Here is a 72,089-nt window from a genome sequence, read left to right as displayed (position 1 = left end):
AAAATGTACTTAAATATAGAACAAAAGAAGGATCCATTTCTTGTTGCTCTCATTGGAGACCAGTCTTGTTGTACATATGCAAGAAATCAATCAGTAGGGCTTATAACCAGTGGATCTTGAATTTAGTATTATTGATTTATTTTTGAATATTATTTTGCTTAACAAAGCACATTCCATTGTCATAGAACTATAGAAGTGTAGCATTTCCACAATGAAAAGGAGACAAAAATAAATGTTTAAAGCGTCAGAGCTCTTAATGGCATGAAAAAAAAAAAACAAAAAAAAAAAGAAAAGTGAGGGAATTGGCAGCAAACCCCTATTGCTAAAGAGACTGCGATTATTCAAGGGCAACCTCTCACTAGCTTGATCTTCTTTTAAATTTTATTTTATTTTATTTTTTTGTCCTTCTTTTCTTCTTTTCTTCTTTTTTCTTTCTTCTCTTCTATTTTTTATTTTTTTCTATTATTTGATTATTTTATTATATTATATATATATACTATTTTTTAATTATATATATATATATAAGTTTTAAGAACTATTAATAAAATATAATTTTCTTTTTTTTCCTTTTGACAATGAGGGCTACTCCCATTGGCCATCATCTAATGTTAACTACAAAAAAATTATTCATCATAAAAATTTGTCTCAAGAAATTCAATCCTAAGCTATATATCTACTTTAAGCAATCTATTTTTTATTTTTCCTAAAAATTCTACTACTAACTTACAAAATCTATGATTTTAAGCATCATAAGTGTATTTTTTAAATTTAATATCTAAGTGAGTCAATTTAGTGAGTTACACATAATCTTCTCATATTTTATCAAATGTGCACAATTCTTTTCTAACTATCTTTATTTCAATGCATAAGATGAGTGATTTATATAGTTTTTAGTGTAAAAAATCATTAAATGGTCTCAACATAATTTTAGTGATAGTTTCCAATATTGACATCTTTCTCTCATATATTGGCACTATACTCTTTTCAATAGAAATTATTAATATAATAGGTATTCCATTATATGCAAGAAATAATAAAAAAAGAAACAAGGTTGTAAGAATATAAGTAAAAAGATACCAAGTCTACTTTTGTAATTCTTAAATGGCATCTTGTATATCTAAGATGGTTAGATGATATAAAAAAAGTTAGAAATTTGATTCATGAGATTGTATATCTTCTTTTATAACATCTTTTTTCAAACAATAAGATCTAATATAGAATAACTTAGAGGCTTTTTTGACAAAGTTTTGATCTATGTATAGAAAATATGATGCAATTCGTGTTGTAATTCACAAGATCCATATTTTACAACAAGGCAATTAATCAATAATATCATATGCTTAAAATTTTTTACAACTTTCAATTAAGATCAAGTGAAATGATGTTGCATTCACTAGCCAATTTTTTAGCAAATTAGAACATGATGTAAAGAATTTAATATTCAACTTATTTGATTTTCAAATATTAAGTCAAAAAATTGACTTTGCTATGAAGTGTATCAATTAGTTTTTTGAATTTTAATGTAAAAATCATATAAATGGACCTTAATAATTTTATAATTTAATGGCAATACCAACTTCTTCTCAATACATACATTTAAGAATGAAAGTTATACAAATTGACATAGCACATTTCAAACCTCTTATTGAGCAAAAAAAGGCTTATCATTGATAAGAAGTATTATACTTATATTATAAAGAACCTAAGCACATTGCTCAACATTATTCAAAGAAGTAATATAACTATAAAATGAAAAATATGGTTGTCAAAGAAGACAATATGTTGGAAAATGAATTTGTTCAACTACAATAGACACTGTGCAATTAAAATCTTATACAACACCTAGTAAAGATCCTATTTTCTTCTTAGAATTCTTTCTTTATTTTATAATAGATATTATCATGGACATATACATTTATCATAATAGTTACTTATATGATTAGGTAGAAGTAGGTAAATATAGATTAATTTCATAAAGTCTTTTAAAGAAGCTTCATAAAAGCTTCATAAACATAGTTTTGATGTTAGATGTGTTTATAGATTAAAAACTTAGCCAACAAGTTAATCACAAGTTGATAGCTTCTAGAACAAGTTAACTCCATGTAGTAGCTTTGGAACAAGTTAACTCCATATAGTAGCTTTGGAATAAGTTAACTCTATATAAAAGCTTATAAAAAAAGCTAACTATGTAGAACATACATAAATAACTTCACTTGCAAGTTAAGACATGTGGCTAGCAAAGTCAATACATATTGGAGGTCCTATAGAATATCACCACATAGCTCATACTTAGAGAGTATATATGGAGGCAAGAGTGAAGCCTTCTTCATTCTTGTCAATGCCTTTCTAGTCCTTAGTCTTGTTTTAAGACTTTTTAATCTTCTTATTTTTGGCAATAGCCATTCTACTTCAATATTATATCATCTTTGAGTGACTTTCTAATACCTTTCAGCAATACAAGAGTGTATTAAGGATTTTCTTTCTTTGAGATTCATGTCCTTAATAATTTGATAATAGTACTAACATACTATTTCTATCTTATTTTAGAAGTGAGTGGATTATCTCATTCCTATTATTATTTATTGAAGATTGTAAACTATCCACCTTTAAATAAAAAATCTTATTTTCTAACACTAATCTTTTTTTAAAAAAAATGTGGATTATCCCTCTTTGTAAAAATATTTATTAGAGGTTACAAATTACTTTCTTTTAATTTAAATTTTTGAATTTATTTGAGGTCTTTATGAAAGAAAAAATTATGGATGCTACTCCTAGGAGAAGTGAGAATAGATTTGAAACTATTGCAAATCTTTATGAGCTTGTCAACACTCTAAGAGTAAATATCTCATGTATTTCTAACATGATCCATGGAGATACTATGTCTATGCCAATGGAAGAAGTTCAAAGTCTGCAACAAAAAATTGTACACTTGAAGAAAGGAAGTAGATTAATTTCATATCTAAATCCACGGAGTTTTGTTTCTACAAGTATGACAGGGACAAAGATTAGTATGTATAAAAAGTTTGATGGAATAAGATCAAAATTTTGAGGATTTTGCAACAAGTCAAGTTCTATCTAAGATTGAACCCTTTCCAATATCTCAATGAATTTATTCAAGTTAGATTCATAGATACAGTTCTATAAGGAAGTACTTCTTCTTACTTTACACCTTTAATAGAAAAAGATTTGTATCTCTTTTATAATTTGAATTCATTTCTAGAGGTGTATAGGGCCTTATTTAGAGAAAGTGATCGAGAAAGAGTAGCAGAGACCAAGCTCTTATCTTTACGGCAAGGATCACAATCAACTACCATATATACTATTGAATTCCAAAACCTTACTTTTAATGTGGATTGGAATGTCAAAGCTCTTATCAATCAATTTTGATATGGGTTGAAGAATAATATCAAAAACTTGTTACTAAGAATATCAAAGATAAAATCTTTGAAAAAATTTATTGCTCAAGCCATTACATGTGATAATTGATTATTTGAAAGACATCAAGAATAAAGATATGACTGAAGAAGAATAAATCAAATAATGACAATAGTTCCTAAGTTTTCAAAAACTTATCTATTAAAGCCAAAACCAATGCAAATTGATACTGTACATTTTAAATCCCTCATAAAACAAAAAAAGAGTCAATGACATTAAGAAGGCTTATGCTTATATTGTAGAGAAGCTAAACATACTGCTCAACATTATCCAAAGAAACAACACAATTATAAAATAAGAAGCATGATTGCCAAAGAAGAAAATATGTCAGAAAATAAATTGTTCCATCTACAATAGAGATCGTACAACTAGAATCATGTATAATATCTAGTAAAGATTCTATTTTTTCCTCTGATCTCTCACCTTATTTTATAATAGAAGTCTGCTTATGGCTAAAAAATCACAAAGTCTTAGCCTTGTTGGATTCAAGAGCTTTAGCTTATTTTTTAGATGAAGTCTTTGTTTAAAAAATAAGATATATCTTTAGTTAAAAAAATCAAACTTGTGCATGTAAAAGTAATAGATAGACATTCATTATCTTCTAAAAAGGTTATACATGAAACTATTCCTGTAGAAGTAGCAATTAGTAGTCACAATAGTTTAGTAATATTTAATATGATTAAATCTCCTTCTAATCCAATCATTTTAGGATTATTGTGGTTAGAAAGATATAACCCTCAGATAGATTAGATTTCTCGCAATCTTGATTTCTCCCATAGTTTAGTTTAAGGTCCTACTAGGCAAGTAGAAATCCATAAATCTAGTACATCCAAACTATTATTGATAGGTATAAGAATTTTTATACATGCCACAAATAAAAGGCCATCTTTTGCTATATATGCCATGCCCATTGCTAATAGTGAAAAGATATCAAGTGATATTCTTAGCCAATATCAAGATTTTTAGGACGTTTTTGAAAAAAAATATATAAATATTCTTTCAGAGAATTGTTCTTATGATTATACTATTGATCTTCAAGAAGGAACTCAACCACGATTTGGACTAATCTATAGCCTATTACAAAATAAGTTAATTGCACTTAAAGAGTACATTGATGAGAACTTGACTAATAATTTTATATACCATTCTAAATCTCCAGCCAATATTTCTATCTTATTTGTAAAGAAAAAAGACAAATCTTTGCAAATGTGTGTAAATTATCAAGGACTTAACAAGATTACTATCAAGAATAGGTATCATTTATCTTTAATTTCAGGATCTCTTGATCAATTAAATGAAGTAAAGATCTATACAAAAATAGATCTACAAAGAGCATTGTAGAATAGGTAAATAAACTTTGTGATAAGTTACAGGTTGGTTATTGACAACCTTGAGAATTAGACTTATGGTTAGGTAGTTTAGTTGGTAATAGTAGGTTGTTAGTGGAATAAATGGTTAAGAATTCAAAGGGTCATAATCTTTGGAATTTGCTGGCCGACGGATTATTTTTTTAATAGGATAAATAGGTTGAGAGTCGTAAGCAAAGAGCGAGACTGTGTTAGTCGTAAGCTGGGGTAAGCTTAGTGCTACCTCTTCATTTTCTTGCTTTTATTATTTACTTATGAAGAATTGTGATTGAAAGAAGTATTCTTGAATTGATAGTTGTAGAATGGATTATGTATTGAATCAAGACATAAGTAGTAAGCCTTGGTGTTTTGTAGTTTGATAATTGATTTCAGATAGCCAAAATACAGTCAATTGTGATACTAACAAATCCAATTCATATAACCAGTCTTTCCCCGTATTCGAACCCACCTCTATTAGTTCAATTGCTTTGATCTACTGAAGCTTGATTGCAACAAGAACAACATTTTGGCTTTGCTGCTAGGAAAATGATAACAATATGAAATGTTAGAAATTGATTGTATAGGAGATGGAATTATATATTGAATGAGAACGTGAAAAGAACCAGTTTTAGGATTATAAATATGTGAGTTATGATTGAAGGCACTATTGATTTTGTCGGAAAGAATGAAAGATTATGAGTGATAATTATGAAGGAGAGGATTATCAAAGAATTAATCGACAAGCAAAAGAAAGACAGGAGTAATTACACATCAAAAATATTCTACAGGAACAACAAAAAAGAATTACAGGTCGAAGAAAAACCAAAGAAAGAAAAATTCAGATTCAAATAGTGAGGAGACTAGTGATAACACCAATAATCGTGGGAGTGCGAGAAGTACCAATTGCAATACAAATGGGAGCAGTAAGAGACCGAACTACAAGTATGGCACCATTACCTACTTTTAGTGGTTGACCGGACTCTGATCTTGATCACCATATATCTCAATTCTTGATAGCTTGTGTGGCTAATAATGATAGAAGTGAAGACATTTGGTTGAGATGGTTGCCAAAAACTTTAAAAGATATAACTTTTGAATGGTATATTTGGCAACCAGTGGATAGATTTTCCAATTGAGAGACCTTGAGGATTGCCTTCCTAACGTATTTTAGACCAAATGGATTTGAAGATCGACTTCGAGAAAGTTTTATGAATAGCAGGATATTTGTGGAAGAATTCGTAGAGTCCTATTATGGCCGGATTGTGGATATAATTTATAAATGGTCAAATAATCAAATGCCAGATGTATTTATATTGACGATATTAATCAATGGTTTGTATCTATCAGAATTAAAAATATTTGTAAAAAAGACTCAACCAGCTACGGTAGAGGCATCATTGGCACGAGCAAAGGTATGGAAAGAATGTCATTATGACCAATTATTAATAGTGGGGGCCACGATGATTCCAAGTTCAGAAAGCCAACAAATACAACCGAGAAATGTGTCGATGGATAATTATCCACAAATGGCTACCTCCAATGTGAAGAATGTTATGTTGCAACAACCAATTAATGCGACACCACTCGAAGCAATAACACCAATAACAATGACACCTTATTTTACATCGCCAATCCATCAACAATTAGAGTTGTTTATAAATGCGACTGTTAAAGATCCAAATGAAGCCTTGTTATTAAATCTAACAAAGAAGATGGAAGAATTGGCCGTGAATTTGGCTAAAGATTGGGAGAAATGACATAAGCCTTCTAATACAAGACCTAATATATGGTGTAGTAATTGTAAGGGACAAGGTCATTTTGATACGGAATGTCCATCACTCAGATAAATGGATCTTCAATGTACATTTTGGAGAGGAAAACACCCTATCCAAAACTACTGGCATTTACAAAGGCAACAAAAATTTAATAATCAGACCATGATCCCACCGACTTAGTGAGAAGTCAATCAAGTTCAAATGAAAAATACGTATGGATGGAATGGAAATCGATCATTCAATAATCTAATTGACAAAATTGAACATTCAATAATTTTTAAAGTTCTAATTTTAATGAGGGGTCTACATCAAATCCGTAAAACTACGGGAAGGAACAGCAGAGGTATCAGCAATATGTTCCACCAACGTCATCGAACCAAGTACCCTCCGTACCAACGAAACCACTACGATCATCTTCTAATCCTACATGGAACAAGCTTAGTAGGTATATACCAGTGGAGACACCCAATATGCCAGATGAAGGTACAAGAAGACCACTTCGTTGTTTTTGTTGTTGACAGATAGGTCATTATGCCAGTGAATGTCCCAATCCTAGAGCTAGTGACAATTATGTACTAGTATGTATGAATTACAAGCAGTCAAGACATACTTATCAGCAATGTAATACTCCGTTCAATTTCAATAATCGAGATCAACAAATCCAAATCTAAGGAATAATGGAGGAGATAAATCAAGGTTCTCAAGATTCACCAGTTCATCAGGTAGAAGTAGTCCAAGCTGTCCATACAAGAAGTAAGCAAAAAGAAAAATGATCAATTCAATATTTGGATGATCTTGAAGCGAAGAGCCAATTGGACTAAATTATGGGGCCATTTAATCCAAGTCTTGACATGGGCACCTTACTCAATTTAAGACCTGAATCGGTTGTACACCCTAATGAAGTACCAATTATGGAGGCTTCGGTTCCATGTCGAGCTATTTCGTTCTCTACACAGTTTTGGAAAACATCCTTTCTGTTGAAAGTTCCTCTAAGAGGCGTAAATTTCAAGGAACCAATATTAGTCCTATTGGGAGAACAATCTTACCCGTTGAAAGAAACGATTTTACAAGCTTCGTTAAATTCAATTCTAGTAGCTTTACTAATTTCTAATATAAAGAAAACCAATTTACCTACGTCGATGTCTAGGATTGGGAAGAAGAAACGGACATTGAAATTTACCACTAATACAAAGTCATATGATATTCTAAAAGATTTGATCACCATACAGTCCACGATCTCCATGAAACAACTATTGGCGGTAGCACCTGAGTACCAAACTATCTTGAATTTCTCATTAATTCATCGCAGATCTTGAAATAAAGAAATCCGAGAAGTAAGTTTGAATTCCAATCTGGATGCATCTATGATTAATGTTTCAATTGATGGAATGTTGTTATCAAGAGTACAAGTAGACAGAGGATCTAGTATAAATCTTATGAATGCCACTACAATAGAGGAGCTGGATTTGGATCACTTATTGCCTACTACAGTGGTTTTGAGAATGGTTGACTCCAGTCGAGTTAAACCTATGGATATTTTACGAAGTATTGATATAATAATTGCGGGGATTACCTACAAAATTGATTATATTGTTTTTTAATTGCAAAGCTCTATATTGTCATACCCAATTTTATTGGGGCGACCATTATTATATCAAGTTAAAGAACAAAATGACTACGGCCATAGTACATTGACAATTAGAAAAGGTAATGATAAAATTGTGCTTCAAATGTACCCTGTCCAATATCACGGAGAAACTCAAGTTGCCAGTTCAGAATTCACATCAGATTGTGAAAATGAGTCTATAGAAGAAGAAATTAGTGCACCTGTCCCAATTTATGCTGATATAAGATAAGTTGTCGAGCACACTAGAATGAACTACTAGTGCAAGGGACAAAGAGAGTACTTAGTTCTTCCAGATGCTATTGACGGTTTTGATCATATGATTGCATATTAGATGAATAGACAGGATGTTAATCACGTTAGTACTATTGAACTGGAGTTGGAAAGTTTTAATGTGTCAGATTTTATGAAAGATTTTAGAATTGAGCAGAATATTATTTCAGAGACTCCTGAAATTCCATGATGTCAACCAATTAATTTAGGTATAGGGGAGGCTCTCCAAATCATCCAGATTTACGAGAGTATAAAAGGTAAGGAGAAAGAAATTTGGGTGGATTACTTTTTATGGCACAAAACTGCTTTCACACGGTTGTATGCGGATTTGAAAGGAATTCCAGGTGAAGTTTGTGAGCATCGGATTATATTGGAGGAGAACGCTATATTGGTATACCAAAGACAACATCGACTTAATCCAAAATACTTACTTATGGTAAAAGAAGAACTAGATAAATTCTTGGAGGTTGGATTTATCTATCTGGTTCCTCTCAGTGCATGCGTTTCATCAATTATTATGGTACCAAAAAAGAATGAAAAAGTTCGCATCTATCTAGATTTCCAAAAATTAAATGCGGCTATTAAGAGGGATTATTTTTCTTTACTATTCACGGATAGTATATTGGATGCTGTCGTTGGTCATGAAATGTTATTTATTTCTTGATGGATTCTCTGATTATAATCAAGTTAAGATTACAAAAAAAGACCAGTTAAAAACTACTTTTACTACGGATTGACGGACCTTTGCCTATAATGTTATGCCGTTTGGGCTTTGTAATGCACCAGCTACATTTCAAAGGATAATGATGCAAGTATTCCAAGATTATCTACGCATTTCAATGAAAATATTTCTAGATGATTTTTGTACATTTAGTATGAGAACCAAGTATTTAGAATGTCTAGGTCAATATTTGAATCAATGTACCAAATATGGAATTTTTTTAAATTCAAAAACATGCCAATTTGGTGTACCTTTTGTTAAACTATTGGATCAAATAGTTTCGATGGCAGGCGTTGCTACAGATCTGGATAAAATAAAGATTATAGTAGAATTAAAGCAATTAGTCACTTTTACGGGTATTCGAGCATTTATAGGCCATGTCAGTTATTATCGATGATTTATCTATCTATTCACAATTATATGCCTTTTTTTGACAAATCTCTTGAAGAAACCACTAACCGATGGGACTAGTCCATTTTAAAAAAAAGAATGTACAATTGCATTTGAAACATTGAAACAAAAATTGATTTCAGTACAAATATTGGTGGCACCTTATTAAACAAAACCATTCCAAGTTTATGTGGATGCATCTAATATTGCGATTGGTTGTGTGCTAAGCCAGAAAGATGACTGGGGTTTTGGTCACCCTATTTATTATGCAAGTTGTCAATTGGTAGTAGTTGAAAGAAATTATACAATAACCAAACGAGAAGCATTGGAGATGATTCATTCCATACAAAAGTTTTGACATTATCTTCTTGGTTATAAATTTGTTTATAATGTCGATTATGATGCTTTAAAATATATGATTAATAAGCCTCATTTGAGTGGTCGTATTGCACGATGGGTTCTACTCTTGTAGGAATTTGACTTTATTATTCAAGTAAGACCAGGGAAATCACATTCCAATGCAGACCATTTATCTTGGATATCCAATATATTGGATAACGAACCCATTAACAATGCACTACTTGATGCAGAACTGTTTGTGGTAGATGTAATTACTCTGGAGTATAGTGAAATAATTCAATACTTGACATTTCAAACCTTTCCATCTAATTTCAATGAAAAGCTTAAGCAATGCTTAATATTAAAATATGCACCTTATACAATGATTGGTGAAGCTTTATGTAAACAAGGCAAGGATGGAGTTTTGTGATGCTGTATTTATCAAATTGAAGTGTATACTATATTAGAAGGGTGCTACTTAGATAATTGTGGTGGACATTTTGCGGAAGAAGTAATATTGTCTATTGAATTGGAAGTCCAAAGTTTATAAATTGCTACAGATACTAGATTAGGAGATCAGGATTCATTATAGCACCGTTTAGAAGAATTGGAAAAATTAGATGAAACTAGAGCCAATGCATTAATGATAATGGAAACGACACAAAAATAAAGGAAGACTTATTATGATAGTAAGCTTAAACCAAAGGCTTTTATGCCAAATGATTTGGTACTTCTTTATGATAGTTGATTTAAAACTTTTTCAAGAAAATTTCAAGTTTGATGGCATGAACCATATCGAGTTATTGAAGGATTTTCAAATGATTCAATATAATTAGAAGATTTTATAGGTACTAAATTTATGACATGGATCAATGGCAATCGGCTTAAACTTTATTATACATAAACCCAGGATGGATTTTCTATTACAAAAGAGGGAGTCGACCCAATTGATTGGACCATAGTAAGAAGTAGAAGGAGGACTCTTGACAAGCATTATGTTTTCTTTTGTGGTTAAAGAGAAGATGGTGAACATGGTATCTGAGAAAGTAAGGATGGAGACTGATTGGAAGAAATGGTAAGAACGGCTGTAGGTAGAGGTTGCAATGTTGCAGACTAAACTAGCCACATTAGCAAAGGAAGCGAATAATTTAGTACGGATCAATATACCAATTTCAGCGATAATACCTTCGGAGATACCTTTGAAATCGATAGAAGAATGGCAGAAGAAGTTGGAGGAGCGTGACAACCAAATTGTCCAACGTGAGTCTCAGGTATGGGAATTGGATTTGTTGAATGAAGATCTCACGTTGCATTTGGATGGAGAACCCTGGAATACCGAGGCAAACGATGAAGATGTAGCAGAGGAGAAGGTCACCAATTCAAAGGGTGGTAAGCCAATACCATTGACTGAAGAAGCCAACACTGCTACGTCTTTATAAATTGAGGCTAAATAATATTTACGAGGGCGCTGCATAATTAGAAGCGGAGCTATGTAAAATAGGTATAATAAACTTTGTAGTAAGTTATTAGTTGGTTATTGAGAACCTTGAGAATTAGATTGATGGTTAGGTAGTTTAGTTGGTAACAATAGATTGTTAGTCGAATAAATGGTTAAGAATTCAAAGGATCATTACCTTTGGAATCCGCTGGTGGATGGATCATCTTTTTGGTAGGATAAATAGGTTGAGAGTCATAAGCCGAGAGCTAGATTGTGAGAGTCGTAAGCCGAGGGCCAGACTATAAGAGTCGTAAGTCGAGAGCCAGACTGAGAGAATCGTAAGTCGAAATAAGCTTGGTGCTACCTCTTTATTTTTTTTACTTTTATTATTTACTTATGAAGAATTGTTGTGATTGTCGTTTTACTTATTCTACAATTCTTTCTAGAATAAACCTGTATAGAGGAATTCAAACACAGGAAAAGACTAATTGTATGAATTTTACTTATTAGGATCACACAATTAACTATATTCCGAACCACTAAAATACTAAGAAATACTTCAATGCTTCCTCCTAGTAACAATACTCCTTCATCAGCTGATAACCACAATGTGCAACCCTGCACTCTCAAAAGACTGCTCAAAACTCAATAAATTCTATTTAATACCAAGAATAACAGACTTCATTCCAATCAATTTGAATTCATAGAATTCCTGTAATCACAGACTTCTTCTGTCGAAACACACACTTACAACTCTCAATAAAGTACAATCATATTCTTCCATCCATAATCAATCTTCCAATAACTTCTCATATAATTCAATCACTCAGTACTCCAATTATATAATCAATGACTCATAAATCAATCTCTGATTTATTCCACAGACTCACTTCTCAGTATTCAGAAACTATCCATTACTCTTCAACAATAAAGAAAACAAAAGAAATAAAGAAGAAGCACCAAGCTTAACCCCGGCTCATGACTATCACAGTCTGGCCCCCCAACAAACTTCTTCAACTCCTATATAATTACTATTGATTTCCAGATTCTAACCGTAATCCTATAATAACCACTTTTAATAACTGAATCAATCATCCATCCTCCTAAACTGACTGTTCTATGGACTATTAATCTATTTTATCAATAGCTTATAAAAACGAACTAATATCTATTCTACAATTGTGATTGATAAAAGTATTGTTGAATTGATAGTCATAGAATGGATTTTGTATTGAATCAAGATCGAAGTAGTAAGCCTTGGTGTTTTGTAGTTTGATAATTGATTTCAGATAGTCAAAGTGCAGTCAATTGTGACACTAACAAACCTAATTCATATAACCAATCTTTTTCCATGTTCAAACCCACCTCTATTAGTTCAAATGCTTTGGTATATTGAAGCTTGAGTGCAATGAGAACAACAAGCATATAACTAGGTAGGCATGAAAGAAAAAGATGAATGGAAGACTATTATTCAAACTAGGTATGGACATTTTGAATATAATGTCATGCCTTTTGGATTCACAAATGCATCAGCTACTTTTCAACATCTAACGAATGATTTCTTTTGCGAATTTTTTGATAATTTTGTTGTTTGTTGTTTGGATGATATTTTAATCTATTCTAAGAATATAAAAAAAATATGAAGTTCATATGTGTTGTGTCTTACAAAAACTAAGAGATGCAAGATTATATGCAAAGATGAAAAAGTATGTATTCTATACTATTCAAGTTGAATTTTTGGAGTATATCATTTCCAATAAAGGCCTTATGATGGATCAAAAGAAAGTCCAAATAATCATAGATTGGAAGTTCTCAAAAACAATAAGAGAAGTGTAATGCTTTTTAGACTTTATCAATTATTATTAAATCTTTATCAAAAACTTTTTTTAAGTTACAACTTCACTTATACGTTTGACTTGTAAAGACAAAATTGAGTAGAATAAAGAAGCCAAAGCATCATTTATTGCTTTAAAGAAAGAATCTATTTTTGTACCAATTTTATATCACATCAACTTTTTTAAGGCATTCTTTATAGAAACATATGCATTAAACTTTGCTTTAGATATACTATTGTCATAAATAAAAATAGATGATAAATTCTATCAAGTAGCTTTTTATTCTAGGAAATTTTCAGCAGCCGAGATTAATTATGAGATCTATAATAAAGAAATTTTTACAATTATGGATTCATTTCAAGAATGATGTCATTATTTAGAAGGTTCTTCAAGTCCAATTATAATATATACAAATTTCAAGAACTTAAAGTATTTCATATCGATACATGTTTTGAAACATCGCCAACCTTGTTGGAGTATATCATTATCAAGATTTGATTTCAAGATCACATATCGACTTGAAAAATAACAAAGATTATCAATTGCTCTTTCTAGATGCTCTTATCTTACACCAAAAGAAAGAGACATATCTTTTGATCATCAAAGAATAATTCTATTGAAGCTAGAGCATTTTCATCTTCGAGCAATGAAATCAACATGGAGTATTGATTTGATATCAAATAAATTCAATCAAGTATGTCTTTCAATCTTCTTATTCATGATATCAAGAATCTTTCTTTTAAGTCTCATGATATATCAAAGTTCAAGTTCGAGAACAACCTTCTCTATTTCAAAAGATGCCTATATGTTCCAAAAGGAGAAGCATGTTTATGTATTCTTCAAGTATGTCATGACTTCCCAATAGTAGGACATTTTGGATATAACAAGTTTTTAAAGCTTATATCTAGAGATTTTTGATGGTCGCAAATATGGAAGGTGATAAAAGACTTTGTTGAGTCATGTGATTTTTGTTTAAGATAAAAAATTCTTCATTATTGATCCTATAATGTCGTGATTAATTTCATGATTAATCATGTATTGGTAGCTTGTAGAAAAAATTAATTCCATATAATAGCTTGTGGAACAAGCTGACTATGTAGTGCATATATAGGTAACTTGCTTTGCAAGTTAAGACATGTGGCTAGTCAATATGTTTTTGAGGTCTTATAGGACATTATCATATAGCTCTTAATTAAGAGTATATATGGAGGCAAGAGTGAAGCCTTCTTCACTCTTGTCAATGTCATTTTAGTCCTTAGTCTTGTTTCAAGTCTTTTTAGTCTTCTTATTTTTGGCAATAACCATTCTAATTGATATTATATTATCTTTTGAATGACTTTTTAGTTTTCTTCAGTGATACAAAAGAGTATCAAGGATTCTCTTTCTTTGAGATTCATGTCCTTGATAGCTTGACAAGAGTGCTAACATATTATTTTTGTCTTGTTTCATAAGTGAATAGATTACTACACTTTTATTGTTGTGTTTTGAAGGTTGCGGACTACACACCTTTTAGACAAAAAAATCTTGTTTTCTAACACTGATCTTTCTTTAAAGAGAGTGGATTATCCCTCTTTGTGAAATTTTTTATTAGAGGTTATAAATTATTTTCTTTTAATTTAATTTTTTGAATTTATTTGAATTACCTATGGAAGGAAAGATTAAAGATGCTATTCCTAACAGAAGCGAGAATAGATTTGTAACTATTGTAGAACTTCATGAGCTTGTCAACGCTCTTAGAATAAAAATCTCATGTATTTCTAACATGAATCATGGATGTACTGTGCTTACGTTTATAGAAGTTCAGAGTCTATGATAAGAAGTTGTACAATTAAAAGGAGCAAGTAGATCGACTTCACAACCAAATCTAGGGAGTTTTGTTTCTACAAGTATGATGGAGATAAGGATTAGTATGCCTAAAAATTTTGATGGAACAAGATCAAAATTTCAAGGATTTTTACAATAAGTCAAGCTCTATCTAAGCTTGCATCTTTTCTAATACTTTGATGGATTTACTCAAGTTAGATTCATAGATATACTTATATTAGAAAATATTCACTTTTAGTTTGCACCTTTAATAGAAAAAGATTCTTGACTCTTTTATGATTTGAATTCATTCTTAGAAGTATTTACAGTCACATTTGGAAAAAGTGATCAAGATCAAGTAGCAAAGACTAAACTCTTATCTTTATGAGAAGGATTACGATTAGCCACCATATATGCTGCTGAATTCCAAAACCTTACTTGTGATGTAGACTAGAATGACAAATCACTTAACAATCAATTTCAATATGGATTGAAGGATAGTGTCAAAGATTTATTATTAATAATACCAAAAGCAAAATCTTTGGAAAATTTATTGCTCAAGCCATTGCATGCAATAGTCATTTATTTGAAAGGCATCAAGAACAAAAACTTGGCTTGAGAGGAACAAATCAAGTAATGGTGGCAGCTTCCAAGTTTTTTGAAAGGTATTCATGAAGGTCAGAACCAATACAAATTGATACAATATATTTTAAAGCTCTCATAGACTAAGAAAATCGCTCAATGTCCCTAAGAAGATTTATGTTTACATGGTGGAAAAGCTAAGCACACTGCTCAATATTGTTCAAAGAAACAACACAATTATAAAATGAATAGCACAATTATCAAAGAAGAAAATGTATTAAAAAATAAATTTTTCCAACTACAATAGAGACTGTGGGGTTGGAATCATGTACAACACCTAATAAAGGTCTTATTTTTTCCTCAAATCCCTCACCTTATTTTATAATAGATGTGTGTTTAGGACCTAAAAATTACAAAATCTTTACCTTATTAGATTCAAGAGCTTCAACTTGTTTTATAGATAGAGATTTTGTCAAAAATCAAAAAATATCTTTAGTTAAGAAAACTAAACCTGTACATGTAGAAGTCATAAATGGTCATTTATTGTCTTCTAAAAATTTTATCAATGAAATTTCTCTTTTAGATGTAACAATTAAAGATTATAACAATATAGTAGTATTTAATGTAATAAAATCTCCTTTCAACTTAATTATTTTAGGATTATTGTGGCTAAAAAAATATAATCCTCAAATAGATTAGATTTTTCATAACCTTAATATTTTTGGTAGTATAATCTAAGATTGAGTTAATGAAGTAGAAGTACAAAAATTTAGTACATCCAAATCTTTACTGGTACGTACAAGAGCTTTTATGCATATTACAAAAAAAGATCATCTTTTACTATATATGCTATACTCATTTTTAATGGTGAAAAAATGCCAAGTGGTATTCCTAGCCAATATGAAGAATTTTAAGATTTTTTTGAAAAGAAGAATGTAAATATTCTTCCAAAGCATTGATCTTGTAATTGTTCAATTGATTTGTAAGAAGGAGCTCAAACACCATTTGAACTAATCTATAGGTTATCACAAAATGAGTTGGCTGCATTAAAGAAATATATTGATTAGAATTTGGCAAAGAACTTCATACACTATTTTAAATTTTCAACTGAGGCTCCTATCTTATTTGTGAAGAAGAAAGACGAATCTATGAAGATGTAAGGATTATCAAGGATTCAATAAGATCACCATCAAAAATAGGTATCTTTTGCCTTTGATTTCAAGACTTCTTGACCAATTTAATTAAACAAAGATCTATACCAAAATAGATCTACAAGGAGCATACAACTTAGATCGCATCAAAGAAAGAGATGAATAAAAGAGTACTTTTCAAATTAGATATGGATATTTTGAATATAATGTCATGCCTTTTTGACTCACAAATACATCGGCTGCTTTTCAACATTTTATAAATAATGTCTTTTGTGAATTTTTAGATGATTTTGTTGTTTATTATCAAGACAACATTCTAATCTACTCTAAGAACATAAAAGAATATAAACTTCATGTTCATCGTATGTTACAAAAACTTAAAGATGTAGGATTATATGCCAAGTTGAAAAAGTGTGTATTCCACACTACTAAAGTTAATTTTTTAGGGTACATCATTTCCAATGAAGGTCTAATAATGGATCCCAAGAAAGTCCAAACTATCATAGATTGGAAGATTCTAAGAACAGTACAAGATGTGTAATATTTTTTAGGCTATGTTAATTACTACCAAATCTTTATTAAGAACTTTTCTCAAGTTATAGTTTTATTTATACATTTGACTTGTAAAGACAAACTTGAATGAAATAAAGAAGAAGAAGTATCAATTCATGCTTTAAAAAAGAAGTTTATCTCTGTATCAATCTTGCATTGCATCGACTTCTTTAAGACATTTTTTGTAGAAACAAACGTGGCAGACTTTGCTATAGATGCCATATTATCACAAACAAGAAGAGATGACAAACTCCATCCAGTAGCTTTCCATTCCAAGATTTTTTTGTAGCCAAGATTAATTATGAGATCTATAATAAAGAGCTCTTTGTAATTGTGGATTCATTTCAAGAATGGCATCATTATCTAGAAGACACTTCAAGTCTAATCACCGTATATATGAATCATAAGAACCTCGAGTACTTCATGTCAACACGTATTTTCAATCATCGTCATGGCTGTTGGAGCATGTCTTTATTCAAATTCAATTTTAAGATCACTTATTAATCCAAAAAATAATAAGGTCTATCATGCGCCTTTTCTAGACGTTCTTATCTTATACCAGAAGAAAGAGATGCAACTTTTGATCAACAAAGAATGATTTTCTTGAAATCAAAGCATTTTCATCTTCAAGCAATAAAATCAATATTGACTATTAATTCAACTTTTTTCAAGCAAATTTAATCAAGTATGTGCTGTGATTATTTTATTTATAATATCAAGAATACTTCTTTCAAGTCCTATAACACTTAAAAGTTTGAATTCAAGAACAACCTACTATATTTTGAAGATTGTCTATATATTCTAGAAGTCAAGGCATGATTATGTGTCCTTCAAGCTTGTCATGATTTTCTAGTAGCCAAACATTTTGGATACAACAAGACTTTAGAGCTAATATCAAGAGATTTTTGATGGCCTCAAATAAGGAAGGCACTGAAAGACTTTAAACAATCATGCAATACTTGTTTAAAATCCAAAACTCCTTGCCATCAACCTTATAGACTTCTTCAATCGTTATCTATTCTAGAACAACCATGGACTTTTATTTTTATGGATTTTATTATGGATCTTTTAGTCTTAAATTCATATGATTCCATATTTGTAATCATAGATCGCTTCACCAAAATGATACATTTTATACCATATACAAAATCTATTTCAGGTGAAGAAATAGCTAAGCTTTTTATCAACAATATCGATCGCTATCATGGATTGTTAAAGAATATTATATCAATTAAAGAGACTCAATTTGTATCAAGATTCTAGAGAGTCCTATTCAAGATTCTAAAGGTGGATATAAAGCTTTTTTTTGCATTTCAGCTTCAAATTGATAGACAAATGTAATGGATGAATCAAATTTTGGAATAGTATTTGAGGTGTACCATCAACTATCATCAAGATGATTGGATAACTCTTTTGTCATTGGCAAAGTTTACATATAATAATTTAATACATTTTCCTAGTCAACAAACATCTTTTGTTGCTAATTATGATTATCATTGATGACTTCATACTTTTGACTTTTCAAAAATTAATAATCTTGTGGTAGAAGATTTAGCAAATCATTTGTTAGAAGTACATGCAACAATAAAGATACAATTAAAAGAAGCTCAAGGACAATAAAAGTCCAACGCAGATGCTTATTGCAAGAAGTAACTAAAATTAAATAATGATAATAAATTATAGTTACTTCATCGCAATATCAAGACTACTCATTGATGTGATAAATTGGACTATCATAGGTTGGGACCTTTTTCTATTTGCAAAAAAATCAATCTTTTTGCTTATCGATTACATCTACCAAAGTCTATGAAGATTCACCTTGTATTTCACCTATTCTTTCTTGAGCTCTATAAGATAGTGAATATTTTAAGAAGAAGACAAATGCTACCTCCTCCTATAGAAGTAGATAATAATCAAGAGTTTGAAGTTGAAGAAAACTTAGACTCAAGGTGGCTCCCAAATAAGTTAGAATATCTTATTTATTGGCACAAATATGATATTAGTGAATGCACATAGGAGCCATTAAAGAATCTTGTAAATACAGCAACAAAAGTTGAAGCTTTTCATCAACAAAATCTATCAAAATCAAGTTGAAGAATAACAAATCTTTACTATATAAGAAACAAGATCAAACAAAGATAATATTCTATCTTCTATCTTTTTTTGTAGCTTTTGTATATTTGTGACATTGTGGTGTTGTAATTTGGCTACTATATGAAAATAATGTAATTATGTACTTAATATATAATTTATTTAAGTGACATGGTGAGAGCCATGTTAGTAGATTTAATTGGTTGTAGAATATAATTTGATTATTACCTTGAGAAGAGGTTGTTTAAAAAGATTACTATAAAATTTATATAACTTTAATTTCTTTTTTGATAGTAGCTTTTAAGATTGGTTTCGATTGATAGTAACTTCTAAATATTTAGGGTCACCTTTGTTAGACATTGGTGACCTTTGAAAACTTATTTTGGTTCTTTTATTTGGTGTTTAGAGCATAAACTATGTAAATCTTATAAGAAAAAGGATTGAAGAAGGGTTTTGGTAGCAAAGGGAGTAATTAGGGCACCAATATAGATGAATGGAGATGAATGATGAAAATCTCCATTCTTATTGGTCAAAAATCATGACCAATAGGCTTTGAGGAGGCTGCCCGAGGGCATATTAGGGATTAGGGTTAGTTTATCGAGGCCATTCAAGCTTTGAAGACTAAGGTCAGCAAGATTAGGTTTTTGGCTATGGTTTTGGTGCAAGTTTTGTATGGTTTGGAGTTTATATGAAGGAGATATAGGCGCTCAAAGTTAAGGTGTTGATCTGGGAGCTACTGTCACTCTTTTTGGCATAACGCATGCGCACAGATAGAAATTGAGGATCGGCGACTGCGACGGAAGAGAAAACTTTTGCGGCTACACTTTTTACATACTACTTACTGGATTCCAAGTTGAAATGAAGGAGTTATTGGATTTTGAAGTGAGCACATGCATTCTAAGGGTAGTAAGTGACCCGATTTACTAGTGGTTGTGTCTTGAGCTATATCTTGAGCAATGTAATAAGGTTTTGGCTCAAAATTTCAAGCAATGTTTAATTTCATATTAATAAACTTTGTACATAAGGTTTATGATATTTTATTATTGGGTTCTTGAGATATTAAGAAAATAGTGCTTGGATATTTGTAAATTAGGGTTTAGAACGTCTGCTATGATTTCTTAGATGTCAAATGATCGGAAGTGAATTAACAGTTGGTTTTTTTTGTGATAAAAGTTAAGAGTGAATTCTACCTATTCTAAAAATTTGAGACAAACTAAACGGCTAGATCAAGAGTTATGAATTTCTAAAGTTTGGAAGAAGAAAACCTTTTACGGAAAAGATATGTTTGAAGGGATTTTGTTATATTTTGAGTTTTAACAAAATAAAGGAGTTTTGGAAGCTAAGATAAGTTTCATATAAAAGTATAAGCTAGACTCTCTACAGCTAGATATCCAATGTATTCCCAAATAGCAAATCACACCATACGACAACGTTAAAGAGATGGAGAACCAACAACCAATAGATTCAATTCAAGAGCTTTCAATTGCAGTCTTACCAGATGAGACATTGCGATTGTCACAACCTTCAAGATGACAAAATCGAAATAAAGATCCTCAAGAATGACATGTCATTTCTTGAATAGATGGCAAGATATAATATTTTTGATATCACGACCTTGGAAGAGACTCTTTCTCTTTGGTGATTTAAATATTTTTTTTTGAAGGAAGTTACAAAGGCTTCAATAATGAAAAAATAATAGGGTGGTCTTTTTGCCTTGGTCTGGAACACTACTGATGGCTAAGAAGGCCTATCAACCATCTTCCAAGGAAGCAAAGATTGGAAGATGTAACAAATATAATTTGCCACATCTTGGACTTCCTAAATACATGAAGACTGCTCCTTGTGGAACTCATCCTTAGAAGGGAGGATAATTTCATGAACATATATATTTACTTCAATAATAACTTATATGATTAGGTAGAAGTAGATAAAAATAGATTACTTTTATAAAGTCTTTTAGTGAAGCTTCTTAAAAGCTTTATAGATGCGGTTTTAACTTTAGATGTATATTTAGTTTGAAAAATTAATCAACAAGTTGACCACATGTTGGTAGCTTATCAAACAAGTTAATTCCATATAATAGCTTGTAGAATAAGCTAACTATGTGGCGCATACATAGGTAACTTGCCTTGCAAGTTAAGACATGTGGCTAGTAAAGTCAACATGTTTTAGAGGTCCTATAAGACATTGCCATGTAGCTCCTAGTTAAGAGTATATATAGAGGTAAGAGTGAAGCCTTCTTTACTCTTGTCAATACCCTTCTAGTCTTTAGTCTTGTTCCAAGACTTTTTAGTATTTTTGTTTTTAGTAATAGCCATTCTAGTTAATATTACATTACCTTTTGAGTGACTTTCTAGTTCTCTTAAATGACACAAGAGTATATCAAAGATTCTCTTTTTTTGAAATTCATGTCCTTGACACAAGGTATAGTGACTTCATTGCAATATCAAGACTACTCATCTTTGTGATAAGTTAGACTATCATAGACTAGGACCTTTTCATATTTGTGAAAAATCAATCTTCTTATTTATCGATTATATCTACCAAAATCTATGAAGATCTATCTTGTATTTTATGCATCCCTTATTAAGCTGTATAAGATAGTAAATATCATGAGAAGAAGACAAATGCCACCTCCTCCTATAGAAGTAGATAATAATCAAGATTTTGAGGTGGAAGAAGTCTTGAACTCAAGACAGTGCCAAAATAGGATAGAATATCTTATTCATTAGTATAAATATGATATTAATAAATACACATAAGAGCCATCAAAGTATCTTATAAATACAGCAAATTATGGTTACTTTATTGCAATATCAAGACTACTCATCCTTTCATCAATGACATCCATCAAAATCAAGATGAAGAATAATAAATCTTTGCTATAAAAAAAACAAGTTCAAAGAAAGATAATATTCTACCTTCTATCTTTCTTTGTAACTTCTATATATTTGTGATGCTAAGAAGATGGAGAACCAACAACCAATAGATTCAACTCAAGAGCTTTCATTTATGGACTTATCAGACGAGACATTGCAATTGTTACAACCTTCAAGACGATGAAATTGAAATAAAGATCCTCAAGAACGACATGTCTTTTTTTTTAATAGATGGCAAGATAAAAATATGTTTGGTATCACAATCTTAGAAGAAACTTTCAATGTTTGATGATTTTATTAGAGGTAAGAACAACTCTTGATGGTATTCCAAATATTTTTTTGAAGGAAGTTATGAAGGTCTCAACAATGACCAAATAATAGGGTGGTCTTCTTATTTTGTTATGAAATACTATTAATAGTTGAAAGGGCCTATCAACCATCTTTAAGGAGAACAAAAATCAAAGTATGTGGCAAATATAATTTGCCGCATCTTGGACTTTTTTAACATATAAAGACTACTCCTCGTGGAATTCATCCTTAGAAAAGGAGATAATATCATGGACATATATACGTTGTCATATTATAAATACTTATAATATGTAAAAATTAATTAAAATATATTATATATTAATAAATCTAGATGTGTATTAAAGTGGTTAGTAGATTAAATTAAAAGGAGTTGGTGTAAGAAACTTTACTTTGTTTTTTTTACTTGTTTTTATTTTGGCATTAAAAAAAATATAAGACCTAAATATTTAATATGAAGCCTTGGGAGAAGGTGGAAGCCTAAAGATGAAAATCTAAACTAATAGGAAGCTAATTGAGAGGGATGAAAGTAAGGTATGGTTGGATGAAGGCAAGGAATAGAGAACTTCATCTCTATTGGTTGAATATCATATCCAATGGGCTTTGAAGAGGTTGCATGTGACCTTAATAAGAGTTTTGGTGACTTCAAAGAAGGCATTTGGGAATTATAAGCCAATATTATAACGTTTAGAATTTGGACTACAATTTGTATATAAAAATTAGAGGATTTGGAATTAGAGTGAAGAAGATATAGCCGTTTAATGTTAAGGTATTAATTCAAGATATATTGTTACTCTTTTGAGGATATAAAGAGTTATACAATAGCTTTTGAAGATCAAAAAGAGTAATTGGAATAGCAATTTTAAGGCCTACATCTTTTATAAAAGAATTATTGCTTTTAGAGTTCTTGTGAAGGAGTTATAAGGATTCAAGGCAGTACTTCCAAATCAAAGGTAGTAAGTGAATGGTTTCATTTATAGTAATGGTTGGAGCCATAACTTGAATTTTTAGACAAATTTTTGGCTCAAATTTTTTAAAAATTGTAATATTTTGTATTAAAAAGTTGTATATATAAATTTCGTAGCATTTGAGCTCATATTTTGTGAAATGTAAAGAAAATTACATGTGGATGTATAAAACCAAGGGTTTAAAGGAATGTTTAGGATTTTCAAGATATTTTAAGATCTACAACAAATTTGTAGTTAAAATTTATTGTAGACGTTAATAAGAATATATCAATACCTTATGTAAAATTTAAATTTATTTGGATGGTCGGATTAGGAGATATAAGATGTTGAAGTTTGAAAAAAATTTCACATAGGATATACAAGGTTTTAGAGGATTTTATCATATTTTGGGTGTTTTTGGTTACTTGAGGCTTATGTATTTGGTGTAATTTCTCAAAAAAGAAAATTTTATATATAAACTTGGTCTTTCTTATCTCGAGAATTGATTGAGTAATTAGTGATAGTTAAGAGCTTAATGCTTTCTTGAAGCAAATTCTCTCTATTCCAACAATATATTCTAGTAAATAATAATATGATTAGATAAGAATAGATAAAAGTAGATAAAAGTAGGTTAATTTCATAAGACCTTTTAGAAAAGCTTCCTAAAAGCTTCATAGATGCTGCTTGACTTTATATATATTTGTAGTTGATTGATAGGTTAGAAATTTAGTTAACAAACTAATCACATATTGGTAGCTTGTAGAACAAGTTAACTATATGGCACAAATATAAAAAACTTGCCTTGTAAGTTAAGATACATGTCTTACAAAATCAACACATTTTGGAGGTCCTATAGGACATTGTTACTTAATTCCTCATTAAGAGTATATGTAGAGGCAAGAGTGAAGCCTTCTTTATTCTTGTCAATACCTTTTTAGTCCTTAATCTTATTTAAGACTTTCTAATCTTCTTATTTTTAACAATAGTCATTCTAGTTTAATATTACATTACCTTTTGAGTGACTTTTTAGTTTCTTTCTCTGACATAAGTGTGTATTGAGGATTTTCTTTCTTTGAGATTCATATTCTTGACAAGTTTGAAAGAGTATCTTTTGTCAAAGATACACAAAGAATTTGAAAATCTTGACAATTCAAAGGATTTTTACTAGAGGCCATTGTAAAGAAGAGTTGCAATGATAGGAGAAGTGATGGATTTCTACCTAATAGAAGAAATGAGGCTATTATAGAATTATCATAGAATGAATATATTTCATTAAAAAATATAAATAATTTAAAAAATATAAAAAAAAAAAAATTCAAAAATATGAAATATGAGCTAAAAAAATATGGAGTAATTGATAAAGATGAATATATATTAGGGATGTTTGAAGAATCTTACCTTGGTGATATTATGGATAATTTATAAATATTATTATATTTAGATTTTGAAAGTGGTGATAAAGTAATAAATGTGTATTTTAAGCAATTTTGTGATGTAATAGAAGAATATATGGATTAATATGAAATAAAGGTGAATACAAAATATAAGACCATTGCAAAGAAGATTAAATTAGCAGCATTGCTACTACCATTGGATTTTTAGAAAAGGGTTGAAAAGGCTTTCTTGCAACTCAATTTAAGTCATTCAAGAAAAATAGGTCATGAATTTAAGGATGAATTAATATTAGATGGTTTAAAAGTTGAATGAGAAAATTTTTTGAAAAAAGATGAAGAAAGGTGTTTCAAAAAAATGCTTTAAAATATGGTAAGGCATTTGCATTTGAATCATATGAAATAAGATGCATTGATCTAAGTATTATAGCACCTATAGTTATTTTCACAATTTTGCATGAACCATGGAATTTGAGGCCAATCTCAATTTCAAAGGCCTATTTGCCAAAGCTAAGCAAATTACTTAATAAAAAGATTATAATAGAAATTTTAGAACCATCTATTGCACCATATTTCAATCAATGATTAATAGTATCTAAGAAAAATAGGACATTGATGTTTATTCAAGATATGAAATCAGTAAATAAGGTAACTATTAAAAACATGAATTCAAGTCAAATTGTGGAAGAGTTTGTAGAGGTATTTATAGGAAGAAAAATTTATTCTATAAAAGATCTTTATTTAAGATATGATCAATTTCAATTGATAATACAAAATAGAAATTTAAAAACTATAAAGATATCATTAGAATTAGTGAGAATGTATATATTATCACAAGGGAGTAAAAATTCTATGGCATATATGATAAATGGAATGCATAAGGTATTAAGGGATTTTATTTCAAGAATAATAATATCTTTTCTAGATGATGTCCCAATTAAGAAATGTAAAAAATAAAAAAAATAAAAAAAATAAAAAAAAGATAAGATATTGGATTCAAAAGGATGTAGAAATTTTGTGGCACATTATATTGATGATTGTGAAAAGGTTTTCACAAGATTAGAAGAAGTTCGTTTAATCTTGTCAAGAGAAAAAATAATATTTAAAATAAAAGAAGTTTTGGTAGTACGACACATGTATAAATCATATAGACCTAAGCCAAATATAAAAAAAGTTGATATTATTAAAAAAATGAAAGAATGTACAAATAAAATAAAAGTTAAAAGATTTTTAGGAGCATATGTTTTCTATCATATATAGATATTTTATTTTACACATGTAGCAAATACATTGTATGAGTTATTAAGAAAGAATAAAAAATTTCAATGAAAAAAAAACAAAGAAAGGTTATAGAAAAATTGAAAGAACTTCTTTTTTTTACGTTCAACTTTGAAGAAAGTAAATTATAAATGTAGAAGGCTAGTAATATTAATAGTTGATGCAAGTCCAATTGAAATAGGTTGGACAATTGCATAAGATGATAAATAAGAGAGTAGATATGTAGTAAGGTTTAGAGCAAAGATTTTGAATACTAAGTAGAGGGCACATGTATAAATCAAAAGAGAATTATGAAGCATAGTAATAGCTATAAAAAATAGAAAAAATACTTAATTGATACATTGATAATTATAGAAATAAATTACCTACCTTTATGGATATGTTTACAAGTTATTCAACTCTTGATATTCCTATGTTAAGATAGATAGTATATATCAAATCTATGAATTAAAAATTTAAATACATTGCAAGGAAAGAAAATTTAGTTATAGATATGTTATTAAGAACAAAGTATCACAACGAAAAAGATATGATTAATTTGAAAGATGATGTGGATACAAATTTTTATTCTAATGCATTATCAAAGGAAGAAATTATATGTTTGAATATATTATTGAAAATATTTTTAAGAAATTTAAATGAAAAAAAATCAAAAGATGTTAGAAAATATTTAAGTACATTAAAGCAATAAGAAGATTGGAGAAATTAAGAAATTAAGAAAATATATATGAAAGCCTATAGATATTTTTTATATAATAGATATTTATAGAAGCATCCACAAAAAAAAAAATACCACAATAGATTATATGTGGTTTATAAGGTAAGTAAAAGATTATTAAAGAATTTCATGAAAATTTATGGGATTGGACATTGAAGTATTTGGGCAACATTTAGTAAGTGAAAAGAAAAATATTGGTAGAAGAGCATGTACATAGACATAACAAATTTTGTAGGATCTTATAAAACTTGCCAAGTATATTCAAATATTTGACATTGAAATAGATTGTATCCAACATATCTTTTAGCTTTATATTATAAGTGGATGGTAGATCTAATAGCAATGCTTATCAAACTTAGACAAATGAAGTATTTGGTACTTGCACAAATTCTTTTATCAAATATGGTTGAAGGATGAGCATTAAGAAGAAAGGGTACTGAAGGTGTATGCCGATTTTATTGGAAGATGTTATTTGTGACTACAATTGTATTAAAAAAATTATAGCTAATAGGAATAAATTGGATTCAAGAAAAGTACAAGATTTTTCAGTAAAATAAGAATTAAGCTTTCTTTAACAACAGTGTATAATTCAAAAGATAATAGTGAGAGTATGCGTGGACATTCACTTATTATTAAGGCATTAATAAGGGCATGCAAGGACAAAGCGTATGAATGGCGTAGACTATTTTTATTTGTATTATGGGCTGATTGCATACCTCATAATTTAATAATAAGTTATATACCTTTTTGAATTAACATATGGATAAAAAATCACTAATTCTAATAGAAAAAATATTGCCTATATGGAGTATATTACCTTGGAAGGATGATTTTAATAGAAAAGATCTTTTGGCATTATAGATTCAATAATTAAAAAGAAGATCTAATGATATTGAAGTAGCAATAAAGAGGTTGAAAGAAACAAGGAAAAAGAATAAAAAAAAAATTTGATAAAAAATATTGACTATGATCTAAGACAATTAGTTTATGATAGTAGCTTAAAAAATTAACATAACATAACAAAGAAATTTGTAAAGAGATGCTTTGGCCTTTATATTATTAAACAAGTATATAACAATAGAACATACTTATTACAAGAACTTCATGGTACAGAATTGAAGATACATATAGCAAACAAGTGAATGAAGTTTTTTAAATAAAGAGGTGAAGACATTTTTTTATATAAAAAATAAAATCCATTACAAGACATTAGGATAGAAATAGATTCGAGTTTGATTAAGATTTGGTTTAGAATTTGATCTAAGATTTAATTAGGATTAGAATTTTTTTTAAGTTTGATTTAGAACTTATCTAAATTTTGTCTAAGATTAAAGATTTTATAAGGATTTTATTAGAATTTGATCTAAAATTTGATTAAGATTTAATTAAGATTTCAGTTAAGATTATATTAAGATTTTTATTTTTAGAATTTCTTTAAGATTCTTTGTATTTCTTTTGTGACTTTTTTTAAATTTATTTTGATTGGTTAAAGTTTCATTAGATTATTAGGAATTACTTCAAGTTTATTTAAGGCTCTTATAGACTTGGTAGAATTTTTGTTGCATTTTTACTTATCTTCTATAACTACGTGCATAGTACATTTTCAAGAAAGAATATATATAATATAATAAAGTCACATGTCATTCTCTACAACTTTGGCAATCACAACTATGTTGGAAATCAAATCCAAAATCTCTTGCTCTATAGGCAACCATCTTATTTATTGGGCCACAAAATCAGTGCTCTCTAACAACAAACAATCTCCTTGCCTTGAGGACCAATGGTGAAGCTAGCTTAAAAGGTCATAGGATAGTCACGATTTTCTTTGGAGGTTTAAATCCAATGTAAATCAAACATGCAACATTCTAATCTAGAGTAAGATATACTACCATTGTACTATTGAATCTACAACAATGCACATCACTTATTTAGTTTTGAATATCAAATCAATTATGCCTCAAGCACTACTTATTATCACTTTTTTTGATCTCGTCGAGTGATCCATACATCATTGTAAATTCTTGCCTCTTCTTTCTATGCTCCCTTATCATTTTATTCTATTTCGACTTTTGGTCTTGGAATTGCTTATTAAAATAAAATAATCATTTATCATTTTTATAGATATGATAGTTTTAAATATAATAGACTCTCATCTATCTGAGAGGTTATAATGTTCCAATTTCACTTTGTTCAATTGAATAACTTGTGTACCTTATAAAATATATTCTAAATTATTCAATAATATTTTAAATATACACTCCATATATAATTCTATTATAGTATCACAATGTAACTCTACAAATTTTGATATAGAAGTTCTAAAAAATAATAAAAAATCAAAAAAAAAAGAAGTTATATTAAAGAAGTTCTTCACAGAAATTGGATCATCAATAAACTTACATTCTCTTTAATATGGCTACAATTAGCCTCTTAATCATAGAATGGCCAAAATATGATGATTTTAAATATAATTTTATAAAAAAAAATCTAAATGAAGTTTAAAATAGAAGAATTATGAGAATTAATATCTGAAAAAGAAAAAAATCAAAATCTATTCTAGAAAATAATGAAGCAATATCAAGACCACTAACAAATTAAGTTACAATCACCACGTGAAAAAAAAAGATCATAGAGCATTAATAGCCATATAGAATTGTGCAAATAACTCTATAAGAATATGAAAAATAGCCATTAAAGCTTAGCTTGCATTTAAAAATACATATTTTATAAGTGATATTATCATTCAAGCTTATCTATAAAAAAACAATTACTATACAAAAAATAAAAAAAAAATATGGAATCTCTAGATATTAGCTCAAAATTCTTATTGTATCTAAAATATTTAGTTGTAAAAAAGTCATGATAAGCACAAAGAATCTATAATTGTCCTTTATTTTTCGGAATATATATGTAATTTTTAAAATAGAATGGGTTGTTTTTGAACTTAAACTTGGAAGTGTCATTAAACTTATAAGAAGTATTCTTGAAATCATGAATAAGAAAATGAAAGGACATACTTAATTAAATTTGCTTAATAAAGATTGAATCAACAATCGATGTTGATTTTATTGCTTAAAGATAAAAATGCTCTGGCTTCAAGAGAATCATTCTTTAATGATTAATATTTATATTTCTTTCTTTTGATGTAAGATAAAAATATCTAAAAAGGACGTTGTCATAGACATACACATGTGAGCCAATAATCACATGTATAAATAGGTAGAAGTAAGTAAAAATAGATAAAAGTAAGTTAATTCTATAGTATTTGCTATGGAAGCTTCCTAGAAGCTCTATAGACACTGCTTTGACTTTGTAGGTATCTTTAATTGACTTTTTGGATTTGAAACGTGGTCAAAAAATTGACCATGTGCCACACATGTTAGCTTGAAGACCAAGCTAATTATGTGGCTCATACATAGAAAAACTTGCCTTGTAAGTCAAGGCATGTGTCCTACAAAGTCAACACATATTGGAGGTCCTATAGAACATCGCCATGTAGCCCCTAATTAGATAGTATATATAGAGACAAGAGTGAAGCCTTCTTCACTTTTGTCAACTCTTTTCTTGCTTCCAATCTAGTTTCAAGGTATTCTAGTTTTCTTGACTTTTTGGCAATAGCCATTCCAGTTTCTTTTTTAATATATATATCAAGTTATTTCTATTTTGTCATCTTTCTTTGAGAGAAGTCTCACTTGTTTATTTATCTTTATCATGTTCTTATCCTTTACAGATTGATAAGAATACACTTATAATATCAAAGCTTTGTCTTTTTTTGATTAAGAGTAGATTACCCTTTTTTTTTAATAAGACATAAGCGTATTAAGAGTTGTGGATTACTTTCTTTTAAATTGATATTGTTTTTAGTATTTTCTTTGTTCTCAAGTTCGTTCTCTTACTTTTCTTGAGCAATATTAGACATTTTTTTTTCTAGGTGTTACCATAGTAGAGCTTATTGAATTGAAGAGTACAATGATACAAATACAAGAACAACTGAGGCAATTAATGCTTGTGATGCATCAACTTAATTCACCAAAAGAAAGAAGAACAAGAATAACAGAAAGTGGAGATGTAGAGATGGTTAAAGTTGCCTCAACATCTACATCAAATCATGCCCCTTCTTCCATGGTGAAACACCATTCAAATGCTAGAGAATCAAGAATTACCTTACCCAAGAAATTTGATGGTACGAGATCAAAGTTTTGAAGATTCATCAATCAAGTACAATTGACAATCAAACTCCAACCCCAAAGCTATCCAATTCTAGGATAACAAGTCAGGTTTATTAGAATACTACTTTCTAGTTTTGTATTATCATGATTTTTATCTTTTTTTGAATGACAAGTTCTAATATTAGATAATTTAAAAGCTTTTTTGGTAAAATTTAGATTTATGTATAGAAAACATAATACAGTTCGTGTTGCAACAAATAAGATCCGTATCTTGGGACAAAGAAATCGATCTGTAATAACATATGCTTCACAATTTTATTAACTTGTGATTGATACCAAGTGGGATGATGCTGCACTCATTAGCCAATTCTTTTATGGACTACAATATGAGATAAAAAAATTAATGCTCAATTTAATCGATCCTCAAATATTGTGTCAAGCAATTGATTTTGGTGTAAAATGTGACAATCAACTTTTTGAATTTTGAGCTGAGAATCACATAAGTAGGCCTCAACATTATTACAATTCAATGGCAATACCTATGTCTTCTCAATACATATCTTTAAAAATAAAAGATATGCAAATCAATCCAATACGTTTTAAACTTCTTATTGAATAAGAAAAGACTCGTCGTCGTCAAGAAGGATTATGTTTATATTATGGAGAATCAAAACACACTACTCAACATTTTCCAATAAAACGATGCAACCACAAAATGAGGAGTATGGCTGTCAAAGAAGACAATATGTCAAAAAACGAATTTGTTTAGCTATAATAGGGACCGTGTGGTTGGAACCTTACACAATATCTAGTAAAGGTCCTATTCTCTCCTCAGAACCCTCTCCTTGTTTTACATTAAATGTTATTTTAGGACCTTAATATTACAAAGCCTCTGCCTTGTTAGATTCACGAGCCTCAGCGTATTTTTTAGATGAAGAATTTACTAAAAGACATAGCATATCTTTAGTAAAGAAAACTGTGATTGCTCATTTTATTTATTCTAAATTAATCTAATGGGAATAAACCCGTATAGGGAGATTCGAACACGGGGAATGATTAGTTGCTTAAGCGTTCACGTTAGGGTCACACAATCAATTACCTCCTGAATGTATCATCTCTATTTTCAATATTTGAAGACACAAAGAAACTATAATCTCCTCCTTCACCTTATCGGTCTCTTCTTTATAGCAATTCAGTCATACCAATAACTGCTATTTCTACCAATATATTCACCCTCATAATCTCCAACTATAATACTGCACCCTCATAGCTTTCAGCATACAATTATCCTCATTTCAATCACTGGAATTCTTCACACAGAACTGCCATTCACATTACGATGTTTCACACAAACTTAGACTCATTCTCTCTGCTGAACTACAATCAGATTTTATCATTCAATCTTTCTTCTTCTCAAATAATACCAATCACATTTCCATTCCATAATTCACTTCACAATATTCAAAAACTCTCAATTCTCTTATTCAAAGAAAATAACAAACAAAAGAAAAGAGGTAGCACCAAGCTTACCCCAACTCACACTATCTCAGCGATGGCTCTCGGCTAATAACTATCACAGTCTGGCATTTTCTTCTCCTCTCCTATCCTCTTTATACTATCCCGAGATACTAACTCCTATACTACAGATGATAACTACTTTTCCTAATTATTCATCCATTCTACCTATTGAACCACCTTTTCAGTAGTTATCTATCCCTGTTTACACTATACACTAGGTATCTACATTCTGAAAATAACTACTTATTCTACATAGCTCCACTCCTAACTATGCAGCATCCCTGCCAACACTCAATTGATACCTATCTAAAAACTACTTAACAAATCTCCACAAAGTTATTAGTTCCTCTAGACCACCTAATTAATCAATTGCCGCATTATCGAATGTAGGTTCGACCAAATCTAGTTCCAATTGCAAATCTTCTTCTTCTTCTTCCAGTCCATCGACTCCTTCCTCAACTGGTTTGATAGATCTTCATTATACTCACCCAGTACACGGACTTGAGCATCCAGTTTCAAGATCTGGACATCCCGAAGTTCCAATTGTTGTTGCTGCTGACTCATCTATTTTGAAATATCTTCAATCGATACTTGTGATGGGCTCCTCATTGTTAATTCTTAACTGAAACTACTACTCTCGAAAACATAAGAAATACAAGAAAATGGCACTCCAATCAACCCAAAACAATACCAAAAAATGACTTTAAATGGTGCTCCACTCCTATTCTTTTACTACTTGGTGATAATGACAACATGTTATCCATACTGTTTGTGAAAGGTAATGAGAAGTAATCTTTCTTGGTGGTCGCATTAAATTTCCAAAAATCTTGACATATCTTGATTTTTTCATTCTTCTTCGGTACCATTACGATTGGCAATATCCATGCACACTACGGAACAGGATAAATAAAACCCATGTCAAAAAGTTTATCCAATTCCTCTTTCACTAAAAAGGAATATTTTAGGTTAAGCCGATGTTGTCTTTGACAAACTGGCATAACACCCTCCTCCAAAATAATCTGGTGCTCACACACGTCAATAGAAATCCCTTTCAAATCTGCATACGACTATGCAAAGGCAGATTTGTGATGGACAAAAAACTATTTCCAAGCATCCAATTCTGTACCGATAATATCGGCATATATTTTAATTAGCTGTGGCGTTTCGTTGGTGCCCAGGTTAATAGATTGACACACAGGGTCTTCAACAACCTTTGATTTAATTGTCTTCTCTTGATCTGAATATCTTGTATTATCCGACATATGAAAACCACCCAAATCTGATTCCAATGTAATGACTCTATTGACTATGGAATTATTCATCCATTCGGCAATAGCATGATCCGAGTTAGTCGCATCCTCCTGATACAGTAAATATTTGCCGGGACCTCCACATTGATAGACTCCTACCTTTGCTATTGAAGTATTTTGTCCTATCCTAAATTACGGTGAACCTATAGCATCGTCATCTCCCTCAATCGATTGACTCTCGTTGTCCAATATAAATTCTGATTCTGGTAATTGAGATTCTCCATAATATTGTACCGGGTACATCTGTAAAACAGTCTTGTCACGACCTTTTCCAATTGTCAATGTGCCTCGGCTCCAATCGTTCTTAACTTTGGCTTGATAAAGTCAAGGTCTGCCGAATAAAATGGACTATGATAACATAGAACTCTGTAATCAAAATATAATATAATCAATTTTGTATGTCAATCCCGCGATTACAATGGAAATATTTCGTAAGATTCCCATTAGCTTTACCCGACTATGATCTACCATTCACAAGACCAATGTCGTAGGTAGCAATTGCTTTAGATCCAAGTCTTCCATTATATCCGCATTCATTAAATTCACACTGGAGCTACTGTCGACTTGTACCCCTGGAATTAAAACGCCATTGATTGATAAATCGATTATTGGTGCTCCCAGATCTGAGTTTAAGCTAATTTCATGAATTTCTTTAGTGTGGAATCTTTGTCGTATAAGCGCTGAATTCAATATAGATCGACATTCCGATGCTATAGCCAAAAGTTGCTTCATTATAATTGAAGGCTGAATAACATCAAATCCTTCAGAATGTCGTAGGATTCCATATTGAGAATAATTTTTAATATTCTTTTGTATTTCATTGGTTTCAATTTTACTCCATGAGGTAAGATATTCTTCCGCCCCTGGATATGGAATTGGAACAACAGCCGGGGCTTCCTTGGAATTTTTGCCCCCGAGAGGATCTTTCAACAGATAGGACGTTTCTCGAAACTGTATAGAGATCGAAAATGCTTGGAACGAAATCAAAGCCTCTGTAATTGGGACTCCATTGGATTGTACCACCAAGTCAGGTGTCATACTGGGTACGAAGCTCATAACAAGATCTGGATTGGATGGTCTCCTAATTGGATCAAATTAGTCTTTCGTATCGAGATTACCCAGATATTGATTTGGTCCTTTTCTCTTTTGCTGACTCTGGATAAGAACGGCTTAGATACATTCTACCCGATTTACCAGAGAATCTTGAGGATCTCGATTTATTTCCTCAATTTTTCCTTGGCTTTGGATCTACTGATTCCAATTATTGACATTGAACGGCGCATTACATTACTGATACATATGCCCTGATTGCTTGCAATTCCCACAAATTGATGCATAATTGTCACTGGCTCTGAGATTGGGACATTCATTGGCATAATGACCAATCTGTCTGCAACGAAAACAATAAAGTAGTCTTCTTATACCCCCATTAGGCATATTGGGTGTCTCGACCAATATATACCTACTAAGCTTGTTTTATGTAGGGTTAGAAAATGATCTTGGTTGTCCTGTTGATACTGAGGGAACTTAATTTGATGATGTTGATGGAGCATATTGCTGATACCTCTGCTGCTCCATACCGTAGTTCTGGGGATTCGATGCAGACCTCTGATTAAAATTAGAACTTTGAAAGTTATTGAATACTTGATTTTGTCGATTAAATCGATTTCCATTCCATCCAAACGTATTTTCCATTTGTACTTGATTGACGTCCCATTGGATTGGTGGGATCATGGTCTGATTACTAAATTATTGTTGTTGTCTTTGCCAATTCCAATAATTTGCTATTAGGTGCTTTCATCCATAAAATGTACATTGATCCATTATTTGTGAGGATGAGAGGTATTCTGTTATAGAATGACCGTGGCCCTTACAATTACTGCACCATACATTGGTCCTAGTATTGGTAGGCTTTTGCCTCTTATTCTTATCTTTGGCCATATTGACGGCCATTTTCTCTATTTTCTTCATCAAATTCAATAACAAGGTTTCATTGGAATCTTTTAGGGCTGGCATTATTGGTATCTCTACTGTAGTTAATGCTTGTTGTTGATACGAAAAATATAGAGCATACATTATTATCACGTTCGGTGGTGTAGCTTGCAATGGGGTGACATTAACTAGCCCTTGAATATTAGTATTAGAATTGGCCCCTGTTTCTAACATCCGTAGATAACTATCCACTAATTTGTTCCAAGTCGGATTATGATATCTACCTTGAACTGGAATCATCGTGGCTCCCGTAGCTAAAAACTAATCATAATGGCATTCCTCCCAAACCTTGGCTCTAGTAAGGGACACAACCACCGTAACGGATTGAGCTTCCTTTACAAATATTTTTAGCTCTGGTGGATACAAACCATTGATTAATATGGATAAGATAAATACCTTCGACATTTGGTGATTCGGCAACTTACTGAGTATATCAGCCACTCGGCCATAGTACGATTCCACCGCCTCTCCTAGGATCATTTTGCTGTTCATTAACCTCTCTCGAAAGTGATCCTCAAAACCAATTGGCCAAAAATGAGATAAAAATGTATTCTTCAATACTTCCCAATTCAAAAATTGACTCACTAGTTGGCGGTTGTACCATTCAAATGTCGTGTCTTTTAAGGTCACTGGCAGCCGTCGTAACTAAATATCTTTAGTTTTGCCATTATTACTTATACATACTGTAAGAAATTGAGACAAATGTTGATCAGGATCCGCACCCAAAAATCCCCAAAAAGTAGGTAGTGGCACGATACTAGTCGTACGATCGCCTACTACACCTATTTGTACTGCAATTGGAATGGCTGGTCGTCTTGACGCCATTGAATTTCTTGTTCCGCTAAACTCCATTTTAAAATAATCTTTGCTTTCTTTTATTTTAATTTTCGAGCTCTCAGTGCTCCTCGATTTACTATTATTTTTTGCAATTAGTTTTATTGATTGAATTGTAGGTAAAAACGTCAGATTTTGAACTACAATATAATTATCTTTATTAGCGACTAATTTGTACTAATCTGAAGAGCCACTAATGCTCGTTTCAGCGGTACTCCTTACTAAAAAAATATCCAATGGAGTACCAAATTCTTCTATGCCTCCTTCTCTTTCAATTAACGGCCTCAAGATTTCCACTGGAATGTTAACAAAATTTTCCGTGAGTGTTCTTAGCAGTTTTTCTAATGGTACATACGACTGTAGAATTAACAATCTGTCTGGTTCTTGATATGTTCGGATGCGTCGACAAGCTTGTAACCATGGTTTAATCCAATTCTGTCAATGCTTCCTTTTAAGAATATGTTCTTGCTCCTCTCTAAGAAAGTTCCTTCCTTGCGTTCTTCCCTATCTTTCTCTCAACTGATTTATTTTCCTCGATGTAATGTTCTCGTTCTTATTAACCATAATCTTACTTCAAACACTATTCAAATCGTCATCTATTGCCAATTTTCTCACACACTTGGTAATTAATTCCTTACACTCAAAGCTATTATCACTCCTCAACAGCGGCGCCAAAATGTGATTGTTAGTTTTACTTATTCCAAATTAATCTAAAAGAAATAAACCCGTATAGGGAGATTCGAACATGGAGAATGACTAGTTGCTTAAGCGTTCACGTTAGGGTCACACAATCAATTACCTCCTGAATGTATCATCTCTATTTCCAATATTTGAAGATACAAAGAAACTATAATCTCTTCCTTCACCTTATCGATCTCTTCTTTATAGCAATTAAGTCATACCAATAACTACTATTTCTACCAATATATTCACCCTCATAATCTCCAACTGTAATACTGTGCCCTCATAGCTTTCAGCACACAATTATCCTCATTTCAATCACTAGAATTCTTCACACAGAATTACGATTCATATTACGATGTTTTACACAAACACAGACTCCTTCTCTCTACTGAACTACAATCAGATTTCACCATTCAATCTTTCTTCTTTTCAAATAATATCAATCACATTTCCATTCCATAATTCACTTTACAATATTCAGAAACTCTCAATCCTCTTATTCAAAGAAAATAACAAACAAAAGAAAAGAGTTAGCACCAAGCTTACTCCGGCTCACACTATCATAGCGATGGCCCTTGACTCATGACTATCATAGTCTGGCACTTTCTTCTCTTCTCCCATCTTTCTTATACTATCCCAAGAAACCAACTCCTATACTACAGATGATAACTATTTTTTCTAACTATTCATCCATTCTACCTATTGAACCACCTTTTCAGTAGTTATCTATCCATGTTTACACTATATACTAGATATCTATATTCTAAAAATAACTACTTATTCTACAAAAACTAAACCTATTCATGTAGAAGTCATAGATGGTCGTCCATTGTCTTCTGGAGATATTATTCATGAAACTCTTCCTATAGAAATAATAATCAATAGTCATAATAGCTTTGTAATATTTAATATCATTAGATCTCCCTCTAATCCAATTATTTTAGATTTATTGTGGTTAGTAAAATACAACCCTCAAATAGATTGGATTTTCTGAATTCTTACTTTTTCTAAAAGTATAACTTCCAATGTAGTTAATCAAGTAGAGAGTCATAAGTCCAATTCAATTAAATCCGTATTTATAGGTATAAAAACTTTCTTGCATGCTACTATGAAAGAATCACCATATATTATATATGCCACATCCGTTTCTAATGGTGCAAAGACTTCACATGGCATTCTAAGCCAATATCAAGAATTTCAAGATGTATTTGAAAAAAAGAATGCAAATACACTCTCAAAACATCATCCCAATGATTGTTCAATTGACCTTCAAGAAAGAGCACAATTGTCATTCAGACCAATCTATAGTTTATCACAAAATGAGTTGACTGAACTCAAGGAGTATATTGAAGAAAATCTAGCCAAGAATTTCATAAGCCATTCTAAATCTCCGATAGGAGCTCCAATTTTATTTGTGAAGAAAAAAGATGGATCATTATGGATGTGTGTTGATTATCAAGAACTCAACAAGATTACCATCAAAAATAGGTATCCACTATCTTTAATATCTAGACTTCTTAATCAGTTGAATCAAGCTAAGATCTATACAAAAATAGATCTCTGGGGAGCATACAATCTAGTACGCATCAAAAAAAGAGATGAATGAAAGATTGCATTTCGAATTAGATATGGACATTTTGAATACAACGTCATGCCTTTTGGACTTACAAATGCACCAACAGCTTTTCAACATCTAATGAATGATGTTTTTCAAAAGTTTTTGGACGATTTTGTAGTCTGTTATCTAGACGATATCTTGATCTATTCTAAGAATCCAGAAAAATATGAACTTCATGTTCGTCATGTATTACAAAAATTAAGAGATGCAGGACTCTATACTGAGATAAAAAAAGTGTGTATTCTACACTACTCAAGTCGATTTCTTAGGTTACATCATTTCAAATGATGGACTTATGATGGATCCTGAGAAAGTTCAAACTATTATAGATTGAAAGATCCCAAAAATGGTAAGAGATGTCCAATGCTTTTTGGGATTTGCTAACTACTATTGGATCTTCATCAAAGACTTCTCTCAAGTTGCAGCTCTACTCACACGTTTGATTTATAAAGACAAACTCTAATGGAATCAAGAAGTGTAAGTTGCTTTTAAATCTTTGAAGACAGCGTTTCTTTCTGCACTAATCTTGTATTGTGTTGATTTTTCTAAAGTGTTCCTTATGGAAACAAATACATCAAACTTTGTTCTAGGTACAATTTTGTCACAAATGGGAACTTATGATAAACTTTATCCAGTAGCCTTTCATTCAAAAAAATTCTCAACTGCAGAAATTAATTATGAAATCCATGACAAAGAACTTATTACAATTGTGAATTCCTTTCAAGAATGGCGTCATTATCTAGAAGGCCTTTCCACTCCAGTCACCGTATATATGGATCAAAAGAACCTCGAGTATTTTATGTCAGTATGCATATTAAATCATCGTCAAACTTGTTGGAGCATGTCTTTATCAAGATTCGAGTTCATCATCACTTATCGGCCAGAAAAACAACAAGGTTTGTCTGATGCCTTGTCTAGACATTCTTATCTTGTACCAAAAGAAGGAGATACAGCTTTTGAGCAACAAAGAATGGTTCTCTTGAAATCGGAGCAATTTCATCTTCGAGTAATAAAATCAACATTGACTGTTGATTTAACTTTTCTCAAGCAAGTCTAGTTAAGTATGTCTTCAGACCCTCTTGTTCATGATATCAAGAATAATTCTTCTAAATCTCATGATCCCTCTAAATTCAAGTTCAACAATAACCTACTCTATTTCAAAAGACGCCTTTATGTTCCAGAACGAGAAGCATATTTATGTATTCTTCAAGCTCGTCACGACTTCCCAGCAGTAGGATATTTTGGATACAGTAAGACTTTGGAGCTGATATCTAGGGATTTTTGGTGGCCTCAAATGTGAAAGGCAGTCAAAGATTTTGTACAATCATGTGATGTTTGCTCAAAATCAAAAACTCCTCATCATCGACCTTTTAGACTTTTTCAGCCATTACCTATTCTAGAACAACCATGGTCTTTTATTTCTATGGACTTTATTACGGATCTTCCAATCTCAGGTTCTTATGACTCTATATTTGTGATAGTAGATCATTTTATCAAGATGGAATATTTTGTACCATGTATAAAATCTATCATAGGTGAAGAAATAGCTAAGCTCTTTCTTAAGAATATCTATCGCTATCATGGATTATTCAAGGATATTATATTAGATAGGGGAACTCAATTTGTATCAAGATTTTCGTGGACTCTTTTCAAGTTTCTAAAAGTGGATGTAAAACTATCTTCGACATTCCATCCTCAAACTGATAGACAAACGGAACGTGTTAATCAAGTTTTGGAGCAATATTTAAGATGTACCATTAACTACCAAGAAGATGATTGGACAACTCTTTTGCCAATAGCAGAGTTTGTTTACAATAATACGATACATTCTTCTACAAAACAAAAAACTTTCTTTGGTAATTATGGTTATCATCCATGACTTGATACTTTTGACTTTTCAAAAGTTGATAATCTTATTGCAAAAGATTTGGCAATTCATTTATCAAAGCTACATGCAATGATGAAGGCGTAGTTAAAAGAAGCTCAAGAACAACAAAAGATCAATGTGGATGTCTATCAAAAGGAACAACCACCATTTCACATGGATGATAAGGTATGGTTACTTTGTTGCAATATCAAGACCACTTGTCCTTGTGACAAGTTGGACTATCAAAGGCTTGAACCATTTTTTATTTTTGCTCAAATCAATCCAATTACATATCGTTTACATTTATCGGAGTCAATAAAAATCCATCTAGTATTCCACATGTTTCTTCTTGAACTCTGCAAGACAGTGGATATATCAAGAAGAAGATAAGCTCTACCTCCTTCTATAGAAGTGGACAATAATAAAGAGTTTGAAATGGAAGAAGTCTTAGATTCAACGCAGGGCCGTAATAAATTAGAATATCTTGTCCATTGGTGTGGATATGATATTAGTGAACGTACATAGGAGCCAGTAAAAAATCTTATAAATGCAGCAAAGGTGGTGGAGGCTTTTCATCAACGACATCCATCAAAATCAAGATAAAAATCTTATTTATAAAAGAAACAAGATCTAGGTAAGATAACATTCTACTTTCAATCCTTGTTTGTAGCTTCTTTGTAGTTGTGACCCTTGAGAGATAGAGAAACAACAACTAGCGGATTGGACTCAAGAGCCTTTGTTTGCTAACCTACCGGATGACACATTACGATTGTCACAACCTTCAAGACAAGACAATCGAGATGAAGACCTTTAAGAACAACATATTCTTCCTTGAATAGATGGCAAGATACAATGTATTTGATATCACGACCTTGGAAGGGACTCTCGATGTTTGGTGATTTTACTAGAAGTAAGAACAATTCTTGATGGTGTTCCAAATGTTTTATTTGAAGGAAGTTATGAAGGCCTCAACAATGATCAAATAACTAGGTGGTCTTCTCACCCTGGTATGAAACACTGCCAATAGTTGAGAGGCCCTATCAATCATCTTTGAAGAGAACAAAGATCAGAGTATGTGGCAAATACAATTTGTCACATCATAGATTTCTTCAACATATGATTACCTCTCCTTGTGGAACTCGTCCCTTGAAGAAAAGGGTAATGTCATAGACATACACATGTTAGCCAATATTTATATGTATAAATAAGTAGAAATAAATAAAAGTAGGTAAAAGTAAGTTAATTCTATAGTATTTGCTATAGAAGCTTCTTAGAAGCTTTATAGACGTTGCTTTGACTTTATAGGTATCTTTAATTGATTTTTTAGATTTGAAACGTGGTCAATAAGTTGGCCATATGCCACACATGTTGTTAGTTTGAAGACCAAGCTAACTATGTGGCCCACACGTAGAAAAACTTGCCTTGTAAGTCAAGGCATGTGTCTTACAAAGTCAACACGTATTAGAGGTCCTATAGAACGTCGCCACATAGTCCTTAATTAGATAGTATATATAGAGACAAGAGTGAAGCCTTCTTCACTCTTGTCAAGTGCTTTTTTGCTTCCAGTCTAGTTTCAAGGGTCTCTAGTTTTCTTGGCTTTTTGGCAATAGCCATTTCAGTTTCTTTCTTAATATATATATCAAGTTATTTCTATTTTGTCATCTTTCTTTGAAAGAAGTCTCACTCGTTTATTTATCTTTATTATGTTCTTATCCTTAATAGACATCTAACAAATCTTGTTATCTTTTAAATTGATATAAAATATTAAAATCAAATCTTAATAATAGCATACTGCAACAAGTCTAGCAATGATTCAACATTCATGCTGATATGAAATACTTGACATTCTTATGATCAATATACTTGATGACTAGATTGGCAGCACCTTGTAAATAATGATGACATTCTTGAAAAGAATCCACAATTATAAGAATTCTTTTATTGTGAATTTTGTAGTTGATCTTTGATGCTAAAAATTTCTTGGAATGAAAACTTGAGTTTATTATTTTCTTTCATTTGTTACAATATCACATCCAACGTAAAATTTGATGTACCTATTTCTATAAAAAAAATGTAATAAAAATCAATTTCTATATATTCAATCCTTCAACCAACCACAACCATTTATTATTTTGATTTTAATGCTTTGCTTTTGGCTCTCATACAAACTATCTTGGCTCTTATCTATATGTCATCTCACTAAAATAAGGATGTATCACTACTAAGAGATCCTACTCAAAACTATGTGTTAAATTCATTACAATCTTCCTCAAAATTGACTAAGTCTACCTATCTTGATTAAGCACTTAAATCTATTTTTATAGTACCACTTGAACTAACTAATTACACTCAAGCTTTGAACTCCTTGGATAAATCTCAATGGAAGCTTGCTATTTTAAAAGAATTTAAATTTTGTATAGTCAATGTTATGCGAAATTTCACAAAGCTTCACACTCATACAAGTCCATCACTTAAAAATAAATATATATAAAATTAAGCTCAAATTTTTTGTAGTGGATCGCTTCAAAGCACACCTTGTGGCAAATAAATTCAACCAACTTCTAGGCTTAGGCTACAATAAAACCTTTTTCAATAGTCATTTGCATACAATCAATTTGATTCATGTTTGCTTTAGCAGTTCAACTTGATTTCTATGTACTTCAAATGAACATTAAAACAACATTCTTAAATAGATCTTTTTAAGAAGAAATATATATATATATATATATATATATATATATATATATATATGTGTAAAGATCTTAAATAAAGTCATTTTTTTATAACTTGGTATGGTGTGACACCTTCACAAAACCATTTATGAATTAAAACAATCACCCAAGGAATAGTTGAAGATAATCAATACATTTCTCGATACTCTTGAATTTATAAATTTAACAACTGATGGTAGCATATATTATATTCATTATGGATCAAAGTTTATCATTCTCATCATATATGCGGATGATATCATTATTGCTAATAATAGCTTTTTATTGCTTCATAAAATAAAAACATAATTTTACTTCCACTTCTTATACTTTGATCTGAGAGAAGTTTATCAAATAAATACCTAAAAGTCTTTACTTTTATCTTCCAAATAATCTCTAATATACTACAATCTATATAGAATATATACACATAACATCCTACTACTACAACTACTATTATAGCTATTTATAATTCTTGTCTTTTTTAATAAAATTTATTTTATGAAATTTGACATGTCTATAATATTTTAAAAAAAACCTAAATAGTCTAGAATCCATAAGATGCCTTTTAATCTTCTTCCAACTTTCTATAATAGCTTCTAAAATTGGTAAAACTATTTTTACTAAAATCTTTAAAATAGATTTTTAAAATATTTAGAAAACATCGAATTAATGTGAAATAATTGCTTTGGAATCTTTTTATGATATTATAATGTTAATATTAAATTAAAGATACTTTATCATATCTAAAAATATTTTAGAATAATAAAACTAATATAAATCAACTAATAATTATAGAATCTACATAATCACTTAAAAATAAGATTCTTCAATAAAATTTATATTCCTAATGTGTATCATTTATAAGTTTATAAAAAACTATAAGAAAAAAAAGATATTTTTAAACATTAGTCTCATATTTAAATACATATTACTAAAAATAAGAAAAAATAAAAATACTACAAATAAGAAAAAACAAAAGTACTAAAATAACTAAGATAATTGCCTTCAAGACATACTAAGATTCTATTTTATTAGTTTTTAACTTAATAAGAATATTTTGACTCCTAAAATCTTCTAAATCCTAAATGATACTTAAGTAGTTAAAAAAACCTAACAAACTAATATATTCATGATCATCCAAAATAAATAAATAATTTGTGATACATTCATACATGTCAAGGAAAAGAACTCGATGAAAAAATAATTCAAACAATTGAGCCTTCACTCAAAGAGAGATAACAAAATATATATAAACAAGTATATATATTGAAAGAGAAACTGGAATGGCTATTACCAAAAGACAAGAAAACTAGAGACCCTTGAAACTAGACTAGAAGCAAGAAAGGAGTTGACAAGAGTGAAGAAGCCTTCACTCTTGTCTCTATATATACTATCTAACTAGGGACTATGTGGCGACGTTCTATAGGACCTCCAATATGTGTTGACTTTGTAGAACACATGCCTTGACTTACAAGGCAAGTTTTTCTACGTGTGGGCCACATAGTTAGCTTGATCTTCAAGCTAACAACATGTGTGGCACATGGCCAACTTGTTGACCACGTTTCTAATCCAAAAAGTCAATTAAAGACACCTATGAAGTCAAAGCAGCGTCTAGGAAGCTTCTAAGAAACTTCCATATTAAATATTATAGAATTAACTTACTTTTTCTTATTTTTACTTACTTCTACCTATTTCTATATGTAATTATTAGCTTACATGATTATGGCCGTGACATTACTCCCCCTTCTAGGGACGAGTTCCATGAGGAGCGGTCATCATATGTTGAGAAAATCTATGATGCGACGAATTGTATTCGCCACATACCCTGATCTCTGTTCTCTTCGAAGATGATTGATAGGGCCTTTCAACCATCGGTAGTGTCCCATACTAGGGCAAGAAGACCACCCAGTTATTTGATCATTGTTGAGGCCTTCGTAACTTCCTTCGAATATAATATTTGGAATACCATTAGGAGTTGTTCCTACTTCTAGCAAAATCACCAAACATTGGGAGTCCCTTCCCAAATCGTGATACCAAACGCGTTGTATCTCTCCATCTATTCGAGGAAGAACATGTTGTTCTTGAAGATCTTCATCTCGATTGCGTCGTCTTGAAGGTTGTGAAAATCATAATGTCTCGTCCAGTAGGTCAGCAAATGAAGGCTCTTGAGTTGAATCCACTAGTTGTTGGTTCTCCATCTCCTGAGTGCCACTACTACAACAAAGCTACAAACAAGAATTGAAAGTAGAATGTTATCTTGCCTCGATGTTGTTTCTTTTATAAAGAAGGTTTTTATCTTGATTTTGATGGATGTCGTCAATGAAAAGCCTCCACCGCCTTTGCTGCATTTGTAAGATTCTTTATTGGCTCCCATGTGCGTTAACTAATACCATATCCATGCCAATGGACAAGATATTATAATTTATTTTGGCGTCACCTTGAATCTAAGACTTCTTCTACTTCAAACTCTTTATTATTGTTCACTTCTATAGGAGGAGGTAGAGCTTGTCGTCTTCTTGGTATGTTTATTGTCTTGTATGGTTCAAGAAGAGACACGTGAAATACTGGATGGATTTTCATTGACTCCGGTAGATGTAAATGATAGGCAACTGGATTGATTTGTGCAGAAATAGAAAATGGTCCCAGCCTTCGATAGTCCAACTTGTTATAAGGACGAGTGGTCTTGATATTGCAATGAAGTAGCCATACCTTATCACCCAAGACGAATGATGGTTGTTCCTTTCCACAGACATTCGCATTGGTCTTTTGTTGTTCTTGAGCCTCTTTTAACTGTGCCTTCATCGTTGCATGTAGCTCTGATAAATGAATTGCCAAATCTTTCGCAATAGGATTATCAACTTTTGAAAAGTCAAAAGTATCAAGTCGTGGATGATAACCATAATTTGCAAAGAAAGGTGTTTATTTTGTAGAAGAGTGTATCGTGTTATTGTAAACAAACTTTGCCAATGGCAAAAGAGTTGTCCAATCATCTTATTGGTAATTAATGGTACATCTTAAATATTGCTCCAAAACTTGATTAACACGCTCCGTTTGTCCATCAGTTTGAAGATGGAATGTCGAAGATAGTTTTATATCTATTTTAAGAATCTTGAAAAGAATCTACCAAAATCTTGATATAAATTGAGTTCTCCTATCTGATATAATATCCTTGGGTAATCCATGATAGCGATAGATATTGTCAAGAAAGAGCTTAGCTGTTTCTTCACCTAAGATAGTTTTTGTACATGGTACAAAATGTGCCATCTTGATAAAACGATCTACTATCATGAATATAGAGTCATAAGAAGCTGAGATTGGAAGATCCATGATGAAGTCCATAGAAACAGAAGACCATGGTTGTTCTGGAATGGATAATGGCTGAAGAAGTTCAAAAGGTCGATGACGAGGAGTTTTCGATCTTGAGTAAACATCACATGATTGTACAAAATCTTTAATTGCCTTCCACATTTGAGGCCACCAAAAATCCCTAGATATCAGCTCTAAAGTCTTATTATATCCAAAATGTCCTGCTGCTGGAAAGTCGTGACGAGCTTGAAGAACACGTAAACGTGCTTCTCCTTCTGGAACATATAAGCGTCCTTCGAAATAGAGTAGGTTGTTCTTGAATTCAAATTTGGATGGATCATGAGATTTAAAAGAATTGTTCTTGATATCATGAACAAGAGGGTCTGAAGACATACTTAACTGGACTTGCTTACGGAAAGTTAAATCAACAGTCAATGTTGATTTTATTGCTCGAAGGTGAAATTGTTTCAGCTTCAAGAGAACCGTTCTTTGTTGCTCAAAAGCTGCATTTCCTTCTTTTGGTACAAGATAAGAACGTCTAGACAAGGCATCAGACAAACCTTGTTATTTTCCTGGCCGATAAGTGATGATGAACTTGAATCTTGATAAAGACATGTTCCAACGAGCTTGGCGACGATTTAATACGCGTGTTGACATAAAATATTTGAGGTTCTTGTGATCCGTATACACGGTGACTGGACTAGAAGCGCCTTCTAGATAATGATGCCATTCTTGAAAAGAATCCACAATTGCAATAAGTTCATTGTCGTAGATCTCATAATTAATTTCTGCTGTTGAGAATTTTCTTGAATGAAAGGCTACTGGATGAAGTTTGTCATCTGTTCCCATTTGTGATAAAACTACACCCAGAGCAAAGTCCGATGCATCTGTTTCCATAAAGAATGTTTTGGAAAAATCAACACGATACAAGATTGGTGCAGAAACAAACGCTATCTTCAAAGATTCAAAAGCAACTTCCGTTTCTTGATTCCATTGGAGTTTGTCTTTACAAGTTAAACGTGTAAGTGGAGCCGCAACTTGAGAGAAGTCTTTGATGAAGATCCGATAGTAGTTGGCAAATCCCAAAAAACATTGGACATCTCTTACCGTTTTTGAGATCTTCCAGTCTATAATAGTTTGAACTTTCTTAGGATCCATCATAAGTCCATTATTTGAAATGATGTAACCTAAGAAATGGACTTGAGTAGTGTGGAATACACACTTTTCTATCTTGGCATAGAGTCCTGCATCTCTTAATTTTTTTAACACACGACAAACATGAAGTTCATGTTCTTTTGGATTCTTAGAATAGATCAAGATGTCGTCTAGATAATATACCACAAAATCATCTAAAAACTATCGAAAAACATCATTCATTAGATGTTGAAAAGCTGCTAGTACATTTGTAAGTCCAAAAGGCATGACGTTGTATTCAAAATGTCCATACCTAGTTCGAAATGCAATCTTCCATTCATCTCCTTCTTTGATGTGTACTAGATTGTATGCTCCTCGCAGATCTATTTTTGTATAGATCTTAGTTTGATTCAGCTGATTTAGAAGTCCGGATATTAAAGGTAGTAGATACCTATTTTTGATGGTAATCTTGTTGAGTCCTCGATAATCAACACACATCCGCAATGATCCATCTTTTTTCTTCACAAATAGAATTGGAGCTCCTACTGGAGATTTAGAATGGCGTATGAAATTCTTGGCTAGATTTTCTTCAATATACTCCTTGGGTTCAACCAACTCATTTTGTGATAAACTATAGATTGGTCCGAATGGCGGTTGTGCTCCTTCTTGAAGGTCAATTGAGCAATCATAGGGACGATGTTTCGGGAGTGTATCCGCATTCTTTTTTTTGAATACATCTTGAAATTCTTGATATTGGCTTGGAATGCAACTTGATATTTTTTCACCAGTAGAAATGGATATAGCATAAATAATGTATGGTGATTCTTTCATAGCAGCATGCAAAAAAGCTTTTGCACCTATAAATATGGATTTAATTGAACTGGACTTATGACTCTCTACTTGCTTAATTATATTGTTAATTATACTTTCAGAGAAAGTGAGAGTTCGGGAAATCCAGTCTATTTGAGGATTATATTTTTCTAACCACGATAAACCTAAAATGACTCGATTAGAGGGAGATCTAATGATATTAAATACTACAAAACTATTATGACCATTGATTATTACTTCTATAGGAAGGGTTTCGTGAGTAATATCTCCAGAAGACAATGGACGACCATCTATGACTTCTACATGAACAGGTTTAGTTTTCTTTACTAAAGATATGCTATGTCTTTTAGTAAATTCTTCATCTAAAAAACATGCTGAGGCTCCTGAATCTAACAAGGCACAGACTTTGTAATGTTTAGGTCCTAAAATAACATTTAATGTGAAACAAGGAGAGGGCTTTGAGGAGAGAATAGGACCTTTGCTAGAAGTTGTGCAAGGTTCCAGCCACACGGTCCCTATTGTAGCTGGACAAATTTGTTTTCTGACATATTATCTTCTTTCACAGCCATACTCCTCATTTTGTGATTGTATCATTTCTTTGGACAATATTGAGCAGTGTGCTTTGGTTCTCCACAATATAAACATAATCCTTTTTAACGACGACGAGTCTTTTCTTCCTCAGTAAGAGGTTTGAAACATACTGCATCAATTTGCATATCGTCTACTTTCGAATGTATGTATTGAAGAGATGTTGGAGTTGCCATTGAATTATAGTAACATTGAGGTCCACTTGTACGGTTCTCAGATCGGAATTCAAAAAGGCGATTGTCGCACTTCACAGCAAAGTCAATTGCTTGATTCAATGTTTGAGGATCAGGTAAGTTGAGCATTAATTTTTTTACCTCATATTGTAATCCGTAGAGAAATTGGCTAATAAGTGCAGCATCATCCTACTTGATATTAGTTGCAAGTTGTTGAAATTGTGAAGCATATAACGTTACTAATCGATTATCTTGTCGTAAAATACGGATCTTATTGGTTGCAACATGAATTGCATCATGTTCTCCATACATGGATCGAAACTCCGCCAAAAAAGCCTCTAGATTATCCAATATTGGATCTCGTCGTTCAACAAAAGATGAAAACCACGATAGTGCCGAACCTGAAAGAAGCGTACCAATGAATCTAACTTGTGATCTTGGAGTTGGATAGCTTTGGGGTTGAAGTTCAATCACAAGTTGCACTTGATTGATAAATCCTCGAAACTTGGATCTGATACCATCAAACTTCTCGGGTAAGGTAATTCTTGGTTCTCTAACATTTGAAGGGCGTTCTACCATAGGAGAAAGGATATGGTTTGGTGCAGATGTTGAAGCAGGATCAACCATTTCTATATCTTCACTTCCTGCCAATCTTGTTGCTCCTTGTGGTGGTAAATTGAGTTGATGCATTGCAAGCATTAACTCCCTCAATTGCTCTTGCATTTGTGCCATTGCACTCTTCATTTCAAGAAGTTCTGCCATGATAACACTTAGAAGAGAGAAGATATCTAATATCTCTCAAGACAAATAGAAGAGAGGACTTGCGGACAAAGAAAATACTAAGGACAATATCAGTTTAGAAGAGGATAATCCACAACTTCTAATACGCTTATATCTTATCAAGAAAAAGGGATAATCCACTCTTAATCAAGATTAGACAAAGCTCGGATATTGTAAGTGTACTTTTATCAATCTGTCAAGGACAAGAACTCGATGAAAAAATAATTCAAACAAGTGAGCCTTCACTCAAAGAGAGGTAACAAAATATATATAAACAAGTATATATATTGAAAGAGAAACTGGAATGGCTATTGCCAAAAGACAAGAAAATTAGAGACCCTTGAAACTAGACTAGAAGTAAGAAAGGAGTTGACAAGAGTGAAGAAGCCTTCACTCTTCTCTCTATATATACTATCTAACTAGGGGTAACGTGGCGACGTTCTATAGGACCTCCAATATGTGTTGACTTTGTAGGACACATGCCTTGACTTACAAGGCAAGTTTTTCTATATGTGGGCCACATAATTAGCTTGATCTTCAAGCTAACAACATGTGTGGCACATGGCCAACTTGTTGACCACGTTTCTAATCCAAAAAGTCAATTAAATACACCTATGAAGTCAAAGCAGCATCTAGGAAGCTTCTAAGAAGCTTCCATATTAAATATTATAGAATTAACTTACTTTTACCTACTTTTACTTACTTCTACCTATTTCTATATGTAATTATTAGCTTACATAATTATAACCATGACAATATATTAGGTTTGTTTACAAAGGTCACATTCAAAAACTTTCAATAGTGAAAATCTATTTGTATTTCTTCTAAGTGTAATATGTTAGGTTTTTTATCTTAATTCCATCTACTTAATTAACCATCAGAATTAAACTTAATGAACAACACAAAACTTCCAACTTTCTTCATGACATCCAACCATCCTTGATATACAAGATATCATTTTAAGAATCACAAAAGCAAACTTTGTGACTTCTTATTCAAGCTCTTGCAACCTTGTTTCTTTTTTTTATATTATTTTCTTGCATGATACGGATTATCTACTATGTTAATAATTTCTATTACAAAGAGTGTAGTGCCAACATAAGAGAGGAGGGGGCCAATACTAGAAATTGTCATTAAAAGTTTGTCAAGAGTATTTAACACTAGGAATTAAATAAATCACTCTCAGCTTGTAAATTGGAATTAAATAAATCACTCTCAGCTTGTAAATTGGAATTAAATAAATCACTCTCAGCTTGTAAATTGGAATTAAATAAGTCACTCTCAGCTTGTAAATTGGAATTAAATAAATCACTCTCAGCTTGTAAATTGGAATTAAATAAATCACTCTCAGCTTGTAAATTGGAATTAAATAAATCACTCTCAGCTTGTAAATTGGAATTAAATAAATCACTCTCAGCTTGTAAATTGGAATTAAATAAATCACTCTCAGCTTGTAAATTGGAATTAAATAAATCACTCTCAGCTTGTAAATTGGAATTAAATAAATCACTCTCAGCTTGTAAATTGGAATGAAGATGGTTAGAGAAGAGTTGTGCATATTGGATGAAATGTGAGAAGGTTATGTGTTGGAAAGGAGTGCTTAATCATTGAAATGGCATTTGCTGCATGGAAATGGAATGAGCCGAAGGAGGTTCGCATCGAAAGAACTGGAGAATGGGGTAATTCAAGAGAAGGGAAAATCGAGAAGGGGGGCGCGGGGCACGAAAACGAGAGTGCGGAAGGGGAGGAGAAACAATGGGCAGCGGAGTCGTCAACTGCAGGATTTGAACCTGCGCGGGGAAACCCCAGCAGATTTCGAGTCTGCCGCCTTAACCACTCGGCCAAATTGACACGCGCCACAATCTACAATTCCGGCGACCCACGACCATGCTGGGGATCGAACCCAGAATCTCTTGCTCCGTAGGCAAGCGCCTTATCCATTGGGCCACACGGTCAGCGCCCCTCGACCGACCACAATCAGACCCCCCCGCTCAGGGTGGGCCAGGGGCGAAGCGAACTAGGGAGGCCGCAGGGTAGTCACCATTTCCTTCGGGAGTTTGAACCCGACGTGAATCGAACACGCAACCTTCTGATCTGGAGTCAGACGCGCTACCATTGCGCCACGGATCCCACGGCGATGCACGTCTCTCATCCGGTTCTCAATATCAACCCAATCCCGCCCCAGGCACCACTCACCGCCGCCCCCTCTGACCCCGCTGAGTGGCCCATGCGCCGTCGCAAATCCCTTGCCCCCTTCCCCCAGCGCTCCCTTTCCACCGGATTCTGTCCCGGCTTTCGGTCCTGGGACTGCTTTTGTCCCTCGTTCCCTCCGCGCCACCCCTGGCTGCCTTGACGGAATCCATGTATTTGGCTCCATCCTGGCTGTAATCCCACTCCCAGATGCGCCCACTGTCCAGGTCTCACCATCACCTTCTTTTCCTCGGAGCCGTTTCTGCATTTGCCGCCGCTGCGCTCCACCATGGTTGGGATGGACCACGCTCCTTCCACGAGCCCCCAAACGTTCACTCCAATCACCCCACGCATTCTCAACTCCGCTCTCCGGTCATGTCAACAACTGTGCACACATTCAAACAGCTCTATCCAAAAGGTGACCTTCCTCTCTGTTGACAACACCCCGTTCCACATGAGGTGACCCGCTCAACCACACCGCTCCGTTGCCCCCAACACCTCCCGCAGTCGCTCACTCCTTCCTCCGACATCACAAGTGATGCACACAGCGCACATCATCATCCGCGGGCAATTCGAGGATATGCAACTAGCGTGTCCGTCTAACCAAGTTTATTGACTGTTTATGGAGCATTTGGTTACATCAATCGTATTAAGTGGACATGTTCAATCACATGCTGGTCGTTACATCGAACCTGATTTGTTTTCTGCCGCTAGGTTTTCCATCTGATTTCGAAGCCCTTGTGGTACTTCTCGGATGCGTTTGATCATGGCATTTGGTATGCCTTTCCTTTGCTTGTGTTGGATTCACAACCATTTATTAAGGTAGTTGGTTTGAAAACTGCGTGTTGTGGGACCTATCTCTTGTTTTGAGAGGGCAGCAGGTATTTACAGTGATAGTCCTTTTTGTTATGAAGTCTAAGAAGTTCAGATCATTCAGAGGGAGGGGGGCAATCAGTTGGGTGGAGTTGTTTGCTTGGCAAGGCTGACTCGAAGCCAGGTTTGGTGGATTGGTGTGCTTAGTTGTGAAAACAAGATGGAATATTAATATGAAAGCATGAAAACAGGATAAACACAATTGTTTACTAAAGGTGCCATAAGCTAAGAATAGGGCATTTGCAATGTCTTAGTTACAAATTGGATAAGTCTCACCTTTTGGTTTGTACAATATGGTATATTAATATTTAATATTAAGCAAAATTACTAAATCAACTATGATAATTGCCTCTAATACTAACTATGACTCCATTTTTATAATATTTTCTCTAATAAGTCTTTTGAAACCTTAAAACACTTTTAATTTGTAATAAATATTTAAACAAGCAATAGAATTTTAATCTAAATTTTGCTATAATTAAAATATCTTAAAATTATATTATAAATCAATTCACCAATTAAGATCCATTAATAGGATTTACATATTGCAACCATCTAGGATTATTTGTAAGAATAGAAAAATCCTACTTTATCTTTGACATGGTCTATAAAGAAAATAAATAGAAGTATTTTTTAATAAAGTCACTATGATCTATGAAGAAAAGTAAAATATGAAAAAATCAATATAAGAATTTTTACCTAAAGAAAAAATAAAAAAAATAATAATTTATTTTAGATTCAACATATCTGAATACATAGAAACTTCTTGCTTAGTTATAAGCTTAATATTAACTAGTACCTATATGTTTATTAACTTTCAAATTAAAATAGTATCAAGGACATTAATCTCAAAGAAAGAATATTTAATATATTCTTATGTTACTTAAAAATGATAAAATATTCAATTAAATTGGCTATTGCCAATCACAAGAAGATTAAAAAGTCTTGAAACAAGACTTGTTAATGAATTTAATCTACTATGTCTTTGATACTATTTTAATTTAAATCTTTATAATATGAAATTAATCTAATTTTATCTAATTCTATCTAATCATATAAATAATCATTAGAGTAAATATGTATGTTTGTGACATTACTTCCTCTTTTAGAAATAAATTCTATGATGAGCAGTCATCATCTTTCATAAAAATTATTTTTCTTCATCTTAATTTTGATGGATGTTGTCAATGAAAAGCCTCAACTATCTTTGCTACATTTACAAAATTCTTTGATGGCTGCCATGTGCGTTTATTTATATCATATTTATGCTAATGAATAAGATATTCTAATCTATTTTAGTACCACCTTGAATCTAAGACTTCTTCTATTTTGAATTCTTGATTATTATTCTTTTCATAGAAGGAGGTGGCATTTGTGTCTTTTCAAAATATCTATTGTCTTATATGGCTTAAGAAGAGATATGTGGAATATCGAATAAATTTTCATTAACTCCTGTAGATGTAATCAATAAGAAACTAGATTGATTTGTTCTCAAATAAGAAAAGATTCAAGCCTATGATAGTCCAACTTGTCACAAGGAGAAGTAGTTTTCATACTGTAACAAAGTAATTATACCTTGTCATCCACATTGAATTATAGTTTTTCTTTGCAATAGGCATGTGTATTTATTTTTTGTCATTCTTGAGCTTCTTTTAATTGCACCTTTATTATTGCATATAGCTATGACAAATAATTTGCCAAATATTTTGTTGTAGGATTATTAACTTTTGAAATGTCAAAACTATTAAATCATAGATGATAATTATAATTGACAAAGAAATGTATTGATTAAGTAGAAGATTGTACCAAAATATTATATGTAAACTTTGCCAATGGAAAAAGAGTTATCTAATCATCTTAATGATAATTGATGGTACATCTCAAATATTACTCCAAAATTTAATTCACTTGTTCTATTCGTCGATTAATTTGAAGATAAAAAGATCAAAGATAATTTTATATCCACTTTTAATATTTTAAAAAAGTTTTTTCAAAATCTTGATATAAATTGTATCCTTCTATCTCATATAATATCTTTTGGCAATTTATGATAGTAATAGACATTATCAAGAAAATCTTAGTTATTTTTTCATCTAAAATAAATTTTGTATATAGTATAAAATATGCTATTTTGGTGAAATGATCTACAATCATGAATATATAATCATATGAACTTGAACTTAAAAAATCTATAATAAAATCTATAGAAATATAAGAACATGGTTGTTTTAATATATGCAATAATTGAAAAAATCTATAAGATTGATGATGAAGAATTTTTGACCTTAAATAAATATCACATGATTATATAAAGTCTTTCACAACTTTTTACATTTGCGGCTACCAAAAATCTCTAAATATTAGCTCCAAAGATTTATTATATCTAAAATATCTAGTTATAAGAAAGTTGTAATGAATTTGAAGAACACGTAATTGTACTTTGTTTTCTAGAAGATATAGGCAACTTTTGAAATATAGTAGGTTTTTTTTAAATTTAAACTTAAAAGTATCATGAGACTTACAAAAAGCATTCTTGATATCATGAACAAGAAGATCAAAAGACATACTTGATTGAATTTGCTTAACAAAGGTTGAATCAAGGATCAATTTTGATTTTATTTCTTGAAGATGAAAATGCACGGGCTTAAAGAGAATGATTCTTTGATAATCAAAAGTTACATTTTTTTTTCTTTTGGTGCCATATAAGAACTTCTAAAAAAGGTGTCTAATAAATCTTGTTATTTTCTAAATTGATATTTGATCTTAAAATCAAATCTTGATAATGACATGCTCTAATAAACTTGGCAATGATTCAACATCTGTATTGACATGAAATACTAAAGCTTCTTGTGATCAGTATATATGGTGACTAGATTAAAAGTACCTTCTAGATAATAATGTCATTCCTAAAAATAATTCATAATTGCAAGAAGTTCTTTATTGTAGATTATGTAGTTGATCTTTGATGTTGAGAATTTTTTAGAATAAAAAGCTATTGCATAAAATTTGTCATCTACTCCCATTTATAATAATATGGCATCTAAGGCAAAATTTGATGCATCTATTTCCATAAAAAATGCCTTAAAAAATTTGATGCAATATAAGATTGGTACAAAAATAATTTCTTTATTTAAAACATCAAACAATACTTTGGCTTCTTTATTCTACTTAAATTTGTCTTTATAAGCCAAATGTATAAGTAGAACTACAACTTGAGACAGTTCTTAATAAAGATCCAATAGTAATTGATAAAGTTCAAAAAGCATTGCACATCTCTTATTGTTCTTCCAATCTTTTAATCTGTGGTAGTTTGAACTTTCTTTGGATCTATGATTAGTCTTTTGTTGAAAATGATGTATCCTAAGAAATCAACTTGAATAGTATAGAATATATTTTTTTAAATTTGTTATTTTGATATATAATCATGCATTTCTAAATTTTTGTAATACACAACAAACATAAAGTTCATATTTTTATATTTTTAGAATAGATTAGAATGTCATCTAAATAACAAATGATCAAATAATTAAGGAATTCACAAAAAATAATATTCATGAAATGTTGAAAAGCAACTAGTGTATTTGTAAGTCCAAAAAGCATGACATTATATTCAAAATATCCATACTTAGTTCAAAAAGTAATCTTCTACTTATCTCTTTTTTTGATTTGGATCAAGTTGTATACTCTTCATAGATCTATTTTTGTATAGATCTTTGATTGTTTGAGTTGGTTAAGAAGTCTTAAAATCAAGGATAGGAAATACCTATTTTTGATAGTGATCTTATTAAGTCCTTAATAGTCTATGCACATCTATAGAGATCCATATTTTTTCTTCACAAATAAAAAAAGAGCTCTTGCTAGAGATTTTGAATGACATATAAAGTTTTAAGTCAAGTTATTATTAATGTATTTTTTAAATATAGCCAATTCATTTCACAATAAGCTATAGATTGGTCTGAATGGTGGTTGAATTCCTTCTTGAAAATCAATTGAATAATCATAGGATTGATGTTCTTATAGTATATCTACAATTTTTTTTTCAAAAACATCCTAAAAATCTTCATACTAGTTAGGAATACCATTTGATGTCTTTTGACCATCAAAATTAGGCATGATATATATAGCAAAAGTTGATCTTTTTTTTGTTGCATATATAAAAACTCTTATATTTACTACTAAATTTATATATTTTTACTTAACTAACAAATTTTAGATTAAATTAAAAAAAAAATTAAGATTATAAGAAATCTAATCTATTTAAAGATTATACTTTTTTAACCATGATAATTTAAAATAATCAAATTAAAGAGAGATCTTATTATATTAAATATTATTATACTATTATAATCATTAATTGCTATATGTAAAAGAAAAAAAATTCATGGATAATATTTTTAAGAGACAAAAAATGACCATCTATGACTTCTACATGTATGGATTAAGTTTTCTTAAGTAACAAGTTCTCTTATTTTTTAACAAAATCTTTGTCTATATAACACGTTGAGGCTCCCAAATCTAATAATGATAAGACTTTGTGATTTTTTGATTCTATATAAACTTTTATTATAAAACAAGGCAAAATATCTAAAAAGAGACTAAGATATTTTTTAAATATTATAGAAGATTCTAACTCCATAGTCTTTATTGTAGCTGAAAAAATTTATTTTTTAATACATCATCTTCTTTGGCAACCATGCTTTTCATTTGTGATTGCATTGCTTTTTTGGATAATGTTGAATAGTGTGTTTGGATTCTTTGTAATATACGCACAAATCTTCTTAATAACAACCAATTTTATTTTGCTCAATAAGAAGTTTAAAAAATATTGTATTAGTTTGCATAGGCTTTGGTTTAGATAAGTAAGCTTCCAAAAACTTTGAAGATGTTGCCATTTCTTTACATGTACCTCTTTAATCAAATCTTTTTTTTTAGCATATTTCAAATAGTCAATTGTCACATGTAATGGCTTGAGGAATAAATTTTTCTAATAAATTTGCTCTCAGTATCTTTGACACTATCTTTCAATTCATATCAAAATTAATTGTTAATGATTTTATCATTCCAATTCATGTCACAAGCAAGATTTTTGAATTTAGTAGCATATGTAGTGATTGAAAATGATTCTTATTGTAGAAATATGATCTTGATTTCTACAATCTTTTTTTAATTATTTTTTTAAAATTTAATCATAAACACCTTCAAAAATAAATTCAAAACATAGAATAGTCATGAATCTTTTTTCATCAAAGGTATAAATCATGAAAAAATAATTTTAAAATGAACTACTTCTATGAATCCAACTTGAGTAAATCCATCAGGATATTGAGAAAGGTGAAACTTTAAATTAAATTTTTATTTATTGTAAAAATCGTCAAATTTTTTATCTTGTTCTATCAAACTTCTTGGGCATACTTATCTTTGCTTCCCTTACACTTATAGTAATAAAACTCCTTCGATTTAGTTGTAAACTTGATTTACTTCCTTCTCTTAATTACATAGTTTTTTGGTGTAGACTTTAAACTTCATTATTAACTTCTTCTTTGGATTTATAAATAATATCTTATGATTCATATCAAAAATATATAAAATTTCTACCCTAAGAGTATTGAGAAGCTTGTGAAGATCTACAATAGTTATAAATCTATTTTTACTTCCACCAAAAGTAGCATTCATAATTTTTCTTTCTACAGACAACTCAAATAAATTCAAAAAATTAAATTAGACTAAGATAATTGACAACTTCTAATATCAAATGAAAATTTCTACAAAAAAGAGTAATTCACTTTCATTAAAAAAAAATCAATATTAATAAATTAATTCATTTGTTTAAAGGTAGGTAGCCCACAACCTTCCAAACACAACAATAGAAGTGAAATAATCGACGCACTTTTAAAACAAGACAAGAAGAATAAATTGGCACTCTTGTCAAATTGTCAAATTTGACATATCTGTGCTGGAATCATCACAAGGAGATGCCTCAAATTGACCCCGTCCGTGCATACACCTTTGGGTGACATTACTTTGCAGAAGTCGATATTGTGCTGGCAGCGGACACGCCACTGCGCCAGGCACATGATATTGGCGAATCACTTCAAGACAAACTTGAGTCGCTACTGGAGATTGAACGAGCTTTTGTTCACCTCGATTACGAGGTTACTCATCGACCGGAGCATGCCTACAGAGATAAGTGACGATGCACTAGGCACACCAATCCTGGCTTCGAGTCAGCCTTGCCAAGCAAACAACTCCACCCAACTGATTGCCCCCCTCCCTCTGAATGATCTGAACTTCTTAGACTTCATAACAAAAAGGACTATCACTGTAAATACCTGCTGCCCTCTCAAAACAAGAGATGGGTCCCACAACACGCAGTTTTCAAACCAACTACCTTAATAAATGGTTGTGAATCCAACACAAGCAAAGGAAAGGCATACCAAATGCCATGATCAAACGCATCCGAGAAGTACCACAAGGGCTTCGAAATCAGATGGAAAACCTAGCGGCAGAAAACAAATCAGGTTCGATGTAACGACCAGCATGTGATTGAACATGTCCACTTAATACGATTGATGTAACCAAATGCTCCATAAACAGTCAATAAACTTGGTTAGACGGACACGCTAGTTGCATATCCTCGAATTGCCCGCGGATGATGATGTGCGCTGTGTGCATCACTTGTGATGTCGGAGGAAGGAGTGAGCGACTGCGGGAGGTGTTGGGGGCAACGGAGCGGTGTGGTTGAGCGGGTCACCTCATGTGGAACGGGGTGTTGTCAACAGAGAGGAAGGTCACCTTTTGGATAGAGCTGTTTGAATGTGTGCACAGTTGTTGACATGACCGGAGAGCGGAGTTGAGAATGCGTGGGGTGATTGGAGTGAACGTTTGGGGGCTCGTGGAAGGAGCGTGGTCCATCCCAACCATGGTGGAGCGCAGCGGCGGCAAATGCAGAAACGGCTCCGAGGAAAAGAAGGTGATGGTGAGACCTGGACAGTGGGCGCATCTGGGAGTGGGATTACAGCCAGGATGGAGCCAAATACATGGATTCCGTCAAGGCAGCCAGGGGTGGCGCGGAGGGAACGAGGGACAAAAGCAGTCCCAGGACCGAAAGCCGGGACAGAATCCGGTGGAAAGGGAGCGCTGGGGGAAGGGGGCAAGGGATTTGCGACGGCGCATGGGCCACTCAGCGGGGTCAGAGGGGGCGGCGGTGAGTGGTGCCTGGGGCGGGATTGGGTTGATATTGAGAACCGGATGAGAGACGTGCATCGCCGTGGGATCCGTGGCGCAATGGTAGCGCGTCTGACTCCAGATCAGAAGGTTGCGTGTTCGATTCACGTCGGGTTCAAACTCCCGAAGGAAATGGTGACTACCCTGCGGCCTCCCTAGTTCGCTTCGCCCCTGGCCCACCCTGAGCGGGGGGGTCTGATTGTGGTCGGTCGAGGGGCGCTGACCGTGTGGCCCAATGGATAAGGCGCTTGCCTACGGAGCAAGAGATTCTGGGTTCGATCCCCAGCATGGTCGTGGGTCGCCGGAATTGTAGATTGTGGCGCGTGTCAATTTGGCCGAGTGGTTAAGGCGGCAGACTCGAAATCTGCTGGGGTTTCCCCGCGCAGGTTCAAATCCTGCAGTTGACGACTCCGCTGCCCATTGTTTCTCCTCCCCTTCCGCACTCTCGTTTTCGTGCCCCGCGCCCCCCTTCTCGATTTTCCCTTCTCTTGAATTACCCCATTCTCCAGTTCTTTCGATGCGAACCTCCTTCGGCTCATTCCATTTCCATGCAGCAAATGCCATTTCAATGATTAAGCACTCCTTTCCAACACATAACCTTCTCACATTTCATCCAATATGCACAACTCTTCTCTAACCATCTTCATTCCAATTTACAAGCTGAGAGTGATTTATTTAATTCCAATTTACAAGCTGAGAGTGATTTATTTAATTCCAATTTACAAGCTGAGAGTGATTTATTTAATTCCAATTTACAAGCTGAGAGTGATTTATTTAATTCCAATTTACAAGCTGAGAGTGATTTATTTAATTCCAATTTACAAGCTGAGAGTGACTTATTTAATTCCAATTTACAAGCTGAGAGTGATTTATTTAATTCCAATTTACAAGCTGAGAGTGATTTATTTAATTCCAATTTACAAGCTGAGAGTGATTTATTTAATTCCAATTTACAAGCTGAGAGTGACTTATTTAATTCCAATTTACAAGCTGAGAGTGATTTATTTAATTCCAATTTACAAGCTGAGAGTGATTTATTTAATTCCAATTTACAAGCTGAGAGTGATTTATTTAATTCCAATTTACAAGCTGAGAGTGATTTATTTAATTCCAATTTACAAGCTGAGAGTGATTTATTTAATTCCAATTTACAAGCTGAGAGTGATTTGTATAAGCTGAGAAATGTATTGATTATCTTGAACTATTCCTTGGGTGATTGTTTTAATTCATAAATGGTTTTGTGAAGGGGTCACACCATACCAAGTTGTAAAAAAATGACTTTATTTAAGATCTTTACATATATATATATATATATATATATATATATATTTCTTCTTAAATAGATCTATTTAAGAATGTTATTTTAATGTTCATTTGATGTACATAGAAATCAAGTTGAACTGCTAAAGCAAACATGAGTCAAATTGATTGTATGCAAATGACTATTAAAAAAGGTTTTATTGTAGCCTAAGCCTAGAAGTTGGTTGAATTTATTTGCCACAAGATGTGCTTTGAAGCGATCCACTACTCCAAAAAAATTGAGCTTAATTTTAAATATTTATTCACAAGAGTAAAAAAGACTTTACTTTTTTTTCCATATGTAAAATATACTTAGGAACTATATGATAACATTCTTTAAGACCTTCAACAATTTTTTATCGTGTAAGTCACATGTTTAATTTGCATAGTAAGTTTCATATATGAGTGCTACATGACCAACTTATTCTTCAAGTTGTTAATATGTGCAATATGCAGACAACTTGTTGATCAAATTTTAAACTATAAATACATAAAGAATTATATCTGTATACATAAAGCCTCTAAGTATTAAGGAAAAGAATGCAATAAAGACAAATAAACGAGTGAGACTTCTCTCAAAGTAAGATGAAAAAATAGAAATAACTTGATATATATATTAAGAACGAAATTAGAATGGCTATTGCCAAAAAGTCAAGAAAACTAGAGACCCTTGAAACTAGACTGGAAGCAAAAAAGCAGTTGACAAGAGTGAAGAAGGCTTCATTCTTGTCTCTATATATACTATCTAACTAGACGCTACGTGGCGACGTTCTATAGGACCTCTAATATGTGTTGACTTTGTAGGATACATGCCTTGACTTACCAGGCAAGTTTTTCTACGTGTCAGCCATATAGTTAGCTTGGTCTTCAAGCTAACACCATGTGTGGTACATGGCCAACTTGTTGACCACGTTTTGAATCCAAAAAGTCAATTAAAGACATCTATAAAGTCAAAGCAGTATCTATGGAGCTTCTAAGAAGCTTTTATAGTAAATATTATAGAATTAACTTACTTTTACATACTTTTATTTATTTCTACCTATTTATACATGTAGTTATTGGCTTATATGTGTATGTCCATGACATTACTCCTTTCTTCAACGGACGAGTTCCACGAGGAGAGATAATCATATGTTGAGGAAATCTATGATGTGACGAATTGTATTCGCTACATACTTTGAACTTTGTTCTCTTTGAAGATGATTGATAGGGCCTCTCAACTATCGGTAGTATCCCATACCAGGGCAAGAAGACCATCCAGTTATTTGATCATTGTTGAGGCCTTCATAACTTCCTTCGAATAAAATATTTGGAACACCATCAAGAATTATTCCTACCTCTAGTAAAATCACCAAACATCAAGAGTCCCTTCCAAGGTCGTGATATCAAACGCATTCTATCTTGATATCTATTCGAAGAAGAACATATTATTCTTAAAGATCTTCATCTCAATTGCATCGTCTTGAAGGTCGTGACAATTGTAATGTCTTGTCTGATAAGTTAGTAAACGAAGGCTATTGAGTCAAATCCGCTGGTTGTTGGTTCTCCATCTTCTAAGTGTTTTCATATGACATGCTATCTTGCTTGAGAACGCATCAGGCATGTAGCTATGGAAGATAAAATAATGATTTACAAGTATCTAGGTAGGCTAGTGGGTTTCAACCATCTATTACAAATTATTTTGGATTTCAATGTAAAAGCTTAATCCCAATACAAAGTATTTAGAAATAATATTTTTAATAACTTGAAGATATTATAAGCACAAAGTCTTTTGTTATTTGTTAGTTTTTATTTTTTTGTTTATTTATTTATTTATTATTTTATTTTATTTTATTTTTTAATCCTAACTCTAGAGAGCGAGCTTTAGCAAGCTGTAATTTTCAATCTAACTGTCTGATTGTTGTAAATTTCTACCACTAGTATCTTTGCAAGCCTTCTAAATACTCAAGAAGTTTCAATCCAATCTAACTTATAGGTTGCAAAAAAATACCGTTAATCCACATTGATGTATCTTGACTATCGCCTAAAAGTCCTCGATTTATCATGCTAAAAGTCACCTTATTCTAGATAGTAGATCTCCAGATATTATAGAGGACCTTGATTTATTTCTTTCAATTTTTCTGGACTTTGGATCTACTGATCTCATTTATTGAAATTGGATGGAGCATCACATTGCTAATCAGTATGCCTCGATTTCTTGCAATTCCTTCACACTACTGCATAATCATCACTGGCTTTGGGATTGAAACATTCACTAACATAATAACCAACTTGTCTGCAATGGAAATGACGAAGTGGTCTTCCTGCACCCCCATCATACAAATTGGGTGTCTCTACCAGTATATACCTACTAGACTTGTTCCATATAGGGTTGGAAAATGATCCTGATTATCCCATTGGTACAGAAGGTACTTGGTTTGATGATGCCGATGTCGTATTACATGTTGTCTTGTTCGGGAATACACTGGATATCTGGCTGTGGAAGGTATAGTTGTTTTTGCAAATAACAAAGAAACCTTGATAGATTTTATCCATGTATGAAGAATATAATTAAAATATCAATTTCCAAGTATTTAAAAACACTCTTCATAGTCATTTTAACCATACAATATTCCAATTGCTTTATTTCTTTTATAATTAAGTTATTTTTGTTTTTCTTAACAAGCCTTAATCCTAGCCAATGAGCTTTGACAAGCTGTAACTTTTGATCCAACCGTCCACTTAGTGTGAAATTTTGCACCCAAATACCAGTATAAGCCTTCTATATGCTCAAAAAATTTCAGCCCAACCCAACTTATAGATTGCAAGAAAACGTCCAAAAAACCGCACTGATAACACTCAGCCGCAACCTTGAAATTTGATGTAGAAACTCGAGAAGTGATTTCTCCTTTGTCAACCATTAACTCCAGCTCAAAATTGAATAGCCGCTTGATCTCCAAATCTTCTATTACCAAGCCAAAAATTACGTTGATCCAATTGGTAGACCTTCAAATATCAGAGAAACCCTATCCAACCCTAGACTACCAACTTCCAACAACCCTTTGTACTAAAACCCAGATATCTCTTGATTGCATCGTTAGATTAACACAAATTTTTGTATACACTTATCACACCCAACTATCCAGACAATACCAAATTTTGACCTATAGATGCTACACGACTTGCACAAACCGATTGAGAATGTAAACTATCAATGTTTTATATAAAATCCAAAACACCAAAATAAACACTGATTTTGAGGAGCGATTGCTCTCCCCTCACAAACCCTAATGAAACAAAACTAGTGACCTTGAAAAGAGCTTGAAGCTAGCTCTTCGATCCAGAAATCCGATTTGAAACTCCCCCCTCCATTTCTTAACCTTCCTCTCCTTTAATCCTAATTCTCCCCTCTTTCAAATCCTAGCCCCTGAATTTCTTCAATCTTCCGTCTTGGATCTGGAATTGGCTCCTTCCGTCTTGGATCCAAAATTGGCTTCTTTCGTCTTCGATCCCGAATTGGCTCCTTCTGTCTTAGATCCGGAATTGGCTCCGTCGTTAGAGCTTTCTCCTCTATTTTTACCTTTAAGAGATCCTTTTACCAAAAAGACGTTCCCGGAACAGCACAAAGGACGGAACAGCCTGAAACGGAACCGGAGCCCTATAATCAGGACAACATTGAGTCACCCGACGAATTCAGGTCTCATATTGGATAAGAGGCCCATAGTAAGACCTCGTAGTAAGACCTTGATGTTCCTGCAATTGGACCGCATTGGGTTGTCCGACCAATTTAGGTCTCATATTGGGTAAGAGGACCTGGATTGGATGTCTTGAAATTAGATCCAATTGACTCTTCGAACCAAGCTCACCCGTCGTTGAATTGGTCCTTTCCCTTTCAACTGACTCCCGTTATTGGAATCGAACGGAGCATTTCAGTAAGCCCCGGCTGACTGTAACGGGGTGACTGAACCTAGCCTCTCAGTATTTGCACTGGAATTGGTCGTTGCTCCCAATATTCGAGGTAACTGAACATTAATAAAAGTCTTCTTTCTTTATATTTTCACAGTATACTCGTGTTACAACACGACACCGGTGGAGTGATATTAACTACCTTTGAATATTGGCACTGGATTGGCCACTGTATCTAACATCCTAGATGACAAAATATTAATAATATCTTTTTCATTTATATTTTCACCATATAGTTGTTTTACAACACAATAGCATTATAATTACAAAGAAGCTACAAACAAGGATTGAAAGTAGAATGTTATCTCACCTAGATCTTGTTTCTTTTATAAATAAGATTTTTATCTTGATTTTGATGGATGTCGTTGATGAAAAGCCTCCACCACCTTTGCTGCATTTATAAGATTTTTTACTGGCTCCTATGTACGTTCACTAATATCATATCCACACCAATGGACAAGATATTCTAATTTATTACGGCCCCGCGTTGAATCTAAGACTTCTTCCATTTCAAACTCTTTATTATTGTCCACTTCTATAGAAGGAGGTAGAGCTTGTCTTCTTCTTGATATATCCACTGTCTTGCAGAGTTCAAGAAGAAACATGTGGAATACTAGATGGATTTTTATTGACTCCGATAAATGTAAACGATATGTAATTGGATTGATTTGAGCAAAAATAAAAAATGGTTCAAGCCTTTGATAGTCCAACTTGTCACAAGGACGAGTGGTCTTGATATTGCAACAAAGTAACCATACCTTATCATCCATGTGAAATGGTGGTTGTTCCTTTTGATAGACATCCACATTGATCTTTTGTTGTTCTTGAGCTTCTTTTAACTACGCCTTCATCATTGCATGTAGCTTTGATAAATGAATTGTCAAATCTTTTGCAACAAGATTACCAACTTTTGAAAAGTCAAAAGTATCAAGTCATGGATGATAACCATAATTACCAAAGAAAGTTTTTTGTTTTGTAGAAGAATGTATCGTATTATTGTAAGCAAACTCTGCTATTGGCAAAAGAGTTGTCCAATCATCTTCTTGGTAGTTAATATTACATGTTAAATATTGCTCCAAAACTTGATTAACACGTTCCGTTTGTCTATCAATTTGAGGATGGAATGTCAAAGATAGTTTTACATCCACTTTTAGAATCTTGGAAAGAGTCCGCGAAAATCTTGATACAAATTGAGTTCCCCTATCTAATATAATATCCTTGAATAATCCATGATAGCGACAGATATTCTTAAGAAAGAGCTTAGCTATTTCTTCACCTATGATAGATTTTATACATGGTACAAAATATTCCATCTTGATAAAATGATCTACTATCACAAATATAGAGTCATAAGAACCTGAGATTGGAAGATCCGTAATAAAGTCCATAGAAATAAAAGACCATGGTTGTTCTAGAATAGGTAATGGCTGAAAAAGTCTAAAAGGTCGATAACGAGGAGTTTTTGATTTTGAGCAAACATCACATGATTGTACAAAACCTTTGACTGCCTTTCACATTTGAGGCCACCAAAAATCCCTAGATATTAGCTCCAAAGTCTTACTGTATCCAAAATATCCTGCTGCTGGAAAGTCGTGATGAGCTTGAAGAATACATAAATATGCTTCTCGTTCTGGAACATAAAGGCGTCTTTTGAAATAGAGTAGGTTATTGTTGAACTTGAATTTAGAGGGATCATGAGATTTAGAAGAATTATTCTTGATATCATGAACAAGAGGGTCTGAAGACATACTTAACTAGACTTGCTTGAGAAAAGTTAAATCAACAGTCAATGTTGATTTTATTACTCGAAGATGAAATTGCTCCGATTTCAAGAGAACCATTCTTTGTTGCTCAAAAGCTGTATCTCCTTCTTTTGGTACAAGATAAGAATGTCTAGACAAGGCATCAGACAAACCTTGTTGTTTTCCTGGCCGATAAGTGATGATGAACTCGAATCTTGATAAAGACATGCTCCAACAAGTTTGACGATGATTTAATATGCATGCTGACATGAAATACTCGAGGTTCTTCTGATCCATATATACGGTGATTGGAGTGGAAAGGCCTTCTAGATAATGACGCCATCCTTGAAAGGAATCCACAATTGCAATAAGTTCTTTGTCATGGATTTCATAATTAATTTCTGCAGTTGAGAATTTTTTTGAATGAAAGGCTACTGGATAAAGTTTATCATAAGTTCCCATTTGTGACAAAATTGTACCTAGAGCAAAGTTTGATGTATTTATTTCCATAAAGAATACTTTAAAAAAATCAACACGATACAAGATTGGTGCAAAAAGAAACGCTGTCTTCAAAGATTCTAAAGCAACTTACACTTCTTGATTCCATTGGAGTTTGTCTTTACAAGTCAAACGTGTAAGTAGAGCTGCAACTTGAGAGAAGTCTTTGATGAAGATCCAATAGTAGTTGGCAAATCCCAAAAAGCATTGGACATCTCTTACCATTTTTGGGATCTTTCAATCTATAATAGTTTGAACTTTCTCAGGATCCATCATAAGTCCATCATTTGAAATGATGTAACCTAAGAAATCGACTTGAATAGTAACAAGGCAAAGGCTTTGTAATGTAAAGGTCCTAGAATAACATTTAATCTAACAAGGCAAAGGCTTTGTAATGTAAAGGTCCTAGATTAACATTTAATGTAAAACAAGGAGAGGGTTTTGAGGAGAGAATAAGACCTTTATTAGATGTTGTGCAAGGTTCCAGCTGCACGGTGTCATATTATGTGCTTTTCTGCTCGAGAACGTGCCGGGCGTCTAACTGTAGAAGGTAGTATGGAGATTCACTAATATTCAAGCAGTTTATCGGTTTTTGATTGTTGGAATATAAACAACTATAAGAATATATCGTAAATCTATATGGATGTCCTTCGACTGCTCGTCGAAATCCTTTTTGTCCCAACCGGTAGGTCTCTAGACGTTACAGAGAACCTCGAACAACCCAAACTGCTAATCTTCGATACCGCTTTATAGTCACGATCTTGTAACCATTGACTGTCTCGTTAGATTAATCCAATAAATTTCATTCACTTTACATATACAATCCTATAGACACCCTTTTAATTCTTCATCACAGACGTAACTCGATTTTACAAAATAGTCAAGAGCAATCACACCCACTTCATTTAAATCCCGATTCACCAGTACAACACTGACTTCAGCAACGATTGCCTCAGTCTTTCAAAAACCCTATGAAGAAAAAAAACCCCAATCCTCTGTCTTTTTTTTCTGCTCGAAGTATGAAGCTCTCCCCGATCCTTCTAAAAAAACTTTTCTCTTCCCTTCCATTTCTTAACCTATCCTCTCCTTTAACCCTAATTCTCCCCTCTTTCAAATCCTAGCCTCTGAATTTCTTCAATCTTTTGTCTTCGATCTAGAATTGGCTCCGCCATTAGAGCTTCTCCCCCGTTTTTACCTTTAAGAGATCCTTTTACCAAAAGGACGTTCCCGAAACAACACAAAAGATGGAACAACCTAAAACAGAATCGAAACCTCCATAATCGGGACCACATTGAGTCGCCCAACCAATTCAGGTCTCATATTGGCTAAGAGGCCCGTAGTAAGACTTGGATGTTCCCGTAATTGGGTCAAATTGGTCTTTGGCGTCAGATTGACTAAGAAGCCTGTAGTAAGACCTGGATTAGATGTCTTGAAATTGGATCCAATTGGCTCTTCAAACCAGGCTCATTCGTCGTTGAATTAGTCCTTTTTCTTCTACTGACTCCTAGTATCGGAATCGAACGAAGCATTTCAATATGTCCCGACTGACTGTAACGGGGTGATTGAACCTGACCTCTCAGTATTTGCACTGGAATTGGTTATTCCTCCCAATATTCGAGGTAATTGAACATTAATAAAAGTCCCCTTTCTTTATATTTTCACGATATATTCGTGTTACAACACGACATCCACCCCCTCTGAACCTGTACATCCTCCGGTATGCACCAATTTATCCAACTGTTGTTTGATTTAGAATATATTCTCTACATCTTTCTCCAGTTCGTCTTCGTGACCTTCATTATCTAAATCACTTTCATCTTCTTGCTGCGTACCTAACTTGCGTAATTCTCCTTCAATATCATATAATCTTTTTCTTTCTTTTCTTTTAAAATCATCAACTTTTTTATACATAATATTTCTATTCTCCAAAATATCAATAAAACTCGCATCAAAGGCACCTTCATCTCGCGAGAGTACCTCCTCTTTTGTACCTCCATAATCTCGCTTTACAGTGGTACCTCTCGAAATCCTTAAATCCTTCAACAATCTTTGGCAATGGTTTCTCCCTCAACCTATCTCGATTCCGTTTATGATTAGGAGGTACTGTTAGAAATTGTACAGCTTTCCTCCCATCTTTGCTAAGTACCCTTGCATAAGCAGAACCATCATCAAATACTTTTATTTCCATCCGAGTTGTCGTAATATAAGGTTGTCCTAAAATCAATGGATAAGACGTTGTATCTTGAACAAAAAAATGTTGCTCTATCGCAACATCTCCAATCCAAATTTTGACATCTGGACAAGCTCCATATAATTCGCCCCATGTGTTATTAGCTGCTCATATTGCCCATCCATGTTCCATATCAATTGGCCATTTTTGCTCCTTATAAAGATCTTTAGACATGAGATTTATTTCAAAACCATGGTCGACTAAAGCAACAATTGGTTCTTCTATATCTCCTATTTTCACCAATACCTCAATAGTTGCCCTTGTCCAATGCTTTTGAGTATAATGACTCAAAGTTTCCATTTCTTTATCACTATAATCTTCGAAACGTACTCGTTGATTATATCCATTCTTTTCAATTTTTGCTTGCTTCTAACCAATATCAACCTCTTCTTCATCTTTATATGTTCTTGCATCAATAGCATGACTCATTCCAGTTCCGTCCATTAATTGCTTTTTTCACTTAATGCTATCAATGATAACGTCATGAAACTCCTTCTTTACAATTTTCAAGACTTCTTTCAATGTGAATTCCACTTTAGCATTTAATATACGTTCTTCCAACACCCCTTTCAAATTTGTTGTCGCTTCAATGTCAGAAAGTAGCTTATAAGCAATTGATTTGTTCTTATCTTTTGTCTCCATTGTTTTTTCTTCCAATGATGCTGAGGTATCCTTTACAGACAATTCTTGTGAAGCTGCCTCCCGAGCCTTGTCTCCTCGAGTTTGCCTCTTAGAAGAATTTCCTTCTCTCGTATTATCAAAATTTCCTTATCTCTTTTCTTCCATCAAAGCTTCATGTTGGCTCTTAGCAATATATGCATGAACTGAAAGAGATTCAACAAGATCCTCCCAACCTGTTGCACCTCGTATTGTAGCTGCAATCCTCAATAACGCTTCTCGAGGTAATTTCCCTTCTTACATTATAAAAATGGCAGAAGTCCAAAACTCACTAGTTTTCGTACTTCCACCAAGGTCGTCATCTACTCTAGCACCATAACTTGCACTTTCTCGTGCTGCTGTTTCATGCTCTTTTAAGTAATCTTGAACCAATGCTCTCATTCCTCCCTTGCCAAAATTGGTTTGAAGAAGATCCTCCCTATCTTTTAATGCTATCTTTCCATCTTTCTAGCAAATAATTCCTTGTCGTATCATATTATTAAATTCATTGTAATCTTTTCTAGTGTATGAAGCATCATCATACCAAATGCATCTTTGTACATATCTTTGTTTTGAAAAATTCTTCAAATTATTTGCAGAAGTATTCTCTTCAAGTCTTGCCAATTTGATTTGAAGATCTCACATTCCTCGTATAATTTCTTCCATCTCCATATCTGCTTTCTTTGATAAGGATGTCGAAGGTTGAACTGTAGGCATTGTTGGTGGTGTTGTACGTACTGGAGCTTTGGGTGCTTGTACTGTTTTTGGAATATTGCTCCTATCCTTCCTCCTTTCTCTTTTTGTAAGCAACCCCACCGCATCATCAACGTTCTTCCACTTTATTGTCAATCCTTCATCTTCTTCTTTATCTTTAAGAAGGAGTTCTAATTTTCCTTGCAATTTTCCATCAGCAGCTCGTAGAAATAGATCAACTTTGTTCGACTCCAATGTCAATTTTTCTACCTTCGATAATTGAGAGTACTGCCTCTCAAATTCCATTAGTAGCTCTGTTGCTTGTAAATTCTTATTAGGCCATTCA

General features: G+C 32.3%; 6 non-coding genes across 6 annotated transcripts; 3 read left to right on the top strand and 3 right to left on the bottom strand.

The window, feature by feature from the left end:
- Window positions 1–52,161: 52,161 nt before the first annotated feature.
- TRNAS-CGA (transfer RNA serine (anticodon CGA)) lies at window positions 52,162–52,243 on the bottom strand. Its single transcript has one exon. It is a non-coding gene; the product is annotated as a tRNA-Ser (tRNA).
- A 31-nt stretch (window positions 52,244–52,274) lies between these two features.
- Window positions 52,275–52,347, bottom strand: TRNAR-ACG (transfer RNA arginine (anticodon ACG)). Its single transcript has one exon. It is a non-coding gene; the product is annotated as a tRNA-Arg (tRNA).
- A 103-nt stretch (window positions 52,348–52,450) lies between these two features.
- TRNAW-CCA (transfer RNA tryptophan (anticodon CCA)) lies at window positions 52,451–52,522 on the bottom strand. Its single transcript has one exon. It is a non-coding gene; the product is annotated as a tRNA-Trp (tRNA).
- Window positions 52,523–60,725: 8,203 nt separating this feature from the next.
- Window positions 60,726–60,797, top strand: TRNAW-CCA (transfer RNA tryptophan (anticodon CCA)). The gene has a single exon. It is a non-coding gene; the product is annotated as a tRNA-Trp (tRNA).
- Window positions 60,798–60,900: 103 nt separating this feature from the next.
- TRNAR-ACG (transfer RNA arginine (anticodon ACG)) lies at window positions 60,901–60,973 on the top strand. Its single transcript has one exon. It is a non-coding gene; the product is annotated as a tRNA-Arg (tRNA).
- A 31-nt stretch (window positions 60,974–61,004) lies between these two features.
- TRNAS-CGA (transfer RNA serine (anticodon CGA)) lies at window positions 61,005–61,086 on the top strand. Its single transcript has one exon. It is a non-coding gene; the product is annotated as a tRNA-Ser (tRNA).
- Window positions 61,087–72,089: the final 11,003 nt, after the last annotated feature.

This window comes from Physcomitrium patens, chromosome 7 (assembly GCF_059467195.1).
Source record: "Physcomitrium patens ecotype Gransden chromosome 7, ASM5946719v1, whole genome shotgun sequence".
NCBI lineage: Eukaryota > Viridiplantae > Streptophyta > Bryopsida > Funariales > Funariaceae > Physcomitrium > Physcomitrium patens.
This window is presented reverse-complemented; position numbering and strand designations above follow the sequence as displayed.